General features: G+C 40.6%; 2 protein-coding genes across 5 annotated transcripts; both read right to left on the bottom strand.

The window, feature by feature from the left end:
* Nucleotides 1–10,380: 10,380 nt before the first annotated feature.
* Nucleotides 10,381–20,018, bottom strand: LOC101831003 (glycine N-acyltransferase). Of its 2 annotated transcripts, none has more exons than XM_005063801.4 (5): nt 18,026–20,018; nt 14,892–14,999; nt 13,532–13,658; nt 11,681–11,852; nt 10,381–10,891 (listed from the first exon to the last, which is right to left on the bottom strand). In XM_005063801.4, the coding sequence occupies exons 1-5, from the start codon at nt 18,104–18,106 to the stop codon at nt 10,489–10,491; spliced, it is 891 nt and encodes a 296-aa protein (XP_005063858.1). In that variant the 5' UTR covers nt 18,107–20,018; the 3' UTR covers nt 10,381–10,488. The 2 variants fall into 2 exon arrangements, with proteins under 2 accessions (XP_005063858.1, XP_040602858.1); XM_040746924.1 differs by lacking the exon at nt 18,026–20,018 and adding an exon at nt 15,775–15,822.
* Nucleotides 20,019–28,138: 8,120 nt separating this feature from the next.
* LOC101831264 (glycine N-acyltransferase-like protein) lies at nt 28,139–59,298 on the bottom strand. Of its 3 annotated transcripts, XM_040746952.1 has the most exons (7): nt 52,141–52,197; nt 40,850–40,945; nt 38,511–38,618; nt 33,006–33,132; nt 32,028–32,202; nt 28,805–29,037; nt 28,139–28,460 (listed from the first exon to the last, which is right to left on the bottom strand). In XM_040746952.1, the coding sequence occupies exons 2-7, from the start codon at nt 40,925–40,927 to the stop codon at nt 28,297–28,299; spliced, it is 885 nt and encodes a 294-aa protein (XP_040602886.1). In that variant the 5' UTR covers nt 40,928–40,945; nt 52,141–52,197; the 3' UTR covers nt 28,139–28,296. The 3 variants fall into 3 exon arrangements, with proteins under 3 accessions (XP_040602886.1, XP_040602881.1, XP_040602874.1); XM_040746947.1 differs by lacking the exons at nt 28,139–28,460; nt 52,141–52,197 and adding an exon at nt 59,160–59,298 and having other exon boundaries at nt 28,574–29,037; XM_040746940.1 differs by lacking the exon at nt 28,139–28,460 and having other exon boundaries at nt 28,574–29,037.
* Between the last annotated feature and the right edge of the window lie 1,650 nt (nt 59,299–60,948).

Raw genomic sequence — 60,948 nt, forward strand, 5'->3', positions numbered from 1 at the left:
CTACACCCAATGTTTCAAAGATGTCTGTGGAAATGGGAAACTGGAAGTTCACACAGAAGAGTCTTCCTTGGGTCCTCTGTACTGGCCAGACACTCCTGCTGAACACTTTGCCTTATACTTATTAAATACACTCCTTCAAAAGCAAAAGCACAGATATTGTAGGATGGGTTCTCTGGAAAACAACTTGGCAGCTACTCATTAAGGACAATTAAGATTTCATATAGACCTGACTAATTATATGTTTAATGATTTAAAAGAAATCAAAATAAATTTCTATGTGGTGAGCATGACTATTCACCGCCTCAAAAAGGCTGGTGAAGTCCATGTGTTCATCATCTGGCAAGAAACCACATGGGATGGTGGTGCTCTGCTATAGAGTAAGCAAGGTGTGTTGCTGTAGCAAGAAACGGCAATCCAGAGGCAGAGGCAGAGGCAGGTAGATTTCCAAAGAGATACCCTGTCTCAGAGAAGATAAATAAAAGTAAAAGAAATAGAGTAATATAAGCTACGCAAAGATGGAAAATACACAGAGTGTCTGGATACTGTATGCTATTGTGGTTTTCAGTGTTTTGATTGCTAAAGAAGGAACAACTGCAAAAGTACACTTGATTATGAATGCTGCTGAATTAATTCAACTTATATCTTTTGAAAATGCCTTGGCTTCAAAATTTAAGTATAAAGATATGTTACTTTGGAAAAGATGTTTTATTTCTGTTTCCACAGAAAATGGAAACCTGTGGATTCCTTCCAGGCTTCTGTGGTTTGATGAACCAAGACCACCGGAAGCAGTGGGCCAGGTGATCCAGCATCTGAAACAGCTGAGATGATACAGTCTTGGAACTACAAAAAAAGGACTTAGCCATGCTTCTGAGTTTTGTCATGATCCCCATGGTATGGACAGCGCGCCCTATCAGCAGGAAGCAGTTAGGAATGAGCAAGGTCCAAATTCCCAAATATTGTTTATAAATCTTTGTTTTCATTTGAATGGGGTTGCTTATAACTCGTTAATGATGGCAATCAATCTCTTTTTTAATTTTTATTTTTAAATTTAAATTAGAAACAAGGTTGCTTCACATGTCAATCCTGTTCCTCTCCCTTTCCCTCCCTTCCTCCCATGCCCTCACACCAACCTCACCAATATCCCCTCATTTCCCCAGAGAAGGTGAGGCCCTACATAGGGGTGTCCATAATCTGTCATTTCATACAGGGCAGGGCCTAGACACTCCCTGAAGAGTCAAGACTGAGAGTGCATCTCTCACTGTTGGATGGGCACCCAAAGTCCATTTGTATGCCAGGTATAAATACTGATCTACTACCCAAAGCCCAATACATTGCCTAGGCCTCCTCACTGACACCCACATTCAGGGGGTCTTGATCAGTCCCATGCTGGATTCCTGGCCATCAGTCTGGGATTCAAGAGCTAACCCTTGCCAGGAAAGCTGTTTCCAGGGGTTAAACCAGCCCAGCCTTGACCCCTTCGCTCATCAGTCTTCCATCTCTGTCACTGGGTTCTTTGAGTTCAACACAGTATTTAGCTGTGGGAGTCTGACTTTGCTTCCATCAGCCATTGGATGATGGTTCTGTTCCCCAGACTCTCTGGCCTTGGGAATGTGGGCTGGCACTCCCCAGATCTATGTCTAAAATACATATATGAGAGAGTACATACCATGTTTGTCTTTTTGTGACTGGGTTACCTCACTCAGGATGGTTTTTTCTAGTGCCATCCATTTGCCTGCAAATTTCAGGATTCCATTGTTTTTTTTCCACTGAGTAGTACTCCACTGTGTAAATGTACCACATTTTCTCTATCCACTTTTCAGTTGAGGGGCATGTAGGTTGTTTCCAGGTTCTAGCTATTACAAATAATGCTGCTGTAGACATAGTGGAACAGATGTCCTTGTTGTATGAATGTGCATCTTTTGGATATATGCCTAAGAGTGGAATTTCTGGGTCTTGTAGTAGGCTTATTCCAATTTTTCTGAGGACTTTCCATACTGATTTCCAAAGTGGCTGTATAGGATAGCACACCCACTGGCAGTGGAGGAGTGTTCCCCTTTCTCCACAACCTCTCTAGCATAAACTGTTGGTGTTTTTGATTTTAGCCATTCTGACAGGAGTAAGATGGTATCTCAGAGTTGTTTTGATTTGCATTTCCCAGATGGCTAAGGATGTTGAGCACTTTCTCAAGTGCCTCTCAGCCATTTTTAGACTCCTCTATTGAAAATTCTCTATTTAGTTCTGCAGCCCAATTTTTAATTGGATCCTTTGGTGTTTTGGAGACTTGCTTGTTGAGTTCTTTGTAAATTTTGGAGATCAACCCTCTGTCAGATGTGGGGTTAGTGAATATGTTTTCCCATTCTGTGGGCTGCCTTTTTGTCTTGTTGACTGTGTCCTATGCCTTACAGAAGCCTCTCAGTTTCAGGAGGTCCCATGTATTGATTGTTGACCTCACTGTCTGTGCTACTGGTGTTATGTTCAGGAAGCTGTCTCCTGTACCAATTAATTCAAGGGTACCACCCACTTTCTCTTCTAAGAGGTTCAGTGTGGCTGGATTTATGTTAAGATCTTTGATCCATTTGGACTTAAGTTTTGTGCATGGCGATAGACATGAATCTATCCTTATTCTTCTATATGCCAGCCTCCAGTTATGCCAGCACCATTTGTTGAAGATGCTTTCTTTTTTCCATTGTATATTTTTAGCTTCTTTGTCAAAGATCAGAATTTTATTCATGTATGGTTTAATATCAGGGTTTTCAATTCGAATCCATTGGCCTACCTGCCTATTTTTGTACCAATATCTAGCTGTTTTCAGGACTACATCTCTATAATAGAGCTTAAAGTCAGGAATGGTGATGCCTCCAGATGTTGTTTGTTGAATAAGGTTGTTTTGGCTATCCTGGGTTTTTTGTTTTTCCACACAAAATTGATTCTTGTTCTTTCAAGGTCTGTAAAGAATTGTGCTGGTATTTTAATGGGGGATTGCATTGAATCTATAGATTGTTTTTGGCAGGATTGCCATTTTTACTACATTCATCCTACCTATCCAAGAGCATGGGAGATCTTTCCATTTTTTTCATGTCTTCTTTAATTTCTTTCTTTAAAGACTCAAAGTTCTTGCAATACAGGTCTTTCACTTGTTTGGTTAGCATTACCCCAAGGTATTTTATGTTGTTTGTGGCAATTGTAAAGGGTAATATTTCTCTGATTTCTTTCTCAGCCCTTTTATCGTCTGTATATAGTCGGGATACTGATGTTTTTGAATTGATCTTGTATCCTGCTACTTTTCTGAAAGTGTTTAGCAGCTGTAGGAGTTCCCTGGTAGAGTTTTTTGGATCACTTATGTAAACTATCATATCATCTGTAAATAGTGAAAGTTTGACCTCTTCCTTTCCAATTTGTATCCTCTTGATCTCGTTTTTTGTCACATTGCTCTAGCTAGAACTTCAAGTACAATATTGAAAAAGTATGGAGAGGGTAGACAGCCTTGTTTTGTTCCTGATTTTAGTGGAATCCTGTTGAGTTTCTGTCCATTTAGTTTGATGTTGGCTGTTGGTTTGCTGTATATAGCTTTTATTATGTTTAGGTATGTTCCTGTTATCCCCGATCTCTCCAAGACCTTTATCATGAAGGGGTGTTGGATTTTGTCAAAGGCTTTTTCAGCATCTAGTGAGATGATCATGTGATTTTTGTTTCTCAGCTTGTTTATATAGTGGATCACATTGATGGAATTTTGTATATTGAACCATCCCTGCATCCCTAGGATGAAACCTACTTGATCGTGGTGAATGATTGTTTTGATGTGTTCTTGGATCCGATTTGCCATTATTTTATTGAGTATTTTTGCATCAATGTTTATGAGGGATATTGCTCTGAAGTTCTCTTTCTTAGTTGTGTCTTTGTGTGGCTTGGGGATCAAGGTTATTCAAGCCTCGTAGAAAGAATTTGGCAAAGACCCTTGTGCTTCTATTGCGTGGAATACTTTGAGAAGAACTGGTATAAGCTTTACTTTGAATTTCTGTAGAATTCTGCATTAAGGCCATCTGGACCTGGACTTTTTTTGCTTGGGAGACTTTTGATGACTGCTTCTATTTCCATAGGTCTACTTTAATTTCTTATCTGTTCTTGATTTAATTTTGGCAAGTGATAGCTATCCAGAAAAATGTTCATTTCCTTTAAATTTTCAAATTTTGTGGAGTACAGGCTTTCAAAGTATGACCTGATGATTCTTTGAATTTCCTCAGAGTCCGTTGTTATGTCCCCCTTTTCAATTCTGATTTTGTTAATTTGCATGTTCATGCTCTGCATTTCGTAAGTTTGGACAAAGGTTTGTCTATTTTTTAAATTTTTCTCAAAGAACCAACTCTTTGTTGCATTGATTCTTTGTATTGTTTTCCTAATTTCTTCTTTATTGATTTCAGTCCTCAATTTGATTATTTCCTGGTGTCTACTCCTCCTGGGGGAGTTTGGTTCTTTGTGTTTTAGAGCTTTCAGCAGTGCTGTTAATTCCCTAGTATAACTATTCTCCAGATTCTTCATGTGGGCGCTTATTGCTATGAACTTCCCTAGTAGCACTGACTGTTGCTGTATAATCTGGACATGCTGGACCCACAGAAAAGTCACTACTGAACTTGGACAGTCTTAAAGGGTTCCTGCTTCATGGGAGAATCTGCCAGACTTTCTACAGGACACAGAAAAGTAAATGGCAGACTACCAATATAGATGGACAGTTTGAAATGTCCTGCTTTGCTGAGAAGTCTTCCGGACACATTGTGGCCTATGGGCTGAAGATGGATGCCCCAATGTTACAGAGGACTGTCCAGGTAGTGAAATGTCTCTGTCAGTTCAAGTGTTTATATATTATCCTTCTGTGGTCTTTGATGGAGTTGAAGACAGATAGTTGTAGTTATAGTTTTCCTTATTCTAAAAAAAGATAAGCTACATATAAGACTTTAGACTCACAAAGATAGGATAGATCATATTTTCTTTAAATCATACTAAATGCTAATGGACTAAATATTGTAACTATAGTTCTTACTTGATAACTGTTCTGTTATATATAATTTGACTATGTTAAAGTTAAAATCTTTCTTTTTATTTAGACAGAAAAGAGGAGATGATGGGATATGTCATTCTGTAAATCTGTCTCTTATTGGTTGTTGAATAAAGCACTATTGGCAAATAGGGAAGCAAGATAGGTGGGACTAGGAGTCAAGGAGGATTCTGGGAAAGAGAGGCAGAGACGGACACCATGTAGACCACCCAAGTAAGAGGTCCAGACCCTTTTCTCCAGTAATAGAAATACTTAGATTAACAATTATGGGTTAAATACTTAGGTCAGAGATAGCCAATAAGAAGCCATGCAAACGGCCAACAGCTTCATAATTAACATAGTGTCCTGTGTGTTATTTGGGGATTCAGACAACACAGCAGGTCCCAGGTAACTGGCAAGGAAGACTACACTCTACCAAAGGTGCTAATGCACGCTGCAGTGCTGGGGAACTTCAGATGTAGGCGGAAGACCAAGGGGTGCTTTAAAATAAGATTTAAATCAAAGTAGCCCAAATAAAAGGTGGCAGGTTTTATTTCTCTTTCCATGCACAGGATAGGTGAATTTACAGACACAAGCAGATTAGTGATTCCCAGGAGGAAACAGCTGTTGCTGATTAGCTGCTATGGGTCTCTGGTGAGGCTACTGAAAGTGTTTTAGACTGTGTAGATACAATATTTGGACATTACAGTTTATGTAATAAATGTCAGTTGCATTGAAACAATAAATTTTATATTTTTTGGATTTCATTATAATTTCAAAAGAGAGGCAGAGGAAAGTTAGAGAGGCACAAACAGGAAAAAAGCAATGGACCAGAGAGCTAGAACTCAGACTGCACACTAAATAGCAGAACATTGGTAAGGTAACCACCTAATCCAGAAGCAAGAACAAACTCTCCTCTCACTCAACTCTAGGGGACGCCCTACCTGTGAGTCTCTGATTTCATCAGGATGGATTTCGGTTAGAAAAAAACAGGTATGTGTGTGTGTGTGTGTGTGCATACATGATTTTATGGTAAAATGATTATATATAATTATATATAGATTACCTTTTTAAGTGTACTATTCAATTGTCATGAACAGGATGCATGTTACTGAGTTCCATAATAATCAAAACTGGATGCATGCATATTATACAATCTATAAGAGTACTTAATTTTTTTTTGGTTTTTTGAGACAGGGTTTCTCTGTATAACAGCTGTTAGTGTCATGGAACTAGACCAGGCTAGCCTTGAACTCACAGTGATCCACCTGCTTCTGTATCACCAGTGCTGAAAATAAGGTGTGCATCACCACCACTCAGCACTTAATGTTTTTTATATTTATTACTAATCCATATTGTCAATTTGTTTCCAATGCATGCTTTTATAATGATTTCAGTCAAGTGTATAATAAATAAATATGAAGTATTTTCCCAAATTAAATCACCTAGCAAACTGACTTCATTGTGATAAATGAGAATGTAGATAAAAATATCTCAGCAAACTGGAAAATCATTGGTACCTTGTTAGTATCTCTAGAAGTATACAAGCATATAAACCAAGATACACTCTAAACCAAAGCGTTGCCCTACTTAACAGCTAGACTCAGTAAACACTTGTTTAGAATCTACAATGAAGCAGTCATTCTTATCCCCTAGAGATTATGTAGTAAAGACAGTTGATTAAAAAAACAAAACAAACAAACAAACAAAAAGCTTTCCTTAGTTTACAATCTAGCTGCAGAAGATAGATAAGAAATGAAACACATGCAGGCTAGAAGTTGTTCTAAGGAGTATGTGGAATGCTGGGAAGGAGAGATGATACATATAGAGAGTAACTATTTTATAAGATGTTCAAGTAGGGACAGAGAGAAGGTGACATCTAGAAAACTAAAATGAAGACAGGGAGTATTCTACAGAGAGAGACAAGAAGTACAAGGGACCTGAAGCAGGAGCTTGCTTGCAATTATAAAGAAATATCTAGGAAATTAGTGTGAGTGAAGTGAAGAATTTGGTAATTAGTAGCTACAGTACAAGGAAAGTGATACCTTTAAAAGGAGCCTTCCTTAGGATGCTGACACACTTTTATTTTTTTTTCACGACTTACATTCACATTTATATAAATTTATATAAAAGCAAATTTTCCTAAGGCTTAACATGTATCAGTCTGTTTTGTATGACTGCAACAAAATTCCTGAGGCCAGGGGAACATTTATAAAGAAAAGAAGTGTGCTTAGCTCCTAGTTGTGGTACCTCCACGGTGATGGCCTTTTTGCTGGCAGAGTCCCAGGGCTGTGTCCACGATGTCATATGCACATGCAAGAGACAGTTTGTCTTTGTTCTCTCTCTCCTTTTCCTTTAAAGGCCACCAACAGTCAGTCACGCATGGATCTGCATATTGATGATCATGTCTAATTCCAGACAGTCTTCTTTTTTTTTTTAATTTTATTTTCCAGTTTAAATTTAGATAAGAATCAAGGTTGCTTCACAAGTCAGTTCCAGGTCCCTCTCCCACTTCCTCCCTTCCTCCCGTGCCCTCCCCCCCCCCCCCGTTATCCTCTCATTTCTCCAGGGAGGGTGAGGCCCTCCATGGGGGTGTCCATAGTGTGTCATTTCATATAGGGCAGGGCCTAAACCCTTTCCCAAGAGTTCTGGGTGAGAGTGCACCTCACATTGTTCTATTGGAGTCCAAAGTCCGTGTGTATACTTGGGATGGGTACTGATCTGCTGCCCAAGGCTCAATAGATTCCCTAGGCCTCTTCACTGACACCCAGATTCAGGGGGTCTTGATCAGTCCCATGCTGGCTTCCCAGGCTAATGCCTGGGATTCAAGAGTTAACCTTTGTCTGGTCAGCTGTTTCTGGGGGTTAAACCAGCCCAGTCTTAATCCCTTTGATCATCAGTCCTCCCTCTCTGTTACTGGCTTTCTTGAGTTCAGCTCAGTACTTAACCAAGGGAGTCTGCCTCTTCTTCGATCAGCCACTAAATGAAGTTTCTGTTTCCCAGACTCTCTGGCCATAGGATTGTAGGCTGGCACTCCCCAGATCTATGTCTAAAATCCATATATGAGAGAGTACATGCCATGTTTCTCTTTTTGTGACTGGGTTACCTCACTCAGGATGGTTTCTTCTAGTGTCATCCATTTGCCTGCGAATCTCATGATTCCATTATTTTTTTCTGCTGAATAGTACTCCATTGTGTAGATGTACCACATTTTCTCTATCCACTCTTCAGGTGAGGGACATCTAGGTTGCTTCCACGCTGACACACTTTTAAAGAGCACCATTGTTATGCTTAACAAGTTTTGTCATTGTTGCTTTTTTGTTTGGTCAGTTGCTTTTTGTTTTGTTTTTCTGTTTATTGAGACAACTTTCCTCTGTGTGGTCTTGGCTGTCCCGGAACTTGCTCCATAGACCAGACTGGTCTCAAATTTGGAGATCCTCCTGTCTCTACCCCCTGAGTGCTAGGTTTAAAGATATGTGCTACCACTGTCTGGCTGTTTATTATTGTTTTTAAGATGGAGTTTCAAGTAGCGTGATCTGACTTGGAAATCACTGTGAGGCAAAGGTTGGGATGATCTTGAATTCCTGATCCTTCTTCAGACACCTTCTGAAAGCTGGCATGTAGGCTTGAGCCACCACACCCAGTCTATGTGGTGCTTGGAATCTAACCCTATCGACATGTGTTCCAACTGAGCACTCCACTGACTATGCTCTCAGCTTCAAGGTATTTTATTTTGTTTGTTTTCTTTTTTCAAGACAATGTTTTTCTGTGTAGCCCTGGATGTCTGGGAACTCAATTTAGGCAGCATAAGAAACGGGTTGTCCTACACAAATGAGATGAATTTTTTTCTTATATTCTATCTTCTCTTTTAAGAATTTGTAAAAAGAAAATGTCATTTATGTCTGGTTGTTTGTTTTGGACCGGGTCTAGCTATATAACCTTTGCTATCTTGGAACTCCATCTGTATAGCAGGCTGTCCTAAAAGTCACAGAGATCTGCCTACCCTTGCTTCCTGTGAGCTGGGATTAAAGGTTTGCTGCACCACACCCAACAGCAAAACCAATCCTAAAGAAAAGATACAGATTTAGCATCAAGTCTAAGGCTCTGAGAATAGCCACATTCACACAGATGGTTACACAGTCTCATTCCTTAGAGACACTGGTTCCTTATCTAAGCCCCTTGCACCTCCTGCTATCTGTCATCAAAATAAAGGTGGTCTGAGACCTGCCTCTAGACCTTATTATAAGAGTTAAATTTGATAATGAATGACTGATAGTATAGTGTGTGTTATGTGTTCATCAAAATGCCTGACAGTATTTGTTGTGGCCTTGGTATGTATATATCAGCTCTGGGTGGAAACTATAGACATATGAGGATACAAAAACTTAAGGCATGAATATAATGCACAAATCAGGATAATGAGTTTAAATAGTCCCTTCTTATTATGTTGCTTTTTTTCTGGAGCTGAGGACCAAACCCAGGGCCTTATACATGCTAGGCAAGTGTTTTACCACTGAGCTAAATCCTCAACTCGGTTCCATTGATCCACATGTCTGTTTTTATGCCAGTTGCAAGCTGGTTTTATTACTACAGGCCTATAGTAGAAAAAGAATAGATGTAACCATAAATGTCCTGTCTGTGCTTTTCTACCCTCGGCTCTTACCTGGATGCATCCATATTTTACTCTCCATAACTTATAACCTGCTCTTCTTAGTATAAGCCACATAGCTTACGCTTGCTTGTACAAGCAATGAAATACTCTATTTATTCTTTCAGGGTTGCAATACGCTGGGAAACCAAGCCTTTGAAAGCCACATTGCATCATTTTTCTTGTGGCTAAGAAGGAACTGGAAAAACCTAAGTTAGGCTTCTCTTTAATATCTTCCTTTGATATTTTATATATTTTGTGTTTAATCTGATAAACTATATGATCCGTATACAATGTATTTAATAGACATGAGGCAGCCAACAGAGGAGTGGCTACTTTCTTAAGACCCGATGAGGAGAATATATTTGGTGATTATGAAAGTAAAAGCCATAGATAGAGAGGAATAAGGCACAGTAGCCAGAAAACATTGTCATGCTCTCACTAGCAAAGTTAACAGAAGTCTTCAGGTTGTGCACTGGGACTTCCAAGGGAACCATTTGGAGCTTTGGCAGTTGATAAGGGAGTGCCATATAGACCCCAGAGATGAGAAGGGACTAAATTACATGAGTTCAGTGCAGGAGGACACAGGCCTGCTTCAAACTCAGGAAATTAAGGGGAGTCTAAGAGCAACCTGACAACAGGAACTATGGCAGATTTGTCAGCCATTCACCCTGCTTCCCCAGAACACAGACAACACCACTTCTTTGCATCTGCTTTCCATTTATTCTCTTTTTGGTAACTTCTACTCCTTGTCTGACATCCGATTATAACCCCAGGCCCACTCAATACCATCCTGTGTGCAAGTCCAGCTTCACACTGGCACACACTTCCATTGGTTCCAGGCACACGGCATGCGGAGATGCTGCAGTGAGTGACTCATTTTTTGCATAATAGTATTACTTTTGTCTGTGTGAGAATAAATAGGAAAGCCACGTTTTTTCATAAGCTGCTCTTGTGCATAGACAACAAAGGAGACGAGACCTTGGGTTCGGTACTTAGGTACGGTGCCTCCCATTCGAATCTCTCCGGTCTGGTCCATTAGGGTCCAAGACGCAGGGGTTCCCTCAGGCCCCAGGACACAGGAACTTGGGAATTTCTTTATACAGCGTTCGATGAATCTCTGGCTGAATTCATTGCCACCAAAAAGCCATAATTTATTCACCAAAGGAGCATGGGTGATATCCAAGGATGAAAGTTTAAACATGTCTTGATTGCTATAGAGGGCCCAAGAAGAAAGCAAAGTTGATGAGTATAAGGGTGTAAGGTAGGTATGTTCCTACCTCTATTATCTTGAGGGGCAGAACACTGGCATCAAGAGATACATGGTCTGAGAATATAGATGGGCTTATGCTAGAAAGGCTAAAGGCCAGTGTGATTGGAGGAAATGAGGAAGAATAATAAATGTCAAGCAGTGAACAGAGGACTTTAATCTTACAATGATAAGAACAAGGATTATGGTCAGACTTATACTTTTATAGATTACTCTGTTCATTTTTACTTTATTTATTTAATGACTTTGCATGGGGGGGTGAATAGGAGGGTATGGATGTATACACTGAGGATCAGAGAAGAACTTGTGGAGATGGTTCTCTCCTTTAGCCATGCTGGTCCTGGGTACTGAATTCAGTAACTCAGTTGGGCAGTCTTGGCAATAAAAGCCCTTACTTGATGAACCATCTTGCTAGCACTATTGCAATTCAAACTTTTGAAAGTTTATTATTTAATAATTACATGGATATATGCCACATATGTTAGTTTTAGGCACTCTTAACTACATTCATCCTACCCTCCCACCCACTCTGTTAGCCCTCTTCCCCAAAAGTTCCTCTCCTTTCATTTCTATTGTGTTTGTAGTATGACCAACTGAATTTCATTAGAGTTCCTTGGATGAGCATGGGTTGGGTTCATCTAGTAGAGTGTGATCATCAAAGACCAATGTAAACTCACAGCCAGGAAGTAGGGGTAGTAGGACAAAGATGTGAGGTGCCTCTTATCAAACTCACATGGCCTTTAGCTTGAAACCACCTGGCAATAAATCCTTTGTATCCATCAGGGAAGGGAACAGGTTCTTGATTGTCTCTGCTGCTACAAAGAGGAAGTTTTCTGAGTGGTTGACATGGAGAGACTGAATGTTTGCAAGATTTTGTATCACTTCATTTAGACGGGACTGGGAACCTAGATGGGTTTATAAGGAAATATATAATGAACTTCTAAGGAGAGAAGTAATTGTTAGATATCTTCTGGGAGGGGACTCTCCAAAGGGGTGGGAAGTGTGAGATTTAAGATAAAAGTTGGTTATGGTCATGTTGATGCTGCTGTGTGAATAGCCATACAGTCATGGTTGGCATAATGCTCTCTGTCTTACAAAAATGAAACCATGGCAGGGAATGAATAATTCAAAGTCATTTTGTGAATAGACCAAGACTGGAACTAAGTTTTTTTAAGCTGTGTAATTGTGTAGTTTTGAAAATCAAAGAGGGCAAGCTATAAAATATGGTAGCCAACATCTTCTGAGTCATGTCTCCATAATGAAACTCAACTTGGGACAAAGGGTTATTTGGGATATACTTCCACGTCACAATCCAACATTAAAGGAAATCAGGGAAGGAACTCAAGTCAGGAGCTACAAAAGAATTGCTTGCTGGCTTACTCTCTGGATCATTCACATGCTCATATTCAATTAGTTTTTTCATACAGTCCAGGACCAATTGTCTAGGGATAGTTCTACCTATAGTGGTCTAGCCCACCACTCTATTAATTAGCAATCAAAACAATGCCCCACAGACATGATCTCCAAGCCAATCTGATATTGGCAGTTACTCAATTGAGGCAACTCTTCCCAAGTGACTCTAGCTTGTGTCAAGTTGGTAATTAGTGCTAACCAGGACACCCAGCATTACATTTGGTTCTTCCTGTTCAAACTCCAGTGTCTTGTATTTTAAGAACTCCTATTATGTTGATATGTTTATGCAAAAAATATGATCTCAGAGAGGACAAGACACTTCTTAAGGATCAGTTGGGGAGAAGATAGACACCAACTTAGGGAGTCTGACTTGAAGGCCATGCTTATCATCAGGACAGTTGTTATTGGTAACCTGAAAGGTACCCTGAAACACTGTGAACCATTACTATCATTACAGACGTGGGATTCAAGGGGTGAAGCTGCACTCCTGCACCCACTTTTCCTCAGGATTCTGGATACATCTATAAAATGCGCCACACATTTCTGGGACTAGGGATTATTGTAGTGGTTGGTCTCAGTTGTCAACATGACAGGATTTACAACCATCTAGGAGATATACCTCTGGAAGAGTCTGGAAAAAGATTGACAGAGGGAGGAAGACCAACCCTCAAATTGGTTCACACCTTCCAATGGATAGGCTAGATGAAGAAGGGTGTGAGGAAAAAGCAGTGCCCCAAAACTGTCTATTGACTACCATTGCTGCTACCATCCTCTGCTGATATCAGATTTTTGTCTCTTTAGCCTTCTAAAGTGAGCACAATACCCATAATGCCCCAGGAAATGTCCAGTCTGAGATTGCCAAAGTACACAGCTTTGTGGACCAGGTAGCTACCAAGTTCTCTGTCTCTCCAATGTGCATATAGCCACTACTGGTCTACATAGTCCCTTTTATGTAAGCCAAGCTACTAAATGCCCTTTTGTTATATATTCTATAATATGTATGTATTCTATAGGTCCTGTTCATCTAAAGAACAGTGTTTCATACTTTTCTTTTTACAAGTATATTTAGTGATGTCATGTCTGACTGAGGTCATAGAACTTGGTAGGGGAGTATAGGGATCTTGTGAAACAAGACACAGAAAGAATTGAATCCACTTTCCATTGTTCTTACTTTGAATCTGCAAATGCTGTTTCCAATTGATGACTTCTGGGGAGTCCAAGAACTTCTGACAGTTCTGTGGGTCTTTAGAGAAGATTTGGTAAGTATTGGTGTAGTAATCAAGGTCATTTGCCATGTCCTGTTAGCATGGAGAAAGGACAGATAATACTTATTGTTTATTGTTTATGATTGCAGTGCTAGTTCCATTATGCTTTAACATTTTACATATTATTTTAACATTTTGTGTGTATGGGTGTTTTGCTTGCATGACTATCTGTGTACCTCACACACACTTGGTCTCAGGGAGGCCAGAAAAGGGCATTGGATCTTTGGGAACTGGAGTCCCAGATGATGAGAGGCATAATGTGCATCCTGAGAATTAAACACAGGTCCTTTGGAAAGGTAGCCAGTGTGCTTAACCACTGGGCCATCATAGACTCTGATTACACAAACTAAAATGTTTACAGTGCCATTAGGAGTAGCACACACAAGAGTGTGTACGTGCGTGCGTGCATGCGTGTGTGTGTGTGTGTGTGTGTGTGTGTGTGTGTGTGTGTGTGTGTGTGTGTGTGTACAGGTCAAAGGAGAACCTTGGGCATCCTTCCTGAGTTGTAGTCCATCTTTTTTTCTTGAGGTAAGGTTTAGCATTGGCCTGGAATGTGCCTAACAAGCTATCTGTCTGGTTGATGAGCTCCAGAGATCCATCTTATCTCCTCAGCACTAAGGTTACAAGCACGCAACACCACCCATGGTTTTTTCCTAGTGGCCTCTGAAGTTCAAACTTAAGCCCTCATGCTTTCATACCCAGTACTCTACCCACTGAGGCCTGACCCCAGCCTAGGCAATGTGTTTTGATGGGACCATTGTCATACATAACAAACTGAAATGTCAATGTGTAACATATGGCTATATATGCATATATGTGTGACATATATAAACGGAGCTAATAAAATATATAGTAGAGAAACTTTTGGTATGAACACTTTACATCTCTCATTATTTTCAGAATAAAATGTACTTAGTCACTATGCTTTTCAACAGGTCTCTTTAACTTACACTTCTATTTAACTGTAATTTTGCTTACAGTAATAGCCCAATTTCCCACACCACCACAATCTCTAGAAACTACCATTATACTCTTGGCTTCTATGGGATCAACTCTATATTTTGAGATTATTCCTTAATTACAACATTTTCCCCTTCTCTTTCCTCTCTCCAAAACCTCACATATACTTCTCCCTTCTCTATTTCAAATTCACAGCCTTTTGTCCATTAATTGTTAATACATGTACATATGTATATACATGTATATTCTAAAATATAACCTGGGATAAGCTTTTTTAGATTCTACATGAATGACCTGGCTTCTTACCTTTTCCTGGGGGCGGATAACCACTGTGTTAAATTCAGGCCACTTGTCAACTAGGGCTTTTAGGTTGAATGGGTTTCCATGGTTCATGTGATAGACAGTCCCATAAACCTGCAAGGAAGTGAGATGGTGAGTTCATTAAGAAGAATGGAAAAGCACCTTATGTGATCAGGACAGAGATTTTTTTTCCTATGAAATTGTGACAGTTGGTGAAGACAAAGAGCTAAGGCCAAGAATCTAGGCCAAACAATCTCAGACAATACTTTTTTTCAACCTCAATTGATGAAATTTTTGTCTTCAAATATGAGCCATAACATATATAGTAAAATTTTCAGGCAGAGAAAATTAATGACTCCTTTATAGCTATTCCAGATTTCCATTAGGAGAAAGTGTGTGCTTTAGTAAGTGACTAAAGAGTTAAGTATTCCTTTTAAAATCTGAGAAGCTGAGCCACCTTACCTCACTCCATCTCAAAAAAACTGCTTTTCTCAAAATATTTGACATTCTCTTTTAACAGAAGGAATAGAGGAATTTGCATTTTAAAATTCTGTATCACAGAACATGTAAAAATAGTTTTATCCTTTAGAATTTCTGATAATAGTTGTTCAACATAAAATAACTCAAGCTCATTGTCCATAGAGTGTCAAATGATATAATTTCCAGGAAATATCTGCTTTCTGTCTGGGAGATTTCCTGACACCTGTGGATTACCAGTTACATAGAATGTCTTGGTCTATATCTGTGGTCTTTATTAAAAAGGGTTTTTGGATTTAGCTTGACTTAAAACAGATTTATTTGGATGGTAAATAATAGAATTGGTTCCCTGCTGAGGGAGGTCAATGCAATATGGAATATAATATATTTATTTACTAGAATAAGAACTTACACACAAAGGCTGGGGAGTCAGAAGTGTGGCAGGCTTCCAGAGGAAGAGAGGAGAAGAAGAGGGATTCATTTCTCTTTCACTTCTTTTTATTTTCACCTGTCCTAAATTTCCTTATGCCTGCCCTTAGGGCGGATAGCTTTGTGGGGATCACCCCTACAATTCCCATTTTAGTCTAAATAGAAGATTTAAATTTGATACAAACTCAAACATATACAACAGTTCCATCATTAGCTTATTATTAATAAATAAAACAAAACAATCTACAAATAAACAAATGCCAATATTTTTCTTCTTTATAAAAATGGAGTAGCAAATTTGCTAGAGAAAGAAAGAACTGAATCTATTCATCTTATCTTAAATGCATTGTGTAGAAAACTTCTTGTAGAGTGGCACAAATCTGAAAATATTTTTCCTGTAAGGCACACACATACATACATACAAACACAAATATTCATATATGGGACTGATCAAGACCTCCTGAATGTGGGTGTCAGTGAGGAGGCCTAGGTAATCTATTGAGCCTTGGGCAGCAGATCAGTACCCATCCCGAGTATACACACGGACTTTGGACTCCCATCCAACAATGTGAGGTGCACTCTCACCCTGAACTCTTGGGGAAGGGTCTAGGCCCTGCCCTATATGAAATGACAGACTATGGGCACCCCCATGGAGGGCCTCACCCTCCCTGGGGAAATGAGGGGATAATGGGGGGGTTGTGGGGGGAGGGCACGGGAGGAGGGGAGGGAAAGGGAAAGGGACCTGGAACTGACTTCTGAAGCAACCTTGTTTCTTATCTAAATTTAAACTGAAAAATAAAAAAGACCAAAAGAACAAATATTCATATATTCACACACTAACATGGGCACAAACACACACACACATAGAAATATACAAACTGTGTGTGTGAAGATCAGATAATAACTCTTAGGAGTAAGTTCTTTCTTGCCACCATGTGGGATCTGGAGACCAGAGCCAGGCTGTCAGGCTTGCAGGCAAGCCCTGTCTTCTGAGCAGTCTTGCCTGCCATAGTGTTTAAATTACTTCTTTATATCTCCACATTCTTTTTTTAATAGAAGCAGAGTCTCACTATGTCTCTCTAGCTGTAGACTGGAGGGCCTTGAACTCACACAGAACCACCTGCCTCTTGACTTCCAAGTACAGAGATTAAAGGTATGCACTACCACACCTGACTATCTCCATATTCTTAACCAATGACACAGATATAGTGGCAAATATTGTAAATAGGTAAATTAAATGGTAGAAAATATGAAATATGGATTGGCACATAGCAACTGGGAAGATTGATCAGTGGATGAAGCACTTGCCACACAAGGGTGAGGACTTGATTCAGAGTTCTGATCCTCAGTATCCACACAGAAACCAAGGAGAGTAACATGATAAATAAAATAACCTAGAGACAGATACCGGGTTCAAACCAAGTTGATGATCAGAAAAGCAAAGCAACCAGGCACTAACTATCAGACGGAAAGGGCTGATCAGTGAGCTCTTCACCAAGCCTCAAACTGCTGCCTCTCCTCAGTGTGGCTAGAGAGAATCATGAGACTGAATGTCTTCCTATCCTCAATTTGGCTGGAGAATGAATATCTAATACTGACTACTGAAGACCCTGCTCCAACCTTTATAGTGCTAGGATTAAAGGCATGTGATCCCATGTGCTGAGATTGTCTTTGTGTGAGTGGTTTCTCTTTAGGACTGGATCAATCTTGTATAGATCTGGGTGGCCTTGGACTCACAGAGATCTGTCTACCTGTTAATACTGAGTCCTAGAATTAAAGATGTGTACTACTATCTCCTAGCTTCTGGCTGCTGGAATTAAAGGTGTGTATCACTACTGTCTGATCTCTATAGCTTGAGGCTGACTTTGCTTTCTGAATCCTCAGTCAAGCTTAATAAATCATAAGTATCACCACAGAGTAGTGTGGACAACCTCCATGTAATACCATTGCTTGGAAGGCACAGGCAGGGGAATTTCCTGGACAACATGACTAGCTATACTAGCTGAATTGGTGAACCCCAAGTTCAACAAGAGACCCTCTCTCAATATATAAGGTGAAGAGTGATCAAGGAAGACACAGACATCAACCTCAGACCTATTCATAATTGTATATATTGTATTCATGCATTATACAACACACACACACACACACACACGGAGAGAATGAAGCATAAGTGTCAGTCTCTTTTTCACATCCACTTTCTCCTTGCTGCCCTCAGCATTTTCTGAGATCACCTTTAAGGATTCAGGAAGATACTTCCTCAAAGATTTCTCCAGCATCTGCAGCATCTGTGCACCTTGCAGTTGGACAATCATGAGGACACTTTAGCCTAGAGAAATGATAAATGGACATTCATCAATGACAGAAACAAAAGTAGACAGCTGCGTGTGATTGATTAACCAAACCTCCCCTTCACTAACATCCTCACCACCCCTAAGGAAACACAAGAGTCACAGAAGCACTGGAGTCTCTCTCTGACCTTCTTGGTCCTCCTTCTCACCATTGGATTCACACTACATGAACAAGTGCATTTTATTCTTTGGACTTTCATGTATGCTAGTGTCTCTCCTGACATCTCCAGTAATGGTGTTTCACAGGAAGTTGCCTAGCCTCTGTGCCTTGGTTTCATAAAAGGTAGATGGGATAATTGCACCATCTGGCTCATAGGATGTCTGTAAGGTTGAAATGATTGACTAACATGCAGCGTGTTTGGTAGAGTGTCATTGGTCATATAAACAATACTCAGCTGAGTTATTTATTTTATTTTATTGCTAATGCTTCTCATCTTTTTTCTCCTCTTGTGAGTTAACACTGCATGATGTTTTGATGCAACTGTTTTATTGTAAGGTACTTTGATATGTTTTTATATAAACAATAAACCTTTTATAACCAAATAACATTCAAGCTACTATTCTCATCCTATCATTGTTTTGTGGCTTTCTTGTTTAGTTCCCTCTCTAAACATCATTCCTGAGTCTATGTTACACATTAGAAAATACTATGTAAGGGCTTGAAAGATGACTGTGCTTGCTGTCAAGCCTGATGATTTAAGTTTGATCCCCAAGATCCACATTGTAGAAAACAAGACAACCAATTCCCAAGCAAGTTCTCCTTTCACTTCAAATGGATGTCAGGTTGTGGGCATCACACACACACACACACACACACACACACACACACACACAAATGCATGTACTTTTTTAAATTACCAGGGAATAAAAATAGCATTTTAAAAATTTACTCACTACATCATGTTGGTCCCACCTAAACCTCCCACAGCAACCCAACTAGGTAAAAAGGGAAGGGAGTCTGTCATCATGTTCTGTTATGAAATAGTGATATTTAAAACAGAGAAAAATAATTTCTGAGTGAGGGCAAAAGACGGTGCCCTGGAAGGGATTAGCACTGAAACTGGCCTGGCCATGCATGAGCTGTTAGGCTCCAAGTCAGGGCAAGGCAAACATGTGCTTTTTAAAACACAGGGGAAAGATTTTCTGCTTCTGGGCAATAGTGTCTGGACTTAACTCCTCACCTAAAATAATCACAGTTTTCATATTGTTCTAGTCTGATTTGGGTCATTGTGATAAAACACTCCAAACAAAAGTAACTTAAGCAATGAAAGGGTTTGTTTCAGCTTTCAAGCGGCAGTCAATAGCTGAGGGAAGTCAGGGCAGAAACTCAAGCAGGAACTCGAAGCAGAAACCATGGAAAAACAAACACTGTTTGCTGACTTGCTAACAGGCTCATGCTTTTTTAACCAGCCCAAGACCAGTGGTGCTGTCCACAGATAGATGCCCTCCTGCATCAATCAACAATAAAGATAATTTACCATAGACATGCTCACAGCCCAAACTGATCTAGGCAATTTCCCCCCTGAGATGGCTTTAGGCTGTGTGAAGTTGACAGTGAAGGGTAACTAGGACACATAAGTTACCAAATGACAGTAAGGCTATGGTCTTGGAGAGAGGAAAGTAACAAAAGGCTAGAAGAATTGTTTCACTGGCAAAGCCTCTTGTCTACCATGTGCCAGACCCTGGGATCCATCCCCACAACCAATTGCCATCAGCTTAGTTTTTGAAGGAAGTTTCCAATTTGGGCCACTGGGCGATGGAAACAGAAGCGAGCAAAGCATCTCAGCTTTGAAAATCCAAAGACTGGAGACTGAGAATGTCAAAGTAGTGTGTGTGTGTGTGTGTGTGTGTGTGTGTGTGTGTGTGTGTGTGTGTAAGAGAGAGACAGAGACAAGGAGATAAAAAGACAGATGAAGACACAGAAACACAAAGACAGAGGAAAGAAAATGGGAGAAAGAGAGTGAGCACAAGCTAAAACAGTAAACAAAAAACAAACCTAGAGTAAAAAATATTTTAAGACCAATATAGTACTCATGGAAATGAAAACAATGCAACATTTAACACTAACAACACATAGCATGTGACCACCTGAAGATTAGACAGTAAGAGAGAAATACCAATGAAGACAGATAGTTGGAAGTATCCACAGTGGAGCACACAGGGTGGGAAATCACAAGATTCTTATTGCTAAGACAGGCACTAGAAACATGGTTCAGCAATTAATAACACTGCTGCTTTTCCGGAGAACCTGAATCAAAGTTTCCAGCACTCATGAGCTCACAATTGCCTGTAACTTCCAGCTCCAGGGGATCTGACACCTCTCTTTCACCTCCATGGGACCCATACACATGCCTCACATAAACAAGCACATCTAAGTAAAAACCAAATAAATAGAATGTTACTTATCTACAAATTGATGAAATCAGTCATGAAATAGTCCAGATTCCATTTGTGGGAAGGGACACAACTGATGAGGAAATTCACCTAAGTGTAAACCTTACTATTAATAGAAAGCTAAAGTTACCAAGACAGAGTGACTTGGCATAAGGATAAACAAATACGTAAATGTGATAAAATCAAAAGTCCAAAACAGACTGGATAGTTGTAGTGTACCAAAGTTTCAAGAAAAAAGTCATGACTATATTAAAAAATGCTACAGGACTGGATGACTAATCAGAACTCTGTGATTGTGAAGAACTTAGAGCCAAAATTGTCACTAGCTATCTTAATAACCCTTAATAGCCACATATTTCTCACTTTTATATTATATCTAAGATTCTTTTGATGTTTCAGTTGTCAGGAAAACCTTTTGGGGATGTATTAACATAGGAGACAACTAACATCCACTAACCCAAAAGCTAAGGTTGCCATCAGATAGCACCTGAGACCTATAGCAGAGATGTTCCCACTTTGCTGTGACCAACCTACCTGATGTTTCCACCCACTTGGAATTACCTTAATTTATGACCTCCTCTTCTGTGACTTTGAACTTCATGAAGCCATTTCCATGTTGGAACGTGTTCTGGGGTAGCCTGAATCCATGTTCCCAGGTTGTGGGTAGATATATGGCTCAAGAATAAGTTCCCCTTTTATTGTCATTGAGATGACAGCTGTGTTTTTGCATGGTCAATATAATCACTTGGTTTTATATGAAGACATCTAAGCAATTTGGTGGAGTTATGACACTAGACTTCTAAGCAGCTGGTACAGACTGTTATTGTTCAGCAGGAAGGGTGACTACTGTTAGGCTCAGGTAGTGATAAATATACCACTGTGGGTTTTAGGAAAGACTAAATATATTTGCCCTAATATTTGTTTCTGTCCCCTGGGCTGCATATCTAGACAAAGATTCCTGTTTTATTTTCTATAATTTGTTGTTTTATATTCTTTTCCTATCACTATGATAAACTATCCAGACAAAAGTAACTTAAGGAAGAAAGGGTTTGTATGGGCTCACTGTTCAAGGCACAGTTCATCATTCTGGGGAAGTCACAGCAGGGGAGTTTGAAGCAGTTGGTCTCATTACAGCCACACTTAAGCAGCAGAGAAGGGGAAATAAATTAACAGTACTCAGCTCTTTCTCTGTATGTACTTTCTAGGATTCTTTGCCTGGGGGAAATAGTTTCATCCACAATTAAGATAAGTCTTCCCATATTACTTAACATCATCAAGATAATTCCCACAGACGTATCCCAAGACCTATCTCCCACATGATTCTAGATTCTTCCAAGTTGACAACACCAACAATCACATTTAAAAATTTGAGAAAACATAATGCTTTAGCAGAAAGGAACATCAGACAAGGCCAGTAAATGGCCATAATGGACTCGGACCAAGAACAGAACAACAAACCTAACATCCTACCCAATAATCAAGCGTAAGCACAGACCAAAGAAGTCATATCTGTCAAAGTAGCCAACAGCCTTGTGCCTGGCAACATACTCAGTTCACATGCAGTTGTTACTTCTATAACTCTCCTGCTTCATGAAGAAATGTATTAGATAGAATCACCCTGAGTTCTGGCAGGGCACAACCTGGAGGCATAGCAGTGCCCTTGCCTGCTTCCCCAAAGCTCTAATCTCAAGCCCCCATCACACTCTTGCTGAGGCAGACCAGGTTTCATCATGGCTGGCTGTTTATCTTGTGGGGACAGAAAGGAAGACCAGTTTCAGCAAATTGCAGTTATGTTCCCGCTAGTCAAAGGCTAGAAGTTTCCAACATACTTAGTCACCAAAGAATCAGGTCAGACTACTCACGTCCACTTCCCAAATCTCAGCCTCACCTCCTTTTCATGTGCTCCCTCAGCACTGCTGGTCACATCAGGAGTTCCATGAGAATAAAATGCCATGTATAGCTGTATGTTAAATCTGTGCTGTGCCAAATTGCTGAGTTTAGAACCACTTTTTAGGATGTACAGAAACTAACAACTAAGCATGGTGTCCAATAAACAGGACAGATTCACAGCTATCTATAGTGAGATTTTCCAGGAAGCCTGTGACACACTATGGCCAGTAGCACTGAGCAACTTCTAAGTGAACTCTGGAGTTGCTGACCCTGCCATTCCAGGAATGGGAATTAATCTGACAATAACAATTTAAAAGAACAGAACAGAATTTTACAAAGCTATACAAACACAGGTACATGCTAAATAGGACTCCACTGTTTGTGAATAGGGAAAGAAAATGTAAATAGCAAAGTACAATAACTCTAAAGCATTAACCCCATGACTACAGGCATGATAAATGGTGAATGTGGGTGTGGGGGAAAGTATTAAAGTATGATCAGAATATAAAGGGCATAAAATAGCTTCTAAGTAACATGCAAAGCAAGAGTTTAAAAAGAAAACATAGGTAAGTTAAACGTTAGACTGTGGTAGTAGTCTTTAGACACAGCCTTTGCTTGCTATCTGATTAATAAGTAGCATCACTGTACTGCATATTCTTGCTACCTTTCTAACTTTAAGCTCAATAACCCTCTTACCAGTAGTGGGCAGAGAAACCCACCTACCCTGTAATACAACTGAGAAGACTGAGCACAGTGGTGTAGTACCTCCACACAGTAGGTTCTGCAGTCACTCACTTCCAAAAGCCACAAAGTATTTCCTCATTTACTAGAAACAATATCTGGAACTTTTCACTGTATTTGACAAACTAGCTTTTACAGAATACATGGGTGTAATATGTTTCTTCAGGTGAAATTACTATTTTCCCCTCAGGTATTTTTGGTCCTTCACTCATTATGATCCTTTTGGTATTATTCACTTGAGAGGAGGTGTAAGATGAGTAAGAAATGGCCCAGAGACAAATGTTGGTGTTCAAGCTGAAGATCAGAGAAGTGAAGCAGCCAAGTCACTCCAGCTCTTACCTCTACCTCACACAGAAACGGGTGATCCTGTCTCCACAAATCCTAACAGTACAGTGCCTCCAAAAAGTCTCAGACTGCAACCCTCTGAGTCCTGTCTCCTCCACTTTATATTCCTTACTCTACCCAGCCATATCACCCTTGTCTCCACCTCCCCAGTGCGCATATTAAAGACATGTGACCCCAAGTGCTGAGATCACCTTTGTGTGAGCTTTGTGTTCTCTTTTAGACTGGATCAATTTAGTGTAGCTCGGTGTGGCCTTGAACTAACAGATAGATCCATCTGCCTCTATCTCTTGAGTCCTGGGATTAAAGGTGTGTAACACCACTGCCTGGCTCTATGTCTGTGGCTGGTTTTGCATTCTGGGCCCTCAGGCAAGCTTTATTAAATCATAAATAATATATCACCACAAGGAGGAAAATGCTAAAAAGCAATAATGACCTTTTACAAGATTGCTTTGTATATTTAAGGTAAACCATGTGGTCTTATAGAATACACACAGAGTGCATAGCTTTATATTAAATTTGTGGGTGCTGTATATGTTTGTATGCTGACAGACTGAAGCAATTAACATAGTCCATTATGTCAACAGGTATTGAGATTTGTGTGTTTGTATATTTGGTGATCACAGATGACACCATGGGCTGGGAAGATGAGTCAGCAGACAGATGTGCTTACTACACAGCCTGGTGACCACTGATTGATCTCCAAAGTCCACACAAAGGTGGAAGGAGAGAATAAACTCTACAGAGTTGTCCACTGTCCTTCACAAGAGGGCTGTGATTCACATGCCTAAAATATAAATAAATAGAGAGATAGTAGATAGATAAATGATAGATGACAGGAAAATAATGATAGAAGATGACAGCTAACCCCTACTCATTGCCTATGCATCCCACACAATCATTTTATGACCTAAAGTTCTTATGTTGGTCATTTGGCCTCCAGACTCTTTCATCTAGCAGATCTACTACTCTGAGATAAATGCTCACCTGGAAAGCTGCCTCCACAAGCTGTCTTTAAAAAATGGACTTCTGGGAGGAGAACGTCCCTTCTGATGCAGCAGGCTTAGTGGGAACCTGAAGAGTGAGTGAACTTTGGTTGTGCCTCTTCAGAAATTAACTGATCTGAAGCTGAAAATGTGGACCTTGCCCTAAGCAGGTTGACAAAAACTTCTTGTTGTCAGCTCTAGTGAAAGCTAACCCTTCCCTCCTTCACTGATCTCATGCTTGTGGGATCTGGTTCTGCAAGATGAGACTAACATTTGCCCTCATAAACATGACCTTGCTCTTTGCCCAACTTGACAGTATGCCAAACAAAGGTACAGTAAGCCAGCAGAGTGGAAAGGGACAGTTAGGAAAGCAATACCCTCTTCCTCCCCATTTTCACTCATAGAGCTCAATATCATATCTCTTTTTATGCATAACATAAAGGAAAATGGCTTGCCTGCAATGTTAGAATAGTAAGAAATCCTTTTTCCATGATCCTTGCTGCCACTGAAGACCTTGTGGGTGGTTCTTGGTCTGTGCTCCCTCTGGAGGCCATATTGATGTCCATAGTCTGGATTACCACCAAAGGCCATGTGGATGCCCATGGTCTGTGCTACTGCCTGAAGTCAGGTTGATATCCATGGCCTGTGTTGCCACTGGAGGCCATGTCAATGTCCACGGCCTGTACTGTGGCCAAGGGCCATAATGGTGCCTGTGGTCTATGCTCTGGCCAAGAGTTACTTTGATGTCTGTGGTCTGAACTGCTGCCAGAGACCATGCTGAGGTACATGGTCCATGCTGATGGATGCTGGAGGTCATGTGAATGTCTATGATCCCTATGCTATCACCAGAAACCATGTGGGAGTCCATGATCCATGCTGCCATTGACTGAAAATGTCAAGGAAGCTTCTTTTTCAGTGGTATCTATCATTTCAGTCTCACACCTGAGAATGAGAGACATCGAAGGCTTCTGTGACTATCTCTTTCTGCCTACTCGAACCTTCCCCAAAAGAAATAGTCTAGACAGGAAGCCATTGAAGAGAACTCTTAATCTCATTTTATGGAGATGGCTACTGTGGTTAAGACAGAAAAGTATTCAGTCCAGAGATGTTTCATTCTTTTTTTTAATTCCACAAAGGAGCTGCATTATGGTATTCCCATAATGTGAAGATACATTTTGACTCTCCATAACAGTAAGTAGTATGCTATATTTGTCTCCTCCATTACCCTTTCTTATCTCCTCTGCCTTTACCCTCTTTCCTCATCTAAATCTCTTATAATACCTTTTATCTCATAACTATCTTCCACATGACAAAATATTTGACACTTTTGTCTGTGAGCCCGCCTGTTCCACTGATGATCCCACCCAGTTCTGCACATTTTCCTGCAAGTAATGTAATTTCATTCTTCTTTATCACTGAAGAAAGCTCTGTTGTATGCATATATAACACATACCCTTCATCCATTCATCCACTGATGCCTACCTATCCAGATTCATACCTTGGCTATTGTGGATAGTGTAGTGGTAAGCATAGGTACATGGGCATCTCTATAGTGAGCTTTGATTTCTCTGAGTATGTCTCTAGTATGGATGGAACACATGGAATTGTTTTTCATTTCTTTACAAACATCCACACTGAGTTATACGTTGGATGTATTAGTTTACATTGCCTTTTCTGCTTCATTGTTGCCAGCTTCTGTTTGAATTCTTAAGGCTAGTCATTTTGACTAGAGTAAGAATTGTGATGTAATTTTGATTTACATTTTTCTGGTGGCAGACGCTTTTCTTTCTAAACTGCCAACACATTAAAATTTGATCCACCTTTCTAGGAACAGACAAGGCTCATTGAGAAGTTATTTTTCCATCTCAACCTCACTGTGTGAAACAACCAAGGAAGGAAGTTTGACAGTCTCTGGATTCTTGTGATCAGTACCATTTTTCCCAGCTAGTCATGAGTTCTGCTAAGGAAAGAAAAGATGCTCAAACTAGGAGACCAGAGAAACGAGTAGCTATTACCTACACAGAAAGGCAAAAGAGTTTGTGTGTTCTTTCAGTCAATGGGCTGACACTGTGCAAGATTGCACGTTTTTCTCTATATTCTTTTGGAATTCTGCATTTTTTGGCACATTAGTTCTCATTCCCATCACTTGTGGTTTGAAGTCATTGTGATTAGCCTTAACTTTCTCCATAAAACAAAACTCCACTGAATTGTTTTGTTACCATCAACAGAGTAAACCCAAGGATTCTAAAAATCACAAAGGCTGACTACAACAAAGGAGTGGGGTCCTTCTGTACCTCAGTTACAGAAACAGACCCCTCCACTTCTGTCTTCTTCAGCCTACTTACTTAAACATGTGGTCAATAAAAAAAAACAAGGAAAGTGTCCACTCTCCTCTTTCTATGGACAAGTCTCTTAACTGATTTGATGCTTGGGAGGGAGATGTGTTGGGGTGGGTGTAAAGGCAGTTGAAGACAGTGGGGACAGATATGATCAATATACATTGTATATATGAATGCAATTCTCAAAGAATAAGACCTGTTGACATGTGTGTGGAAAGGGAGTGAGGAGACCTCAGCAATCTATAGGGCCTTGGATAGTAGATCAGTATTTAGCCCTGGCATACAAATGGACTTTGGAAGCCCATTCCACATGGAGGGATGCTCTCTCCACATGGGGGAGAGCCTAAGCCCTGCCCGGGATGATATGACAGACTTTGAAGATTCCATGGAGGGCCTCACCCTCTCTAGGAAGTGGAGGGGGGATAGGGTGGAAGGTTGGGATAGTTTGTGGGGAGCAGGGGAGGATGGGAGTGTGAGGGAGCTGTTATTGATATGCCAAGCAAGCTTGTTTCTAATTTAAACAAAAAAGGAAGGGAGAACTTTTCTCCATGGTTGGTAGGACTGTTGATTGGTACGGCCATCATGGAAAATTGCATGGATAATTTAAAAGAAATGGAAAAACAGAACTATCATGTTATCTATAAGTCCTTCTTTGGAGCATATATGCAATGAAGACCACTATCTTTACTTCAGAAAGACAAACTCTGTGTGATTATTCATAAGTTGCCAAGATAGGGAAATAACCTAAGTGTCTGCTGATAGACAAATGAAAAAGGAAACTGTGGCATGAAAAATATGTATCACAATGTAATAATGTTATCCTTTACAAGAATAAGTTCTTACCGTTTTCCATAAAGTGAATGAACTTGGGTGATACACCATGCAAGATAAGCTAGGCAGAGAAAAACTAACACAGAAATTCACTTCTAGGTGGAATTTTAAAACAATTTTTAGAAACACAGACATAGAGAACAAAATGCTAGTTACCAAGGTTAGGGATGAGGTGAGAAAGATATCATGTATATGAGATGATTAAAAAAATTCCCATATATTAATAAGATCTAGAGATCTGCTTATAACATGAATATCATAATAACATTGAACTGTATATGAGATTCATACTAAATGAGATTTTAGATATACTCTTAACTTCAAATCAAAATATAGTAAATACGTGAGGTGATGGATGTGCGAATTTGTTTCACTATTAGAAAACATTGTTACTGTCTATTTTTATCCTCAAAGCCTCATATTGTACACATTTAACACACACAATAAATTTTCTTAGTCTTCCAGATACCATATCCAACTACAATCATTTATTTATTCATGTAATATTTAGCATGGTTATTAAATAGAAATCAAAGGTCTGCCAGTGAAGCAATTAGTTCGAAGTACCTGCTGATGAAGAGCACTCCAGCTCCTAAACAAAGGAAGAGTGTGAGAGAAAAGCATACACTATTCACAAGTCAGCACCATGCCCTGACACAACTGGCCGTGGGCAATAATCCACACGAGCATAGCAATGTGTAGCTGAATAGAAGTGTCGCTGGCATCTAGAGTGTAGAGAACTGAACAAAGTCGGTGGCTCAGTGGCGAGGTCTAGCCATGCTTCATCTACTGGATCTGAAAGGCAATATGAGGGCAGGGACTGTGGTATGCTGTTGGCCATTTACACTGCTTTCCCAAAGCCCAAACAGTGCCCACTCCTTCATTGTTCATTGCAATACTATTTTCTCTATGTCCACCATCCAGCTTTATTATAGCCTACCCAACACAGCCTAGTATTCTGCACCAGAGTTACAGAGGTACACAATTCCACTGATTCCAGTCACAGGGCATAGGAACATGCTGCAGAGTATGACTCATTTTCTGCATGGTTTTGTTGGCTCTGTCTGTATGATTATACACAGGGTAGCCAAGTTCATGCATAACCAGTGTCTGAGTATGAATAATGTGGGAGATGAGACCTTGTGCCCGGTAATCAGGCACAGTGCCTGCCATTCGCATTTCTCCAGTTTGGTCCATCAGAGCCCAGGATACAGGGGTCCCTTCAGGCCCCAGAAGACATGAGCTAGGAAAGGTCTGGATACAGCGCTGAATGAATCTCTGGCTCCTCTCATTGCCCCCAAAATGCCAGAATTTATCCACCAAGGCAGCATGGGTAACATCTAGTGATGAGAGTTTAAACATCTCTTGGTTGCTGTTGAAGAAAAAAGAAAAAGAGCAGCCCTAAATATCACACAGTGAAATATTTGTCCCTCCCCACACAGCTCTACTGTGAGGTGTAAGAACCCAGTGACGGTATGCATCAGCTCTGCAGGATCTGGCTAGCCACGTGACTGTAGGCAAACTTAATGCCCCTCTGTCCACCTGCTGTCCTCTTTAGAAGGGTTGAGTTAATACTCATTCTATCAGAAGACAGAAATTAGTATTATAAGAGATTCTGTCTTACAAGTACCCAGGACTGCGCAACATAAGCAATTAAATCTTCACAAAAACTCAGTGCTATTCTCAACATAGCTGTAACCCATGTACCCACAGGAAATAGAGCAGATGATATCATATAGATAAGAAAAATGGACAAATAAAGAATAAGTACTCAAAAGCACATGCTAACAAGCAGCAAAACAAGACTTTAAAGTCATGGTATCATGTCTCTCTCTCTCTGGGTGTGTGTGTGTGTGTGTGTGTGTGTGTGTGTGTGTGTAAGATGTTGGGTGGTTTTCTCAGTCTTTCTCAGCCTCATTCACTGGACCTGGTATCATCCATTCACTAGATGTCCAGTGATTCCCCTGTGATCTTCTTGACTCTACTACACCAGGGTAACAGACACATTATCACATCTGGATTTTTTGGATATTCTAGGGATCTTAACTCAAATCATCAGGCTCACATGGGAGGAACTTTATAGACTAAGCCTTCTTCCCAACCCTCCTATCATGAAATCTTCAATGCTGGTATCTGAGAGTCCTTGGCTGCCATATTAAATGCAAGATAAAGTAGAAGTTCAAAGGATCAACCGCATGGCATATAGACAGCATCTTCTATGAATACTAAAGTATGAAGGCTACTGTAATGAGGTAAATTTTTTTTCTCAGGATGCATAACCAGAGGATCCAGACTCTGGTCACAACCACGCCCTTTATGATCCTCATCAGAGCCACTCCACCATCAGAGACTATTTTCTGTTATGAACCATAAAAAAAGTCTCCTGTCCTGACTGTCCCCTGAGAAGTGGACCTAGTGCTACTCTGCATGAGGAGGTGCTCTCTGAGTTCTAATTCCTTTTCAGTGTGAGCTAAGTTTTTCCAGGCACACTAAACCACAGACAGGTTTCATGAGATTGAGCATCTACACATCAGTTTTCAGTGCTTCTCTGTGCTACCTTGGAAATCAATGGAAAAAATACATAATTTGCCTAGTTCTTAACTGGAAACATTTTCTCTGTAAAGTGGATTGATTAAACATATAGTTATTAAGAACCAATATAAGCCGGCCATTGGTGGCTCACGCCTTTAATCCCAGCACTTGGTATGCAGAGACAGGAGATATCTGTGAGTTCCAGGCCAGCCTGGTCTATAGAGCCAGTTCCAGGACAGGCTTCAAAACAATACAGAGAAACCCCCGTCTCAAAAAAAAAAAAAGAACCAACATAAATTGGCATGCTAACATGAAAGGGGAAAAAATCACATTGGGCCATACCTATAAAGAACTAAGGAACCTAATAAATGCTGAGAGCAGGAGAAATAGTCTTCCCCAGGGATGAGCCTCCTAATTGGTTATCCAACTATATTGGTCAGTCATGAAATCATGTACATACAAGCAACATTAAACAGATTGAGCATGGTGTGTGTGTGTGTGCTTACACACATATGTAAAAATAACAGCTAAAGGAAAAGAGTCCATAAACTAGAGAAGGAGCAAGGGAGGCAGAGGATGAAAAAGGGGAAATGACGTGATTATACTTTCATCTCTAAAACCAGAACTTACTATATGTCGGATCCCGTTCTGCCTATTGAGGATCTCTTTCTGAACAACACAAAAAGGAATCTTGTTCTTTTTTTAAAAAAATTACATTGATATATTTATTGCTGGGACACACCTGTGAAAGTCAGACAACAATCTGTGAGAGTAAATTGTCTCCTTGCACCATGTGGGTCCCAAGGATTGGACTCTGGTCATCAGCTTTGAAGCAAATGCCTTTGCCCACTGAGACACCTCACTCACTCAATATTCTTACCCCTATGGACATCTAAATATTGTAACAGGCTTTTAGGAACACACAAGTAGATATATTTTTAAAAACAAGCTGATTTAAGCTAATGAAGGTACAATAAAGGAAATAAAAATAGTTTTCATAATAATAGTGACTGGCTTTTGATGGGGTGTTCTGAAAAGAAGTGCCAATGGAAATAAAAATGAGACTATGAGAAACAATAGTGCGGGGGAGGGGGTGGGGGCGGCATGAGTGAAGATTGAAAGGAAGGACATTTCAGACAAGCAAAAGGCAAATGCAGTGCCCCAGAGGCATGTGTCAACATGTGAGAACCAAGCAGTAGAAGGACAGAGCTGCTGATGGGAGGGAAACAGGGACAAGATGATGCCCAACAAGGGATGATTGCTTGTCTCATGGGGACCAAAGCAAGTCTCAACTTCATTTAAAATGTGCTATGAATTAACTGGTGACTGGGTTAGGAAACAGTTCAGTCCTTTAAGTGCTTACTGCATAGACATGAGGTCTTCGATCTGCTCCCCACAGACTGTGTTTGTTTAAAACTGGGTATAGCAGTACAAGTCTGTAAACATAGCTCTGGGGAGCAGGAGACAGGTGGATTCCTGGACCTGGCTGGTCAGACAACCTGTCCTAATCAAACAAATCCCAGTGAGAGTCTCCATCTCAAAGGGCAAACAAACAAAACCAGAAAATATATGGTGCCCAAGGGAAACAGCACCCGAAGTTATCCTTTGACCTCCGCATGTGTGTACACATACTTACAAACACATCAACACATACATACAGGCACAGACAAAAAAATACCCCCAAACAATTACCAAACTGTTTGTGACATTTGAAGAGATAGATCACACAGTCCATGTTATGTTTTTAAAACAGTTATCCTGTGTAGAGAAGTTAGGGAGCTGCTGTAATGAGAGATTGGAGGGGAACAGAGGATCGTCAACCCAACTCACATGGGCCGGGGTCTACCAGATTTATTGTGTAAGTTCTCTGTCTCCGCCATCAGGAAAGGAGCCAGCTTTTTTGCTGTTTGGGGCATCATGTAGAGAACGCACTGTGTTCTCTTGACTTTGACCAGCTTAGCAGCTGCAAGGCCCATTATCACTCCATTCAGGTTGGATTGTGAACCTACAAGAGAGTGAAACAGGGAATAAGTGACTGTCCATCTAGGTCAAAGAAGTAGTCCAAAGATGTATACAAGATTTAGTCAGAAAACGTTCCCTCGTGTATGGCTCCTGTGTGTTCATCCTTAAGTTATTCCCTGAACATATCTCTTGTGTCCAGCAGAATACTAAAAATCATGTCTCTGTGAACAGGAGTATACTTAAATAATAGCCAATCTTGTTTGAGCTTGTTATACATCCAGGCATTAATGTTATACCTCATTCAATCCTCTCATTGATTCTGTTTTAGGATCTTTTAGAATCAATTTTTACACACAAGAACACTGAGCAATAGAAAGGTCATTCGCTTAAGAATCACAACTTGGAGGTAGAGCTGGGAAGTTTTCTGTGGCTGTAACTCCAGAGGGCACATCTGTAACCACACTAGATATAAACCTTGGTGGCCTGGCAAGTGTTCCATATCACAGTAAGCTGTCATTCTTGCTCCAGGAACAGAAGGTCAAAGGCCAAGCTCTGTCTCCCATCTAGTTGTCCTGAGGACGCCTGAGTATGTCTTCAAAATACATTCATCTAACCAAAACTACCCAGTTACTACTTATTCTGTTAACACCATAGCCTGTAATATATGAAATTGGTCCCACCGTGGAGGTGGTGGAAGCCAGACCACGGAATGTGCATTAGGGTGGGTTCTGAAGTTTACAGAAAGGAAAAAGGTTGCAGGGTGAGGTGCCAGGATGTAGAGTGATCCTACAGACAGATGTTCATGCAGGAGGACCCAGCAGCTATCGCATACTCCTGCCCCTTTACTTTGGATCTGCAGATGTTGTTTCCAGTTGATAGCCTCTGGTGTGCCAAGGAATTCCAAGCAGTTCTTAGGATCCTTAGAATAGAGCTGGTAAGTGTTGGTATGGGGATCAAGGTCATCTGCCATCTCCTAATCAGTTGGGCAACACAGAATAAATGCAATTGATTATTCAGTAAAATCTCAATATTTTTCATAATTTCATTACACTCTTTCCTATCATTTTAAAACTTAATCTTTGAAAATTCCATTGGTACGTACAACACATTGGCCATATTCACCCCACTCTCTTAACTCCTCAAGAACCACTCCCAATATATCTCCTTTCCAATCTCACTTTCTCTCTTTTTAAATAACCATTAAGTGTAATTAGTGATGTCCAGATGTATATGGATTTGGGGTCACCCACCAGAACATGGGCATCCTGCCAATGGCCACTGCCCACAAAGAAGTGACTCTCCTTCCCTCAGCAGCCACCAGCTTCAGTCAGCGCTGGGGGTTCGGGAACTCCTTTCCCAACCTTGATGGAATTTTCACTCATTTATCAAACCTAAGCAGAGATGTTTTCTTCAAACATCAGCAGTACCTCTTAATTACTAACATCAAGTCAAGAACTACACTCTATGGAAATTTTTATTAAACTTTTATTAAATTTCACATATGGGTACCATTACAATTTAAAGCCAATTAAAGATGGTTTATGAAGCATTCTTTCCTAAGTTAGTAATACTCGGGAAAAAGAAGAAAAGTGATACTGTCAAAAAGGCTCTATAAGAATAAGTCGTCTTGTTCCAAACAGCTTCAAAACAAATGGTTTCTCTCGGTATGTACAGAGTGCAGGGATGTGGGTTGTGCATAGAGGTTAGAATACATCTTTAAGTATCAGTCTTCACCTTCCCTTCCACCTTATCTGAGACTCTTGTTTGCTGCCTGTCAAACTTCCAGAAATTCTTTTGTCTCCCAAGTCCCTCCCCTCTGTAAAAATTCTGGGATTACACACATGCACTGCTGTGTAGAGCTTTACGGACCTTCTAGGGATATGAACTCAGGTTCTCAAACTTGCAGAGAAAACTATCTGTTCAGCCCATAGACATATTTTTAACACAACAATATTGAAATTGACAAGATAAACTTGTATTTGAATTTTTTTACTTAAAAAATGCATTTTTCATTTTACTTACCAACCCCAGTTCCCACTCATTCCCCTTCTCCTGACCCCCTCCTCTCCCTCCCCATCCCCCCTTCAGTAGCACTAATAAAGAAGACTCAGATACTGTTTTTTTACCAGGTGGGGGAGGTGGGGTTGGGGTGGCATTCAGGCTTCATGCCAAACATCAGAGAAGCAAAGCAGCCAGGCCACTAGCTCTTACTCTACCTCAGGCTGAAAGGTGATCCTGGCTCCACCAACCTCAGACTGCAATCCTAAACTGCTATGCTCTTCTCAGTGTGACTGGGGAATCCCGAGACTTACTTCTGAAGACCCTGATCCTGTCTTTTATATCTCTCTCGCGCTGGAACTAAAGGTGTGAGCTCTGCTACTCTTTTCGACTAATTCAATCTTGGGTAACTCTGGGTGGCTTTGAACTCAGAGAGATCCATTTGCCTTTGTCTCCTGAGTCCTGGGATTAAAGGCATGTGTCACCACTGTCTGATCTCTATAGCTTGAGGCTGACTTTGCTTTCTGAATCCTCAGGTAAGCTTTACTAAATCATAAATAATATATTACCACACCCATCCAGTCCTCATAGGAGGTAAAGCCTTCCTTTGTGAGTCAACCAAGTCATACCAAATTGAGGCAGGACCAAGTCCCTCCTCCCTGTATCAAGGCTGAGAAAAGTATTCCACCATAGGGAATGAGCTCCAAAAATATAGTTCATGCCCCTGGGATAGATCCTGATGCCACTGCCTGGGCTCCCTCCCCAAACAGATCAAGTCAGATAACTGTCACCCACATTCAGAGTCTAGTTTGGACCCATGCAGGTTCCCCAGCTGTCAGTCCATATACACAATAAAGCCACACAAAAACAAAACATGTCTTTAAACTGTAAAGTAAAAAAGCACCACTCTTCAAAAAAATATGTATTTCTGGCAAAATCATAGCATAATTTGTTCAAAAACTTTTCTCAAAGTTAATAAATGACAACTGGGAAATTTACAGATAAAGGGAAGGACTGAAGGAAAAATACTCAAGTAGGGCAGGTTAGCCAGAAAATACTGCACAGAAATGCCCTTGCAGATAGGCAAAACTACAACTACAATCCATCTTATCATTACATTTGACAAACAAATATTATTCATTTTACATTTTAAGTAAATTAAAATTGATTTTATATTGTATATTGTTTGGTAATAATATTTCATTTTGTACAGATATCAGTTTCCCATTCATCTGTCTGTGGGTTCCAGGGTTATGTGTTAGGTATTATAAATAATTCTGCAATAAATGTGGCTACATAGATACTTGCAGCACTGATTTTATATTTCTATATATGCCTAGAAGAGGGGTTACAGGATCAAATGACAATTCTATTTTTATATTGAGGTACTTTCCTCCTATATGCAGACTGTTAAGCTTTGTCGAAAAGAGTGTTGGATTCTATCAAATAATTTTTTCTCATCCATTGACATGGCTATGTGGAGCTTTGATGAACCACAATTGCTGGATTGCACATGATAAGCCAGCGTCACACGATAATGAGTCACTTCACTCAACCATGGAGTACCGTCTTTTTGATATGTCATTGAGCTTGCTTCCTAATATTTTACTGATTATGCATTAATATTCATTAGAGAAAATTACCAATGGTTTTCTTATCTTTTATGGGTTAGTGTGAAGATGATAGTGGCCTCATAAAATTTATGTAGAAGAATTCTTCTAGGTCTATAGTTTGTAATAAGCAGTGATAATCTAGGCATGGTGATTCATGTCTGTAATCCCAGAATGTGAGAGGCTGACAGAGGAGGATCAAAAATTTGGGACATCCTGAGCTACAGAATAAATTCCAGGCCATAGTAGGCTAGATAGTAAGATGCTATCTGAAAAGTATTAATAAAGCAAAATAGAAAAATAAATCCTAGTTCTGATCCTTCTTGGAATGTTTATAGTACTCAGTATTAAACTATTTGGTCCTATGCTTTGGCTTGTTTGATTTTAGTGAATGTTTACATACAATATATTTTGATAATATTCTTTCTCCTTCCAGATTTTCCCTACCTCCTTACTCACCTAACTGCACATTCTTTCTCTGTCTCAAAAGAAAAGTAAAAGCCACACAACAGAATGAATATCAAAACAAATGAACAATAACAACAAAAAAGAGATAACAAGCCAGGCAGTGGTGGCACATACCTTTAATCCTAGCATTTGAGAGGCAGAAGCAGGTCTATCTCTGTGAGTTCAAGACCAGCCCGATCTACAAAGTGAGTTCTAAGACAGCCAGGGCTACACAAAGAAACCCTGTCTCAAAAAACAGAGAGAAAGAGAGACGGGGAGGGAGGGAGAGAGAGAGAGAGAGAGAGAGAGAGAGAGAGAGAGAGAGAGAGAGAGAGAGAGAGAGAGAGAGAGAGAGAGTTATCAAAAACAAAACAAAAGATGTGGAGCTTGTTTGTATCTGAACGTGTGCAGGTCTTGTGTGTGCTGTCACAGTCTCAGTGAGTTCACGTGTACATCAACCCTGTTGTGCCCGGAAGATGCTGTTTCCTTGGAGTCACCCACCACCTCTGGCTCTTACAATCTTTCTGCCTCCTCTTTGGAAAAGAGGACATTTGGAGGTTTTCATTTCTTCTTGAGTTTCTATTTGCTATTGGTCTCTTCAGCCTTTCTATTTGCTTCTCATTCTATCTTTGTAAGATGCATCTTTCCAAACACTTATTCATACACTCTTGATTACCCGATCTTGGACATATAAATATCATATTAGTTCCTTATGACTCAGGTCATTTGTAATGTCTGCTGTAGTATCTTCACTTTCATTTTTATTCACTTGTGTCTTCTCTTTTTCGCCTTAAACTATTCAAGAACTTGGAAATTTTGTTTATATTTCCAGAAATTGAACTCTTTATTTCTTCAGTAGATGTTGTACTCTCTGGTCTATTTCTTTTCTGATATTTGTTATTTATTTCCTCCATCTATTTTCCCCTACACATAATTTTTATTTTAGAAATAATCTTATTTTACATGTCAATCCCCCCATTCCCTCAGTCTCCCATCCTCCCTTGTCTCCCAGCAACCCCAACACACCCCCATCCATTCTCCAAGGATAGTGAGACCTTGCATGGGAAATCATCAAAGTCTGTCACATCATTTGGGGGATGGCCTAGGCCCTCTTTCCTGTATTTGGGCTGCAATAGTATCCCTTCATAGGGAATGGGCTCTCAAAGTCCATTTGTGCACTAGGGATAAACACTGGCTCCACTGATAAGAGGCCCCATAGACTGTCCAGGCCTCCTAGCTGGCACCTACATTCAGAGGGCTTGGTTCGGTCCAATGCTGGTTCCCCAGCTTCACGACTAGGGTCCCTGTGCTCTCACTAGGTTAGGTCAACTGTTTCTGTGGGTTTCTCCAGAACAGTCTTGTCTCCTTTGCTCATCCCTCCTCCCTCTCTACAACTGGATTCCAAGATGTATCTTGTATGTTCTAGTGTCTTGAGATGTAATGTTAACTATTTATTTGGGGTCATCATTCCCCACATAGAATTATTTTTGTTCTGAGATTCCTTGAGAATTGCTTATTTAATATGTATTTTCAGAACACCATAATCTAAAATAATTCTAGATATGACTTCAGTATGCATAAGCTTGCTTAGATTTGTTTAGTAGTTTAGTGTGTGATTTATTCTGCTATTGTTGGAAGGAAACTCTGGTGTGTCAGGTCTGCTTTGTCTAAAATTTAATCCAAGTACAGTGTTTTCATAATGATTTTTTCCCTTGTTGACCTGTCTACCCCTTGTTGAAAGTGGGTTATTGATGTCTTTTACAGTTATTGATATTTATTATTTTCATGTATTCATTAATATTTGCTTTTTATGTTTCTAGTATTCAGTTCTAAGTGAATATTTGTTTAAATCAAATAGACATCCTGATCCTTGTGAAAATTCTTGACTATATGTCTAAGAATTCATACCCATGGCTACCTTTTTATATCTGTTAATATCCAGTGTATTTTTATACTTAAAGTGAGTGTAGTCTCCTATATTATGTTTTTGCTTCTTTTAATCACTTATCTACTCTTCATCTTTAGATTGAGAAATTTAATCCATGTACATTTGAGGTTATTGTAAAATAGGAGCATATTACTGACATTTTGTTATTTATTTCTTCGTTTTTGGTTTTGATCCCATGCTATTTTCATCTCTTATCTCTCTTTGTGGTTTTTCAGTTTGGAGTACACTGTTTCCATCAAGAACAGGGACCCTGGCATCACCAGAGTTTATCTCTGTTACCTTGGAGCCTACCTTAGGCACACAGCAATTGTAAATCTAGAATTATATTCATTCCATGATATAACTTACCTCCTCTTGAGGACGGACAATTACTGTTTTAAAGTCAGGCCACTTGTCCACTAGAGCCTTGAGTTTGAATGGGTTTCCCTGGTTCATGTGGAAGACAGTCCCATAAACCTAAGTATTTGAACACACTGTAAGTCAACTCATTACACAGGGATTTTGTTACCAGAATGAAATCAATTTCTATGAAATCAGTGTGTGTAAGTCATATGATATCTAGCCCAATCTTCAAGTAATATTTTATTACTCCAAAGTAGGTAGATTTTAGACAAAATGGAGAAACTAATATAATACATAAATATGCAGATATTTTATATTAGTAATCACTCAGTCTCACATCATAAAATATTGTCCTATACATTTTCGTTTTCTGCCAATAAACATATGCTGATATAATTATAAAAATAATGGAATTTCCTAAATTATGGGGGAAGTCCTTCTATGTATATGTTTGATTGGTATAAATAAAACACTGTTGGCCAATAGGGAAGCAAGATAGGTGGGACTAGGAGTAGAAGAGGATTCTGGGAAATGTAGTCAAGGGTCAGTCATTGCCATGTGATTACGGGAAGAGGATGCATAAGGCTGCATCCTTGAAAAGATAAGTCCTTATAAAAATATATACTGGTAATTATGGGTTGGTAATTAAGTCAGATGTAGCCAATAAGAAACCATAGCTAACGGCCAATAGCTTCATAATTAATGTAGGGTCTTGTGTGTCATTTGGGGGCCTAAAGTGGCAACAGGACCCAGGTGGGATCTGGCAATACTTAGTGTACATAAATTTCATACATATTGTACAAAGACTTATCTCCATGTCAAAAACAGAAATTTACATGATAATGTTTTATAACTGCCTATAGTTAATATTTGGGATGAATTAAAGTTGGCATGTGTGATAAACTATTCAATAGTCACTGTTTAGAGAGAGACTTTGTTTCTAATTACAATACACTCATTCTTCTGCTACCTGAGACTTTAGTGAATATTGACTGGTAATGACTACAAAAATATTGACATGTTGATGGTGTTGCATGCAAGCACACCAGCACCTGGAATTATTTAACTGCTGAAATGTTGCCCAATGAATTTTTTAATCAAAGAATTTTAAACCTGGACCATAGACTCTACTTTGACAGATACCTTCCCTGTCTCATCAGAAGGAGCAGTGACAGAATTACAGGAAACTCACATGCCTTAGTCTATGAATGACAGTCTATGATATATAGGTTGTCAGAGCATCTGGGAAAGTTAATAGAATATTATACAGTTCATATTTCCCACCCTTACAATCATTGTAATAACTGTACTAAATACATTTTATTCCTGTTGTCCAGAAGAATGCAGGAATACCAGTGGTTAACAAAAGAAAATTTAAACCAACAGTAGTCTCTACCAAATATTTGGGGAACTTGGTATTTGGTGGGGGATTTTGTTTGGTTGGTTGGTTGTTTTTTGTTTGTTAGTTTGTACTATTGTAAATGGTAACAATTTAAAATTTTTATTCCAGTTATTTATTAATTGCTAATGCGTAAAATTATAATTGAGTTGTGCTACTTGTATATTGATCTTGAATCATTTAATCTTCTTAAATTTATTTCCAGAAGATTGTTTTGTGGACTCTAGGCAGTCATGACCTCTGACAGCATGCTACGTTTTACTCCCTCCCTCTCCCGCACCATATGTATTACTTTAATTTGTCTTTCTCAACTTATATAGTGGTTAGATCACCAATGCTTCACTAAATAGGATTAGGGAGAGTGGATATCATTGACTAGTTATCCACTTTAAGCAAAATATTTCATTTCTTTGCTATATACTAAGATCTTAATTGTACATCATACCTAGACACTTTTTGTCAAATTGAACAAATTCTTTCTTCTTACTTTGCTTAATTTCATATTTGTCAAGATTATTACATTTTATCACACATTTTTCTGTACCTACTAATAAAGATCGAGGTAAGGGTGTGGTATACATCTGTAATATAGGTACTTGGGGTTAAGGCAGCATGATGATGAGGTAAAGGGCAGCTTGGAAACACCCAGTGTTATATAAAACAATTCCTGTGTAAGCACAAGAGAATGTTCCTGAGTCAACAAATCTCACCTGGAGCAAATCATCACATTGCCACTCACTATGATGTGGTATAATGAGGCTTTAATTTCCTCTTCAGTTAATTGTGTACAGTATGCCCCCCTTGCCTCAGGGTGATATTAACCAAATGTTAGGCCACAAAGAGAATATCTGTTCCAAAACACAGCTAATTAATGTTCCTTCTATTTCCCAGATTTTTCTTGGACATTATTAATAGTCCCTTTTCCACAAGAATGTTCCATATTCACCTTTAAAGACTCAGGAAGGTGTTTCCTTAAGGACTTCTCCAACATCTGCAGCATCTGTGGATTTCGCAAATGGAGCATCTTGGCAGCTACCTTATCCTAAAAAAGGATTAATAAATGTCAAAGACATCTTCTGTGGGATGGTATATTCTATATATGTGATGGTTTGAATAAGAATGACCTGCATAGGCTCCTATATTTGAATGCTTCGTTATCAGGGAGTGGCACTACTTAAAAAGGATTAGGAGGTGTGGCCTTGTTGGAGGAAGTCTGCCACTGGAGGTGGGCTTTGGGGTTTCAGAAGCCTAAGCTAGGCCCAATGGCTTGCTCTTCCTCTTCCTGTTGTCTGTGGATCTGGTTGTAGAACTCTCAACTGCTCCTCCAGCACCATGTCTGCCTGCATAGCACCATGCTCCCTACTGTGATCACAATGAACTAAATCTCTGAACTGTAGGCAAGACCCAATTAATTGTTTTACTTTATAAGAACTGCCATGTTGTGGTGTCACTTCACAGCAATAGAACACTGACTAAGACAATATATGACAGGAAAGCTATACCCAGAACATCTCAACAATATGGTTACCAAAATAAGACCTGAAAAAATGACAATGTCAACTGACATGCCAGTGTAGTTACAGGAATTCTTACAAGGCTTATTCCTTAGATGAAGCTCTACAGGTAAACATGGCTGCTGAGAGAGGAGAAAACAGTCTTCCCCAGGAAAAAGCCTCTAGACAGGTTATCCAAGCTCAAGAGGACAGCCCTAAACAGCCATGATCAGTACTAAATAAACTAAGCAAGTTGTATTTACAAATTTTCGTGTGTGTGTGTGTGTGTGTACATAATAATAAGGAATAAAAATGGTGAATTTAGAAAGAGTTGGGATGGGGCACAGGAGTTAAGGAAGAAGAGGGAGAGGAAATGATGATGCAAATATAATACATAAGTAATTTTCAGAAGTTTTGGTCAAAGACCAAGAAGAGGTAGAAGACGAGCAGACAGAATGGGCAGTTCTAGTTCATATCTTGAGCTATTTTCCTACTGTTTCATTTGTGCCTCCTATACTAAACTTTTCACTAAGTGGAAGAAGAGATAGGTGCCTTTGTGTTAAATGATCATGAACACGGTTTTTCAAATTTTGAAAATATTTCTGGCAGGTAAAGAAGGCCCCCACATCCTGGCGTGCCTTGCAGTAACTGGGGAAGGCCTCAGAGCTTCTCATCCCTGCAGGAGACAAGCAATCCAGATCCCAGGTCTTCTCTTCCAACAAGGAGACCAGGGGGCCAGCTGTTCCAGTGGGACCAGGTAAAAGAGGCCCTGTGTTCCAGTGCCTGGGGATTGCCTGGGAACGGCACAGAGCTTCCAATCCCTGCGGGAGCCAAGGACCCAGGATTCCAGGTCTTCTCTTCCACCAACGACACCAGGAAACCAGCAGATCCAGGTAAGAAAGGCCCTGCATCCCAGGCATGCCTTCCAGTGACTGGGGACGGCCACAGAGCTTACCATCCTGGAAGGAGCACCCTAGATCCCAAATCTTCTCTTCCAGCAAAGGGACCAGGGGACCAGGTGGGAGATTAAGCACCCCAGATTCCTGGTCTTCTTCTCCACCCACAGGACCAGAACTAGGATGAGGAATAGAAGAACTACCAGATTATTGGACTTGCTAGCACCCTGCTAGAACTCTGGTCCCCTAACCACCAGACCAGTAAGGGGCTCTTTCTGCACCCACTAGAAGAAGAGATGTGAAAGAGACAATACAAAAACACACTCAGCAACAGAAAAACAAATATGACACTGCCAGATTCTAGAGACTCCACACCAGCAAGACTCCAACATTCCAATGCAAAGGAAGCAGAAGAATGACCTTAAAAACAACTTCATGAAAATGATAGAGGCCCTAAAAGAGGAAATAGGAAAATCTCCCAAAGAAATGGATGAAAAAACAAACCAAAAAATGCAAGAAAAGGAAGAAAAAACAAACCAAAAAATGCAAGAAAAGGAAGAAAAAACAAACCAAAAAATGCAAGAAAAAAACAAAACAAAAAAGGCAGGAAATGGGAGAAAAGAAACAAACAAAAAATCCAAGAAATGGAAGAAAAAAACCAACCAAGAAATACAAGAAATGGAAGAAAAAGCAAACCAAAAAATGCAAGAAATGGAAGAGAGAACAAACCAAAAAAATCATAAAATGAAACAAATGGAAGATAAACTGAAAATTGCAAGAAACAATTCAGACAGTGCAAGGGTTGAAAACTAAAATAGAGACAATAAAAAAAACACAATCTGAAGGAAGGCTGGAAATAGTAAAGCAGGGCAAACAGTCAGGTACTACCGATACAAGCATTACCAACAGAATACAAGAGATGGAAGACAGAATCTCAGGTGTTGAAGATTCACTAGGAGAAATGGGTTCATCAACCAAAGAAAATCTTAAGTCCAACAAATCCTTAACACAAAGCATCCAGGAAATATAGGACACCATGAAAAAACCAAACCTAAGAATAATAGGTATAGAAGAAGGTGAAGAAAACCACCTCAAAGGGGCAGAAAACATATCCAGCAAAATCATAGAAGGAAACTTTCCCAACCTTAAGAAAGACATACCAATGAAGGTACAAGAAGCTTACAGAACACCAAATAGAGTGGATCACAAAAAAGTCCCCTTGCCACATAATAATCAAGACCCCAAATATACAGAATAAAGAAAGAATATTAAGAACAACTAAGGAGAAAGGCCAAGTAACATATAAAGGCAAACCTATCAGAATTACACCTGACTCCTCCATGGAAACTCTGAAGTCAGAAGGTCCTAGATAGATATTCTACCAAAACTAAGAGACCATGGATGCCAGCCCAGACTACTATACCCGGCAAAGCTCTCAATCACTACAGATGGAGAAAACAAGATATTCCATGACAAAACTAGATTCAAGGAATATGTATCCACTAACCCAGCCCTACAGAAAATTTTGGAAGGAAAACTCCAACCCAAGGAAGCTAACTACAACCAGAAAAACATAGGCATTAGAGAATCCCTCTCTACCAACAGCCAAAAGAACAAAGGAGTGAAATTCCACAAATAATTCCACCACCAACAACCATTCCAAATCAAAGAAGAGTGAGCAATCAATGGTCATTAATATCCCTCAATGTTAATGGTCTTAACTCACCCATAAAAAGACGCAGGCTAGCAGAGTGGATTCAAAGACAGAACCCTTCCTTCTGCTACATACAAGAAACACACCTCACCCTCAAAGACAGACATTACCTGAGAGTTAAAGGTTGGGAAAAATTTTTCAATCAAATGGACCCAAGAAACAAGCAGGGGTAGTAATCCTAATATCAAACAAATTAGACTTTAAAATAAAATCAATCAAAAGAGACGAAGGAGGTCATTACGTACTCATCACAGGAGAAATCCACCAAGATCAAGTGTCTATCCTGAACATCTATGCCCCAAATACAAAGGCATCCAAGTTCGTAAAGAAACATTACTAAAACTTAAATCACATATAAAGCCCCCCACACTTATAGTGGGAGATTTCAACACACCACTCTTACCACTAGACAGGAATACCAGACGGAAACCCAACAAAGAAGCAAAGGGTCTAATAGAAGTAATGACCCAACTGGAATTAACAGACATCTATAGAACATTTCATCCACATAAAAAAGAATATACCTTCTTCTCAACACCACATGGAACCTTCTCAAAATTCGACCACATACTTGGCAACCTATCAAACTTCAGCAGCTACAAAAAAATTGGAATAACTCCATGCATCTTATCAGACCACCATGCTTTAAAATTAGAATTCAACAACAACACAAATTGCAGAAAACCTACAAACCCATGGAAATTGAATAATACACAACTGCACCATTCCTGAGTCAAAGAAGAAAAAAAAAGAAATTAAAGACGTCCTAGATTTCAATGAGAATGAAGACACAACATACCCAAACCTAAGGGACACTTTGAAAGCACTGCTACAGGGGAAGTTCATAGCACTAAGTGCCCACATGAAAAAACTGGAGAATAGTTATACTAGAGAATTAAGAGCACTGCTGAAAGCTCCAGAACACAATGAAGCAAAGTCCTGCAGGAGGAGTAGACGCCAGGAAATAATCAAATTGAGGGCTGAAATCAACAAAGTAGAAACTGGGAAAACAATACAAAGAATCAAGGCAACGAAAAGTTGGTTCTTTGAGAAAATCAACAAGATAGACAAACCTTTGTCCAAACTTATCAAACAGCAGAGAGTGAACATGCAAATTAACAAAATCAGAAATGAAATGGGAGACATAACAACGGACTCTGAGGAAATTCAGAGAATTATCAGGTCATACTTTGAAAACCTGTACTCCACAAAATTCGAAAATGTAAAGGAAATGGATGACTTGCTGGATACCTATCACTTGCCAAAATTAAATCAAGAACAGATAAGCAATTTAAATAGGCCCATAACCCCTATGGAAATAGAAGCAGTCATCAAAATCTCCCAAGCAAAATAAAAGCCCAGGTCCAGATGGCCTCAGTGCAGAATTCTACCATAAATTCAAAGAACAGATTATACCAATTCTTCTCAAAGTATTCCACGCAATAGAAACAGAAAGGTCTTTGCCAAACTCTTTCTACAAGGCTTCAATAACCTTGATCGCCAAGCCACACAAAGACACAGCTAAGAAAGAGTACTTCAGAGCAATATCCCTCATAAAAATTGATGCAAAAATACAGGGATGGTTCAACATACGAAAATCCACCAATGTAATCCACCATATAAACAAGCTGAAAAACAAAAATCACATGATCATCTCACTAGATGCTGAAAAAGCCTTTGACAAAATCTAACACCCCTTCATGATAAAGGTCTTGGACAGATCTGGGATAACAGGAACATACCTAAACATAATAAAAGCTATATACTGCAAACCAACAGCCAACATCAAACAAAATGGACAGAAACTCAACGCAATTCCTCGAAAATCAGGAACAAGGCAAGGCTGTCCACTCTCTCCATACCTTTTCAATATTGTACTTGAAGTTCTAGCCAGAGCCACACTACAACAAAAGGAGATCAAGGGGATACAAATTGGAAAGGAAGAGGTCAAACTTTCACTATTTGCAGATGATATGGTAGTTTACATAAATGACCCAAAGAATTCTCCCAGGGAACTCTTACAGTTGATTAACACCTTCAACAAAGTGGCAGGCTACAAGATCAACTCAAGAAAATCAGTAGCCTTACTATATACAGATGATAAAAGGGCTGAGAAAGAAATCAGAGAAACATCACCCTTTACAATTGCCACAAACAACATAAAATTCCTTGGGGTAACGCTAACCAAACAAGTGAAAGACCTGTATCACAAGAACTTTGAATCTTTAAAGAAAGAAATTAAAGAAGCCCTCAGAAAATAGAAAGATCTCCCATGCTCTTGGATAGGTAGGATCAATGTAGAAAAAATGGCAATCCTGCCAAAAGCAATCTACAGATTCAATGCAATCCCCATAATTCTTCACAGTCCTTGAAAGAACAATAACCAATTTTGTATGGAAAAACAAAAGACCTAGGATAGCCAAAACAACCCTGTTCAACAAGGCAATGCCCAGAGGCATCAACGTCCCTGACTTCAAGCTCTATTATAGAGCTATAGTCCTGAAAACAGTTTGGTATTGTCACAAAAATAGACAGGCAGGCCAATGGAAGTGAATTGAAAGCCCTGATATTAACCCACACATGTATGAACATCTGATCTTTGACAACAAAGCTAAAAATATATAATGGAAAAAAGAAAGCATCTTCAACAAATGGTGCTGGCATAACTGGAGGCTGGCATGTAGAAGAATGAGGATCGATCCATGTCTATCGCCATGCACAAAACTTAAGTCCAAATGGATCAAAGACCTTAACATAAATCCAGCCACACTGAACCTCTTAGAAGAGAAAGTGGGTGGAACCCTTGAATTAATTGGTACAGGAGACAGCTTCCTGAACATAACACCAGTAGCACAGACAGTGAGGTCAACAATTAATAAATGGGACCTCCTGAAACTGAGAAGCTTCTGTAAGACAAAGGACACAGTCAGCAAGACAAAAAGGCAGCCCACAGAATGCGAAAAAATATTCACTAACCTCACATCTGACAGAGGCCTGATCTCCAAAATTTACAAAGAACTCAAGAAGCAAGTCTCTAAAACACCAAAGGATCCAATTAAAAATTGGGCTGCAGAACTAAATAGAGAATTTTCAATAGAGGAGTCTAAAATGGCTGAGAGGCACTTGAGAAAGTGCTCAACATCCTTAGCCATCTGGGAAATGCAAATCAAAACAACTCTGAGATACCATCTCACTCCTGTGAGAATGGCTAAAATCAAAAACACCAATGACAATTTATGCTGAAGAGATTGTGGTGAAAGGTGAACACGCACCCATTGCTGGTGGGAGTGCCAACTTGTATAGTCACTTTGGAAATCAGTATGGAGAATCCTCAGAAAAATGAAAATAACCCTACCACAAGACCCAGCAACTCTACTCTTAGGCATATATCCAAAAGATGCCCATTCATACAACAAGGATGTCTGTTCCACTATGTTCATAGCAGCATTATTTGTAATAGCTAGAACTTGGAAGCAACCTAGATGCCCCTCAACTGAAGAGTGGATGGAGAAAATGTAGTACACTTACACAATGGAGTACTATTACAGCAGAAAAAAAATGGAATCCTGAAATTTGCAGGCAAATAGATGGCACTAGAAGAAACCATCCTGAGTGAGGTAACCAAGTCACAAAAAGAGAAACATGGCATGCATTCTCTCATATATGGATTTTAGACATAGATCTGGGAAGTGCCAGCCTACAATCCCATGGCCAGAGAGTCTGGGAAACAGAATCTTCACTCAGTGGCTGATGGAAGAAGAGGCAGTCTCCCATGGCTAAGCACTGAGCTGAACTCAAGAAATCCAGTGACAGAGAGGGAGGACTGATGACCAAAGGGATTAAGACTGGGCTGGTTTAACCCCCAGAAACAACTGAGCTGACAAGGGTTAGCTCTTGAATCCCAGGCTGATGCCTGGGAATCCAGCATAGGACTGATCAAGATCCCTGAATGTGGGTGTCAGTGAGGAGGCCTAGGTAATCTATTGAGCCTTGGGTAGTAGATCAGTATTTATGCCGGGTATACAAATGGACTTTGGACTCCCATCCAACAATGAGAGATACACTCTCACCCAGAACTCTTAGGGGAGGGTGTAGGCCCTGCCCTGGATGAAATGACAGACTATGAACACCCCCATGGAGGGCCTCACCCTCCCTAGGGAATTGAGGGGATATTGGGGGGGTTGGTGGGAGGGCACGGGAGGTGGGGAGGGAAACCGAGAGGGACCTGGAATTGACATGTGATGCAACCTTGTTTCTAATTTAAATTTAAAAATAAAAAAATTAAAAAAGAAAATATTTCTGAAGTTTTTGCTATCATTTTAATAACACCTACAATTCTAGAAATGAAGGGTGTATGAAGTTAACAACTCTATGCTCAAAGCATATATGGGTAACTTTTGGTAGGGGTGTGGGAGATATGCTAAGCCAGTACTCTACCACTGAGAAACATTCACTGATAAGTCCACTGAGCGACTTTTCTTCTATAGCAACCCTTGTGGATTTGAAACAAATTGAAAAGAATTAAGATGGATGGGTTATGTGTGTCACTGGCACATGGTAAATGAGGTCATGGTAAATGAGGTCATGGTAAATGAGGTCATGGTAAATGAGGTCATGGTAAATGAAATAGTAGCCTTTAAGTCCAACACAAAGCACCTGGCTCTATGCTAGCTCATTATTTATCAATCTATCTTAATACCTAAATGGAGCATATCATTTCTTGATACTGGCAACAAAAAAAGAAAAACAAAAGGTGTTTCTTCTGAGCTCTTCCGTGTAGATAATGATGCTTTAGTATACAATACCAAGGTCAACAGTGTGTTAGAATGAGAATTTTGCACATAGATAAACAGATTAATAGGTAGATGGATAGATGAATGGATGGATGTGTGGATGGATAAGTAAGTAGACAGCTGATAGAAAGATATATAGATGATAAATATTCTTTAACCTGGATGCATTTATTTTCTATATAGAAGGATTAACAATAATTCATGTATAATAAAACTCACCAATTTTAAATTAGTGATTTTATGGGTTTTGGTAAATGTCTACATTTGTTTAATTAGCACTGCAATAATAATGCAGATTATTTCCACACACTCCAAAAGTCTGATTCCTTGCCGGGCGGTGGTGGCGCACGCCTTTAATCCCAGCACTCAGGAGGCAGAGGCAGGCGGATCTCTGTGAGTTCGAGGCTGGGCTGGACCGACAGCCTCGAAAACAATACAGAGAAACCCTGTCTCGTAAAAACCAAAAAAAAAAAAAAAAAAACCAGTCTGATTCCATCTGTCTCTTTATCTGACCCTCTGACCCAAAAAATCATCAGTAATTTTCTGACTCTATACTCATCCTTCAACAAAAATGTCAATTAAATGGAATTATTTAATATATACTTATATAATAAATCTATACTGCAATTTTGTTGTATTTTTTAATTATGATATATTAAACATTTTTGACACTGGTTTTCTTAATAATTGAATCAAAGTTTTTTATATTTCAACAGTAAATTTATTTTTTATATTTTTAATCAGTGGATAGAAGTCATGTATGCATGAATCAGAGTTTCTTAATCCTTTAATCTTCTTATGGAAATTTAGTCTATTATGATTCATAGGCAGTTTTTCATAAAATTATTATGCTAAAAAAGTATGCATTCATGAGAATGTTTTTATTTCCAAAACTACATGGTATGTACTTGACTTTGTAATTGCTTTTTTCCAAAGTTGAATGCACAGTCTTTCATAGTAATTATATAATGTAAAGGTCTCATCAGCATTTCTCTAAAATAATCAGCACATGTTTATGCAGCCGTCATCAGGAACCATTGATGCAGTAGTCTGGAGCCTAGGCTCCTCATGGAAAAGCACACAGGGCTCATTACCAAGACAGATCAAAAGGCTAAGGCCAATATATATTTCAACAGATCAATTTCCAAGGGATTGGCAATGCTGGATTTTACCCAAACACTATGAATCAGCAAAAAGAGTGGTTGAAGAAATCCTCCTAATACAGATTAGGATAGATGGATGGAAGTCAGGGAGGTCGTGGGAAAAGAGGAAGGAGGAGAGGCTACAGTCTAGATGTAAAATTTATTCATTTTTTCATTAATTTTAAAAAAGAAAAGGAAAACAGAAATCCCTCCAACCTAATTTTTTAAGCAGCCCACTAGAAAGACCATCCTCCCCATCTCACATGGGGCTTGCATGGGCCCTCATTGTTCACCCAGGACAGGGATAAATACAGACCCTCCAAATCCCAAAGTTTGCTTCATAAATGATGAGCTGAACTCATTAATCAACCAGAAAGTAATTGTTAACTAAACAGATCAAATTTCTCTACTTACCCCTGCTCAGCATACAGCACCCCTTCCCCCCAACAGCTTCCACCAAAATAAACTCAACTCAGGTAAAATGTTCCCCTATCCCTAACAGACTGCTACCCGGTCTATGTTCCTGCACAAAGTTCTCTATGGCTCTGTTTATTTCTAAACTGTTCATCCTCATCGATCTGTAAGAACAAAGTCTGTGTTAGTCAACTTGACCAACTTCAGTTAATATTGCCCTCATCACATGACTGAACTTTCACCCACTCTCAATCTCAGCCAATACTCCCACAGAGAATCCTCCTCCTTGACATGAGGACTTTCCATAGGCTGGCTCTCTCTGCTGTCTAAGAGAACACCTCTTTCCTGCCTCTCAGATGTTTGGATGTTTGTTTGCAGCTCATAGGGTAGGGTCTGCCACATCTCTATTGCAATCGTCCCAACCTCCTGCAACTTGTTTTGCAATAATCCTGTATATAATAATTCTTTCATTACCTAAGCCTTGAATTATTTCTTCAAAAAATGCTACAGCCTCATAATTTTCCTTGGGGCTAGCATAAGAAACCAGGTGTCTGCCATGTTCGTCCTTTCATATAATAAATCATAGATGAAAACTTAGTGATTGTTTTTGTAAGGAATCAACTTCTTGAGGTTGAATAAAACTGTTGTGAAAGCCCCTTTCTTCCATGAAGTTTTATAATTAAAGTAGGTCACAGAAGAGAGAGAGAGAGAGAGAGAGAGAGAGAGAGAGAGAGAGAGAGAGAGAGAGAGAATGTGTGTGTGTGTAAGTACCTATGGAGACCAAAGATTGATAGAGTATCTTCTGCAACTTTTCTCAATCTTATTGTCTTTTCATATGTGTATGAATACACTTGTGAGCACTGTGTATGCACATGTTCACATTTGTGTTTGTGTATGTGTATAAGTACAAGCACAAGTGTCTGTGGAGACCACAGGACAACCTTGTTAGAGGCAGGGTTTCTTGCTTCTTCCTGTTGCATCTGCAAGGATAGCCTTATGAGCTTCTGGAGTCTCTTGTCTCCTCCCCTCATTTTTCCATTGGCATGCTAGGATTACACTGCCTGCTTTGTGAATCCTGGGGACCTGAACTCTGGTCCTTTTGCTTGCATTGTAAGTACTTTATCCACTGATCCATTTCTCCAGCTCCTGGATCTTGACGTTTTCTGAGACAAGCTCTATACTGAAGTTTATCAATTCAGCTATGAACTCCAGGGATCCTCCTGCTTTTCCCTTCCCTACAATAAAACGACAGGCTCTGCAGTTGTGTCTGGCTTCTTACATGAAGACCTCATGCTTCTGCAGCAAGTTCTTAACCAACTGAACTTATCCTTGAGCTCTCTGTGTAGAAAAGTCTTTTGTTTTTTAACTCTTCTCTCATACAATACACTCTGACCACAAAAACAGTCTCCATCAGAACCACTGAAGCAGAATCATATCTAAAGGTAGGTTTGTACTCTTTTTCAGTGATGGTGACAGAGACCAGGGCTTTTTATGTGAGTTCCATAGCACAAATACATCTGTATCCCTTCAAATTGTTCAGGTCTATTATCATATCTATGGTCTCTCTTTCCCACACAGAATGCTCTATGGAAATCTCTTTAACACAACAACATGCTGTAGCACTGTCAGGGACCTCTGCCATAATCCAGCCCTAGCATTTTCATGTCCTCCTCATAGAGAAGATGTGACTCCAGGCCATACCGAAGAAATACCACCTCTTAAGACAGGAAGCAAACAGACTTGTGGCTTATCTGCCAGTTAAAGATTAAGCCTAGTGTAACTTACCAAGTCACTCGGGCTATAGGCCTGAACAATAGAGGGTAAGATTATGAGAGATAGAATTAGAACCTGCAGTTAGGTTGCCAGGTGACACAGGATGGCCTAACCCTCCCACTGACCTCTGCTCTGCCAGGCTCATCGAAGCTGCAGTTAACACCCCCATTCCCTCCCCTCCTCACTTCCCCTATATAAATCCCTTTGGGATGAATAAAGGTTGTCAGCTTGATCAGAATCGTGTCCTGCCGTCCTTTTCTGTATCCCCATCCTTCATTTTCTCCTAGGTGTCCCCGGTCTATGTTGACCGTCCCCCACTGGCACGGTCATAGCACCCCTGACTTTTCTTCATTTTATTATTTTAACACTATCTTCAATGCCTTGTTTTGAATTTCTAGGTAAGGTGGTTCAGTATACGCTGGTAAAAGAGAGAATCAGAATAATAAAAAAATACAAAAGATAGAAAGAGCTTTGGAAATTCACAGAGAATGGGAAAGGATACCTGAACAGTCAGAGATGAAGATGGATGACCATTGGCTAGAAGCAAGAAGACCGCTGCTACAGATGCACGGATCAGGGAAAGAAGAAGAAGCCTGTGGTAACACATTTATTATCTAATAAAGCTGGCCTGAAGCATCAGATTGCAAATGTAGCCACAGTCACAGAAGTGAGCAGAGGTGACTGACACACACCTTTAATTCCAGGACTCAGGAGACAGAGGCAGATGGATCTCTGTGAGTTCAAGGCCACGCAGGGCTACACAAGAGTGAATCAGTCTAAACGAGAAACGGAGCTCACACCTTTGATCCCAGCACTAGAGAGGTATATAAAAGACAGGAGCACAGTATCTCGTGATGTATTTTGAGATTTAATTTCCAGTTACAGTGAGGACAGAATCTCCCCAGGTCTTGGTAGAGGTAAGAGCTACTGGATGGCTGTTTTGCATCCATCAGGGTTTCACCCTGAACCCCAATATCTATCTCTGCGTTTTTATTATCTGTGCTACAGAAGTCACTTCCCAAAGGACCAGATGAGTGGGAGACAGGCAGGTCCATCTTGTGAACAAACTAGCAGTCTTCACTGGATTCAAATCCAGTTATGAGTTTGTAGGAGACAGTGACTTACTTCTCTGTCAAATGAGACTTGGAGAACAGTATCTGCATGCCATCTTAAAAAAGAAGACACTGTCAAAAGTTGAGTTACTATCGGGGCCTGTGGTAAGGGATGTGCATACTCAAACCTTGTGACAATGGAGTATAGTTGCCCTTCACTGCTGGGAACTCCTCTGGTTATATCCTCAAATTGTTTACTTCTCTCATCCTAAATGCCCACCACACTATCAGATAAAATTGACATCTCTTCAGAATAGCAAAGTTCCTAAGAGAAAATTCTGAATCACCTGAGTTGAGGACCAGGTTTAACAAATTGACAGCTGGATAACTGCACAATTATATGACTTCTCTATACCCCATGCTCCTCATGCTAAGAGATAATCATAGTACCTGATTTAATGAGTTAATGTCTGCAGTGCATGAGAATAGTACCATTACTAACATGAACTGACAGTGTAATATGTAATCAGATTGTGAATTTTTTTAATGTGTCACTATGTCAGGTTTAGTAACTGGGCAGACATATGAGAATAATATACTATACAGGATATTATTTCTCTGACTATTAGCTTTGAATCCAGAAATACAACTAAGAAATCATGAATATAAAAAGTTGAATGAATCACCGGGTGGAAGTGGAACATCCCTTTAGTTCCAGAACTCCAGAGGCAGAAGCAGGTGAATCTCTGAGTTTAAGACCAACCTGGTCTACAAGAGCTAGTTCAGCCTCCAAAGCCACAGAGAAACCCTGTCTTGAAAAACAAAAAAAAAAGGTTGAATAAATCACAAAAACATAAATTTAGTTGACAGCTGTCAAAGTCTATTAGAGGAAAGAATTATGAAGTATTTGTGTTAATCCAAGCTTTGGTTTTCTCATTTCACTTGGTGTAAGGATTCATTCTTCATTCAACATGAATATTTATGGCCTCCCTCAATTTATATGTTGAAATTCTAACAGTCACTATTTATATACTGAGGGATGAAACTTTGTGACTAGGTCTCATGGACACTTCTTTTACAGGCAAAGAAGACACCATCCCTGAATCAGAAAACAGATTGCCTCCTGACATCACTGCTGGCTCTTTGATCTTGCACTTTCCAGCATCTAGAACTGTCAAAAGTAAAGCTGCCACTGTTTACGCTCTTATGGAATTTGATTTGCGCAGTCCGAAGAATCTAAGGCAAAGTAGCCAAGTATTGAAAGGTGTGGGGACTTTTACTAAGCAGCGTCTTTTCCAAGTCCCAGAAAGATGCACTAGAGTAGAACAGTAACATTCCAAGAGGCCAGTTTGACATTTCAGCTAGAATCACCTAAGAAATTTCATGCAAATAAGAAGCAAAGTGGAGTTTGGTGCCAGAGTACAGCTGGAATAATAGTGAGTACTGCCTAGTACATTTGCAACCAGCTACAGCACGTGTGCACCTGCACCCAGCAAAAGAAACATGTTATTGACTAGTTCAGGGAGAAAGAGGACAGGCACACACTGGTGACCTGCCAGGGCTGGTCATGGGTAAAGTCCTCTTGTAAATGGAATTTGAAAACTCCTTACGAAATCACTTCAATGTTTGGAATTTAACCTCCCCAAAAAAATTCATGAAGAAATTTTCTCTAAGAAAAACCGTACAAAATACAAACATGTCGCCCTTTATGTACATTCATCTATATGACCCAAAATATTTTTAAATTAGAAGTCCTTGATAATATAATTGCATTATAGATGAGGATTTTAAATACGTGTATTTTTATGGTTTTGAATAAGCAATTCACATTTTCTAGGTGTTTGCATATTTTTCATAATGATGTTAAACAGGGAGACTCACTTATATTAGTATTCCAAAAACTCTTGACTACCTTAGTATGTTACAAAATAATATTTGCATACACACACACACACACACACATCTTGTCTCAAATAAATACCACCTGAATTAGCACACTTCGTGCCCAGCCTCAACTACATTTTCTGTCACAGATCTACAAACAGCAAGCTTTCAGTCTCTTTACCAATTCATAATAAGTGTTGCCTCCATTTCAATCAAGAATTTCTTACAGATCCCAGGAAATTGTTGTGACAGCTGCCTAAATTTTACTAAATGAAAAACGTCCTTTCTCCCCAGACATACTTTTCATCACCTATGAGCGCTAACAAGTTCTATCCACACCCAAAGGAATATTTTGATGCATCCCCTTCAGTAGAGAGGGAAAGGAGCTGGGGAGTCTCTAAGTATCAGCTTCTCCTTGTCGTCACCTACAAAGCTGTCTCCTTTCTCAGTCTCTATAGAAGTCCTCCGGAAACACAGCAACAGTAAGTTGTGGCAATGAGACTTTACCATCAGAGTCCATGGACTATGCGGTGCTTTGATCCAGTTTCTAGGAAGCTGTTGAGCTGAAGTTCTTAGAACATGTGTACCAAGCTATGCAAACTCAAAACAGCATGAGATCAGGCCCCTCCCTTTGTGGTCCTTGCTTCAGAATCAGCTCTGTAACTGAGAAGTTAGCAATGTACATTTGGGGCTCTTTTCCAAAAGACTGAACAACTTTCTGCTCCCAGAAATCCCACTGTCACTTGGAAACTGACGTCAGCCTACCAGGAGCTAGAGGAAGTGTGGCTATACACATGCAGCAGAATATTATTTGGTAATAAAGGCATAAAAGTTTGATATGTGCTATAATAGGGATGAATTCTTACTACATTTACTAAAAGAAATAAGCTAGATACAAGTGAGAACTATCATTTGATCCCACTTAGGAGATCTGTGTACAGTAGGCAAATTCACAAACACAGAAGGTAGAATAGAGGTTGACAAGAGGTGTGGAGGTGAAAAGTTACTGTTTAGGAGGTACAGAGTTCACTTTGGGGAGTGATGATATAGACTGGGGCATAGATATTGTGGATAGCTGCAAGATACTGTGAATATATTTAACACTACTACAGTGCACACTTAGCAATAATTAAGACAATGTTATATAGACCTTACCACAATATATGTAGAGACGCATGTGAATGTGTATGTATGTAACCATATACACATGTATATGTATGTGCACATACACACATATTATATGTATATACAGAAAACAAAGAATAATCTATTCCTTTTCTAAGAGATCAGGTTATATTAGTCTGTGAATCCCTATCATTGTATTTTTTATTAGCTTTACACAAATACATTGTTTTTTCTCAGAGTAGCTTAAGTTGATCATTGATATTTAATATAAATAGGTGTGTGTGTTCCTCTGCATATGAGGGAATTCCTATGCCTATGCCACATGTACGCATATAGAAGGCAGAGGTCATCGTCGAGTGTCTTCCGTAATGGCTCTCTACCTTATTTAAATCTGGAACCTTCCAATTTGGTGAGAATGGCTAGACAGCAAGCTCCAGAACTCCTCCTGTGTCTCCCTCTTCCCAGCACTGGGATAGCAAACATGCATAGCTTGTGTCCGGAATTTAACTGCGTGCTAGTGGTTAGAACTTAGGTCCTCATAATTACACAGCAAGCACTCTACCAGCAACCATCTCTCAAGTGTATAGTCTTAGCTAAGCAACTCTAGCCAATGTTTTGCTGGTCACTGCTTTGAAATCTGCCCATCTTTGTAGTGTCAGGCAGGATCCAAAAACCAAAGGCTACACAGCAATTTCCATGCTTCACTTGCCTTGTGGTCCTTAGCAGAGCAAAGTTTGGATGAAAGTTTGGGTGGTTTTCCAATTTTGCTTTTACACAGTATTATGAACACTATAAAAATTCCACTGAAGCAATCTCTGGAGCCTTGGGTAGTAGATCAGTGTTTGCATGGCATAAGAATGAACTTGGGAGTCTGCTCCACATGGAGGGATGCTCTCCCAGCCTGGACACATGGGGAAGGGCCTAGGTCCTGCCCTGGTTGACATGACAGACTCCGGAGATCCCCCCATGGAGGGCCTCACCCTCCCTAGGGAATGGTGTGGGGATTGGGTGGGGAGCTGGTGGAGGAACAAGGGAGGAGAGGTGGGAGAGGGAGCTGGGATTGACATGTGAAACATTCATGTTTCTAATTTAAATAAAAACATATATTGAGAAAAAAGAAAAAATTCCACTGAAGCACAAAAAAACTTGAACTTGGTGCCTCTGGGTTCAAAATTTGATGCTGATACCCCTTAAGTGAAGCCACTTAACAATGATGTCTATCAAGTAGTATTGAGGTATCTGAGAACTCGGTAACTAGGTCTCAAAAGGAGGGGGAGGAGAGAGCCAGAAAGAGAAGAGGTGGGAAAGAAAAAATATTTTAGACTTAACTTTAATTCTTGCATAATAGTCAGAATTATGACACAGAAAGTCCATGATTTATTCAACCATTTTTCTGTTTCAGAAATTTAGGATGCTTCCAAAGTCTTATTACTATTTTTTAAAAAAAGGACAACATGAGAGGCAACTTGTATATACTTGTCAATTTTTGTACAAAGCTTTATTTTTTAATTAATAATTGACACACAGTTAGGTTTTATTGTACCATTTTCAGATAAGCTCTGATTGTCCTCACCTGCCTCTCATCCTCCTTACCCCACCACCCCTCATCCCCTTCACCCCCTCATTGTACCCTGACACAAACCTCCATTTCACATTCTTGTAGCTCCTGCTTTCCCCTGCTTCCTAGACACTTCCTTTCCCTTCTCGTGCTCTCTTTTCTGATTTCAGAGCCTATAATCACATTCACCTCAACTTACATGCACACAGACGTACTTTATAAGCTAGGATCTGCAAGATGAGAATGCATGCTTTCTGCCTCAACCTGGATTTTTTTTTTTGCTAATTCCCATATTCATTCATTTTCCTGTAAATTACATGATTTCATTTTTCTTTACAGCTGAATAATATTCCATTGTGTATATATACCACATTTTCATCATGCATGCATCTGTTGGTTCCGTCCCTTCACTGCTGTGAATAAAGCATCAATGAATGTGGGCGTGCAGGTAGCTCTGTGGCAGCATATGAGTACTCAAGAGTAGCTGAGATGCATTCCCCTGGTAACTAAGAATGCTAAATACTTTTTAAAAATCTGTGGTGCCCGTTTGTGTTTCTTCTTTTGGGAATCTCTGTTCCTTTCATTAGTCAATTTGCTGACTGGCCATCTTGGAGTTTAATTAATGCAGTTCTTTATATATTCTAGATGTCAATGCCCTGTCTGAGGTATAGCTGACATTCTTCCATTCCGAAGGCTGTCTGTTCACTCTGTTGTCTGTACCCTACTCTGGGAACAAAGGGAGCAGCTTCCCTGCCTGCATTCCAGAGCCCAGTCCTTCCCCTGTCTCCCCATCTGCTCTGGCCTGTTGCTCCAGTGATTGGAGTCTACAAGCAGAGGCATCTGCGGATGCCACCACATCCAGGATGTCCCAGCCCTGGAAACCCTGGCTCCACTCTCTCTTCTTAGTTGTGTTGCAGTTAGAGCCAGGGGACCCCTCTGCCTCCCCAAGTCTCACACCCAGGAGTAGACGTTGGGAAAGCTGGCTCCATAGAGGAGAGCCAGAGACAGTAAGGTTAAAAGGGGGACATGTGGTAGCCCCAAGTGTGCCTGGGACAAAGCAGGGTCAGCCAAGGTGTGAGCAGCCACGGGGCTCCAGCAATGTCTTGCATGCTGCTAAGCATCGCTTGGAGGGCTGCAAAGCCCTGGAATTCCTGCACAAAGAGTCACTAGGGGTTGAAAGAGGGCTTAAAGGTGTCTCCTGCTGCTAGGCTGTAGCTGGGTTTGCATAATCAAGACACTTTAAACTACTTGGAAGGACATGTATTTGGAGGTGGTCATGGGATCCTGAGGGGATCTAAGGAAGGAAGCACCTGTCCTTAACCCCGATCGCGGACACCAGTAAGACAAACTGCCCACAACCCACGACCACGAGGCGGTAGCTCCCGGGATAGAAAGGGATGTGGGCGGCTCACCCGTGTCTTGACGGAACTGGTTCATGGACTGCAGGTCGATGATGTAGGGCGCCAGCCGGCTGTCCACCTGGCCCAGTACCACGCTGCCCCCGGCGCGGGGACCCGCGCGCACCACCGCCTCGATGTGGTGGCTGACGGCCGGGCTGTAGGGACGCCAGCGGCCGTGCTCGTTCAGCCATTCCCACACCACCACGGCCGAGGCCAGGAGCATGGCGAGCCCGGGGCTGTGGCGCAGCGCTGCCCGCCTCCCGGGCCCGGCCTCCTGCGCTTCCTCCGGCGCCGCCGCCTCCGGGCCTGGACCGCGCCCCCCGCCCCGCGCCCGGCCGCCGCGGGCAGCCTCAGCTGCAGCCCATGGGGGAGTCCGCAGCCGCGCAGGCACCAGGACGTGGACCCCGGAGCCGCCCGCCTCGGACCGCGAAGCGCCGGGCTCCGCCGCTGCTGCCGCTGCTGCTCCGAAGGGTCCAGCGGCTTCATGCAAAGGCCCGGCCCTGCGCACTCGCCGCCCCGCCTGGCAGAGCCACCCGGGGGCGAGCGGCCCGCCCGAGCGACGCTGCAGCCGCCTCGCACCAGTTGCGCCTCGGGCTCCGCGGGCGTCCGCGTGGATCGCACCGCACGGCCACGCCCTCCGCCCTCTCTCCGTACTGAGCGCAGCGACCGCGGCTGCACAGCTCCCCCTCCCTGCGGCTCCGCTCAGTGGCTTCCAGAAGGAGTCTCCCCTCCCCGGCACCACCACAATTTTGCAGTCAGTCAGTCAGTCAGTCAGTCAGTCAGTCAGTCAGTCAGTCAGTCTGTCTGTCTGTCTGTCTGTCTGTCTGTCCGTCCGTCCATCTGTCTGTAACGTAGCGCCGGTCTAGTCTGCGGCGCATGCTTCGAAGCTCTCGTCTTACTCCGGCTCGCTCACGCACTGGCACACCCACACTCGCGTACGCGCACGCACAGCCCTTAGCCTCCCACATTCCGCCCGCTATTGCTTCATTCTCGCCTGCAATCCTTTCTTAGCTGTCCATCAAAGATAAAGAAGCCACGCCCCTTCGTCCTTTGCACCAGAGCCCTAGAGCTTCTATGCCCCCTGCTGGTCAGAGTCCTCACGTGCAAGTCAAAAGCCACACACTTGGAACCACTGAGGGCCAATGCCAAGGGATGCATGCTTTTATGGCATACATTTTTTTTTCAAGAAAAAAATTTTTATTACATTTTTTTTAGAAAAGAGCTTGCTTCACATGTCAATTCCAGTTCCCTCTCCCTCCCCTCCTCCCGCACCCCTCCCACCCCCCCACCCCCTCACCCCACCCCCACCCCCAGCCTCCTCCCTCCACACAGGGCATATCCAGAGTCTGTCACCTGGCTCAGGGCAGAGTTCAGGTCCTCCCCCAAGAGTCCATACTGAGAGAGCATCCCTCCCCGTGCCAAGGACACACGAAGCCCATCTGCATGCCAGGAACAAACACTGATCCACTGCCCCGCAGGTTGCCCAGGCCTCCCCACCGACTCTCACACTCAGGGGGTCCGGATCAGTCCCATGCTGCCTCCCCGCTGTCGGTCAGGGGTCCAAGAGCTCCCCCTTGTTCAGATCAGCTGTCTTTGCTGGTTTTGCCAGCCCATTCTTTGCCCGTTTGCTCTTCACTCCACTCTTTCTGTCACTAGGTTCCAGGGGTTCAGTTCAGTGTTTAGCTGTGGGTGTTTGTATGGCATACTTTTTATTTTGTCTATGTAAAGTCAGAAGAGTCTGAGTTGTACTAGCTGCTTGAAAAAAATATGAAACAAAGAAATAGACCCTATTTTCTGTATC

The sequence above is a fragment of the Mesocricetus auratus genome, unplaced genomic scaffold (assembly GCF_017639785.1).
Source record: "Mesocricetus auratus isolate SY011 unplaced genomic scaffold, BCM_Maur_2.0 Super-Scaffold_4256, whole genome shotgun sequence".
NCBI lineage: Eukaryota > Metazoa > Chordata > Mammalia > Rodentia > Cricetidae > Mesocricetus > Mesocricetus auratus.

What these genes read in the sequence shown, in the direction of transcription:
- LOC101831264 (XM_040746947.1), bottom strand. Translation starts at nt 40,927, where the DNA reads ATGCTCCATTTGCGAAATCCACAGATGCTGCAGATGTTGGAGAAGTCC. An exon ending in TTGTCCGTCCTCAAGAGGAG is followed by an intron (nt 33,133 to 38,510) that starts GTAAGTTATATC and finishes CCAACTGATTAG; the next exon opens with GAGATGGCAGATGACCTTGA. An exon ending in ACAACATCTGCAGATCCAAA is followed by an intron (nt 32,203 to 33,005) that starts GTAAAGGGGCAG and finishes ACTCTCTTGTAG; the next exon opens with GTTCACAATCCAACCTGAAT.
- LOC101831003 (XM_005063801.4), bottom strand. Translation starts at nt 18,106, where the DNA reads ATGATTGTCCAACTGCAAGGTGCACAGATGCTGCAGATGCTGGAGAAA. An exon ending in TTATCCGCCCCCAGGAAAAG is followed by an intron (nt 13,659 to 14,891) that starts GTAAGAAGCCAG and finishes CCATGCTAACAG; the next exon opens with GACATGGCAAATGACCTTGA. An exon ending in ACAGCATTTGCAGATTCAAA is followed by an intron (nt 11,853 to 13,531) that starts GTAAGAACAATG and finishes AAACCCATCTAG; the next exon opens with GTTCCCAGTCCCGTCTAAAT.